Raw genomic sequence first — 69,849 nt, 5'->3', positions numbered from 1 at the left:
GCCAATAAAACAAACCGGGTTTCTGCATGTTGACTTTTCAACAACGCTGTAAAACTATTTTTATTAGGTGAGGAAATAGTGTCATTTTTGCACATGTGTAAATAAATGATAACAAACCGGGTTTTCGTAACAGATCAGGCAGAGATCTGTGTTGCTCACCTCCACCCTACCTAAGCGGCTCATGTCGAGCCCTGCTTCCTTGTTTCATCTCTGTGAGTAACTATCATCTTTGCACAAATCTTAATCATTAGAATTTTCAAAGATGATTCTAACCTTTCCATTGTTCAACTACACCCTTCATTTCATTCATTCATTCATTTCATTTATATATATGAAATTTCATTCATTCATTTATAAAACTGATTTTTTTTCAGCCTGTGAAAATGTATAATATATACAATGTGGCCCTTGTACTAAAAAATTTGGAGACCCCTACTCTAGCACATCAGAGAGAACGATTCTCGCCCAGCTCACTTCCCTGTTGTGCTGGTTTTCCGCTTGTGGTTAATTGTTGCTTACATAGGGGAAAGAGGAGTACTGAGAAAAAAGGCAATTCTTCCACCGGAAGTAGAGTCCATTCTACTGCCTCAGGACTCTGCTTCCTATATGTGTACAACAGGTTTCAACCATTTTGTTGCTGAAAAGATTCATCAGTGCTGGAATGGAGAAATGGAAACTTTTCTTGGGCATCCCCCAGACCTGTTCTACCCATTGCAATGCCCAAGGCATATTGGACGTATTTTTCATAGAGTGGTCAGGGCTGGCCTTCTCAGTGACACTGTCAAGGTGGCATCATTGCTCAAGGACAGCTTATGTACACCCACAAGAATGGTGCAGCCAGGAGGGTATTAGTCCACCTACCCTCCTCAATCTTACTTTGAGTACTTATGCCCTAATGGCCTTAGGCAAGCCTTCTCCTCTCAGCCTCACTGCACTCATCGCATGTTGGGGAGAATAATCTTGAAGACTCACACAGTGCTGCAATCTGTGCTGGTGGTCAGCCTGGCCGACCCCACTGTTCAGTCTACGTGACTGGCTTCCTCAGCTAAAGGGCCCGACTGTACTGGAGGTTGGATGGAATCCATAGGGGCAGGCACTCCGTGAATGTATCGTGGACCTTATGGCAGGCTCGATGACTACAACCTGTAACTCCAGCATGCAATGTGAGAAGATACACCAGTTGGGAAGCCTGGACCGTGGCATGTGTGTTCTGGGCAAACAGCTGGAGGACACTGATGCTCACTCAACCCTCCTCCCCTTCACGGCCTCTCTGCAAGTCTGTCTGTTTGCTTGGCTGAAAGACCTGCCCCCAGCACTCCCTTCTGTTTGTCCCACTTTGTCCAGCTTTAATTGTGGGCTTTATATCACTGAGCAGGCTTCAAAGATCTTCACTCCCAGATGCTCGATTGCATCCCGCTCCCCTGCAGCTAGTGCTAACAGGATGGCATTAAGGCCAGGATGAGAAGAGAGCAGCTGGGTTGCAGGGAAGGAGTGGCCTTGCTGGGGCGGTGCAGAGCCTGGAATGAATGTGGATCTACTGCTCGAGGAGAAGTTTTCTGCAACAACTTTTTAGGCGCTGGAATCAACACAGGTTGGCTTTTTCCATAGATGCAGACAGTGCTAGTACTGGTGCTGTGGGCCCTGCACTGGGTCCCCCACCAAGTATCACTACCCCTGGTACTAAGGATTCAGGGATCAGTATGGCCTAGTGAGCCCTTGGCCAGTCCCTGATCCAGCCGATCTCTGATATTCCCCCCCCCCTGCATACAGAACTGGTTTTGAAGATGGTTTGTTATATGCACAGATTAGCTCAGTTCCTAGCTAAGAATATAAGAAGAGCCTTGCTGAATCAGACCAAAGGGGGTCCATCTAGCCCAGCATCCTGCTTCCCACAGGGCTGACCAGCTGAAAACAGGAGATGACAGCAGACCGCTCCACCACCTTTGCTCCCCTGCAACTGGTATCATGACACAAGGTGCTGCTGAACCATTCTGGCAGGTGCTGTGGCACCTCCCTCACGAGGAAAGGCTCCAGAGTTTGAAACTCATCAGTCTAGAAAACAGGTGCCTGAGGGGGGACATGATTAAGGGCCCAATCCTATCCAATTTTCCAACGCTGGTGCAACTGTGCCACTGGGGCATGCACTGCATCTTGTGGTGGGGCAGCAGTCACAGAGGCCTCCTTGAGGTATGGGAACATTTGTTCCCTTTACCTTGGGGCCGCATTGCGGCTGCACCGGTGCTGGAAAATTGGATAGGATTGGGGCTTAAGATGTATAAAATTATGCAGGGGGATGGATAGAGTGAATAATGTTCTTTTCCCTCTCACACAACACCAGAACCAGGAGACATCCACTAGAATTGAGTGGCAGGAGAGTTAGAACAGTCAAAAGAAAACATTTTTTTACCAGCATGGAATTAGTCTGTGGAACTCCTTGCCACATGATTTTGTGATGGCACCTGGCCTAGATGCCTTTAAAAGTAGATTATTCCGATTGCTGGAGGAACAGTTCATCACAGGTTACAAGCCGCTATGGGTCTATCCAACCTCCTGGTTTTAGAAATAGGCTATCTAGGAATGCCAGATGCAAGGGAGTAGCAACAGGATACAGGTATTTTGTTGTCTTGTGTGCTCCTGGTGGGGCATCTGGTGGGCCACTGTGAGATACAGGAAGCTGGACTAGATGGACCTCTGGCCTGATCCAGCTTGTGGCCAGGGATAAACTTACTTGTTTGATTCCTCTGTTCAAGGAATCTAAGCCAGTAACTGTTACCAAATCTTGTGGTCTTGAATGCCATAGATTAATTATTCACCGTGTGAAGAGGCACCTCCTTTTATCTGTCCTAAATCTCCCACCAGTCAGTTCCACTTGATGAATGTGTGGTCGGTCTGTGGAACTCCTTGCCACAGGATATGGTGCTGGCGTCTAGCCTAGACACCTTTAAAAGGGGATTGGACAAGTTTCTGGAGGAAAAATCCATTACAAGCCATGATGTACAAGCCATGATGTGTATGCGCAACCTCCTGATTTTAGAAATGGGTTATGTCAGAATGCCAGATGCAAGGGAGGGCACCAGGATGAGGTCTCTTGTTATCTGGTGTGCTCCCTGGGGCATTTGGTGGGCTGCTGTGAGATACAGGAAGCTGGACTAGATGGGTCTATGGCCTGATCCAGTGGGGCTGTTCTTATGTTCTTATGAATCCTGGTTCCAGTGTTATGAGAAAGTGGGAAATGCCCTGCCTCTCTCTCTCCCTCTCTCCACTTTCTCAACCCTGCTTCCAGGTGTGTCCAAGAAGAAGAAATGAGATAATCATGTGCAAACAAAATTCACTTCATGCTGATCTTCAGGGAGGAGGTCAAACATTTTTATGGTGGAATTAAAAAAAAATATGGCTCTGGCTATCATGGCTAATATACATTGGTAGATCTATCTCTTGACCTTCTGTACCCACCCACTGAAATTAAACTGACAATAATGGAGCTGCATATTGTACTCTTGTTACTCACCCTTTCCTCTTTCTCATGCCCTAATTGTAAGCTCCTCAGGGCACACACACACACACACACAGCTCAGAAGGCACGAAATAGGCCCTTTGAAAATCCACTCAGTCTAGTCCCCAAAAGCTGTAACATACCCCTGCACTGTACACTCAACCAAATAGGAAACAAATGGCCCTGACTGTGTGTGTGTGCTCTGCTTGTCCTTCAGTGTCTAAGGTGGGAATGGGTTTCTCCTCCATCCTGTCTTCCCTCTCGCCCACTTTGCACCTGGCAAAATCATTTAGCTGCCTCCAAACAGAGTGCAAATGGCCTCTAGCCCCGAGCAGAACTCATCTCATCAGGAGCCATTACCAGCCTCTCAGCACAGGCGCAAACAGCCACACCAGCCACTGAGCAGGGGGCATACCCCCCCATCCCCAAAGCCATCACTTTAGGTCAGTCTTCTTCAGACTTCATTGATAGTTATGTTGGGTGTTTACATTTCTTGGCACAGGTTTTCTCCATGATGAAGTACCAGTGGAAAGAGGACCAGGGAACACTAGAAGCTCCCTTCTTCTGACCACTGCTCTACTCTGATTGGCAGCCACTCCCCAGGGTCTCAGACAAAGGTCTTCCTGTGTCCTACAAGGCATTGAACCTGGGAGATTTGACAGGGCAAACATTCCCCTCCTTAAAGCAGCAAGTAAAAATTCTGAACAAAAATAGAGATCTGCATGATCCCCTGTTATTGCCTGTAGGTAAATCTGTTGTGGGAGGCTTAGCTGCAGGAACTAGTGGAAAAGTTGGCACCTCAACAAGAAGATACACAGTGAAATTGGCATGGATCCCTGACCAAAAAATTTAGTTCTTTGGCAAGGCTGCTGAATTTTCTGTTCAAAACATCATGCCCTGTGATGACATCTTTCATGCCCTCTCATGACATTCGCTCATGCCCCCCTGTCCTGTTAAACCAGTTTAACAGAACATTATGTCCTGTTAAATTAGTTAAAATTTGTAGTTTAGGTGTGTTGAATCCCATTCATGTTTTACTGGGATGCAAGTCATTCTAAATTCAATTAGGGCCAAGTGAACACATTATATTTAAAGTGCCAAATGGCCTTGCATGTTTACTTTTTCGAAGTTATGTAGCAACAAGGGAGGGATGGGGTCCTACACGAAATGGGGGAAGGGGCCTTTAACCATTTACCACCCACACAATCCTGACTCTTCGCTCACAACAGGAGAGGAAACTGAGTGCTTTCCACATGCACTGCCTCCGATGCATCCTTGGCATCACCTGGCAGGACAAAGTTCCAAACAACACAGTCCTGGAACATGCTGGAATCCCTAGCATGTATGCACTGTTGAAACAGAGACGCCTGCGTTGGCTTGGTCATGTCGTGAGAATGGATGATGGCCGGATCCCAAAGGATCTCCTCTATGGAGAACTCGTGCAAGGAAAGCGCCCTACAGGTAGACCACAGCTGCGATACAAGGACATCTGCAAGAGGGATCTGAAGGCCTTAGGAGTGGACCTCAACAAGTGGGAAACCCTGGCCTCTGAGCGGCCCGCTTGGAGGCAGGCTGTGCAGCATGGCCTTTCCCAGTTTGAAGAGACACTTAGCCAACAGTCTGAGGCTAAGAGGAAAGAAGGAAGGCCCGTAGCCAGGGAGACAGACCAGGGACAGACTGCACTTGCTCCCAGTGTGGAAGGGATTGTCACTCCCGAATTGGCCTTTTCAGCCACACTAGACGCTGTTCCAGAACCACCATTCAGAGCGCGATACCATAGTCTTTCAAGACTGAAGGTTGCCAACACCAATCCTGATCCCCTTCCCCCCACCCTGCAACTAGAATTTGGTCCCATATGCCAGTGTCTGCACTGCTGGTGTCTGGAGGTAAGGTCTGTATTCAAAGGAACATTCAGATCATCATCCCAGGGCAATGCCTGAATCAATGTTAGGTAACTGAAGTAGATAAAGCAAATCAATGCAAGCCCAGAAGATGTGGATTCACTCTGTTGCTTTATGTTGCATATCTGGAAATCTGAGACCCTGAAATCACCTCCTCCTCATGCATTATATGGAGTTTCCAGCAAATCAAACCTAAATCATTAGCAGGTCTTTGTCTTTCACACCAGGGACATAGGCTCAAATTAGTACTCAATAGGGTTGCCAACTTCTCAGTTGCCCCTTGGAGCCTGATGTGGAGGTATTAGCAGCTGATAAGCAGGTGACATCCCTGTTAACTGGGCAAAGAGACACATTGACAATGAATGGTTCTCTTATACATAATGGAGGAAGCCTAATTACTGGAAACTCTTTTGGGACAATCTTATCTTTTCATGCCTTTTGCTATGTAAACCACTTTGAGAACTTTTTTTTTGTTATATACATATTAAGAATAATAGCAGTAATAGCAGCAATAATGATGCTTATCAGTGGTGTAGCTAGAGGGGGTGCAAAGCACTAAGTTTTGCAGGGAGCTGAACCACAGCATGGAAGTTCTGGCACAGCTTCACAGGGTCAGTTTCTATGCAAGGAGTGAGTATTAGGACCCTGGTTTTTCTGGAATATTGATTTAGAAATGTACCTGTCATGCAGCAGGGGAGCAGATAGGCATGCAAGCTGACTGTGATAGTCCTCTGTAGGTATCAGAGGAGCAAGATCATACCTTTGTGGCTCTGAATTTCTCAGATCCAGCTGTCACCAGTGGCGTAACTAGACGGGGCGCAAAGCACTAAGATTTTCAGGGAGCCTTACCACAGAGTGCAAGTGGTTCCTCCCCCTTCCCTTTGGAGCCATATTGGGCCCCCAGAGCAAAACGGAGGTGTACACCCAGAAGGCCTTCCTGGAATGCTCTCAGAAGGCGTATGCCTCCATGTTGCTCTGGAATGGCTCTGAATGAGAAGGAGTGGGGCCACTTCCATGCTGTGGTGAGGCTCCCTGCAAAACTTCATGCTTTGCACCTCCTCTAGCTATGCCACTGATGTTTATCTCAGAGCAGTGAAAAGCTTCACCTGCAGTTTTTTGCCCATCAAGTTGCTACAAAAGGCACCAGGGTAGGCTTGATTTTTCTTCCCTGGTGAGCTGGCAATCCTAATATCTGCATGTGCTCCCCAACAATGTTCCCAACCATGTAAAATGCCAGCCCATCCAGCCATTTCAAGAGAGCTGTCTGCAATGGAGCTGTCTTCCACTTGAACCTGGAAGGAAGAAGCTCAGTTCACATATATGAAGAGCAGTTCCTGGGATGCCCAGAGAAAACTCTAGGCCAGCTCTGTGCATCGTAGCAATAGCTGCAGAACACTCCGCAGTTGTTGCAAATGTCGGTCTGATCTAGGCTCTTTCTCAGTCCTCTCAGGTTCGTGATGTAGTTCATCTCATCATGATCAGATGGGAGAAACCATCTTGGCTGGTTTGCAAGTCCCAAGAATCCCAAACTGCAATCTAAGAAATGATATCCAGAAGCTAGTTCTTCTACAAACTAGCTTCTGGATATCATTTCTGTGCACAGTTCCTTTGCCCATTCCACAGGTGTACACGTTTGATCCCTGTTGCGTTTTGCAATTTGGGGCAGAAATGGTTTAAGTGGGACTGAACTCAAGAGAACTTGTCCCAGGCAAATATACATAAAGCTGGGGGTAAAATTGTTTTCAATTGTCATTTCATGATCATGAGTGGAAGGGCTTTCTCAATCCAGTTCTCAGATTTCAAGACTTCTCAAAATAGACATGAGCTTGCCCTAACAACTGGATATCAAGTGAAATTCCTAACCTCCAACCACAGTTCATTTAAATAACAGCACAGTCAAAACAATAGACTGACATCCTTCACATGGTTTCAGAAGCTGCTGGTTGCTGCCATCTAGTGGTGATTTGAACATTTCCTCTCTAAAGCAGTGGTTCTCGCACATTTAGCACTGGGACCCACTTTTTAGAATGAGAATCTGTCAGGACCCACCGGAAGTGATGTCATGGCCGGAAGTGACATCATCAAACAGGAAATTTTTAGCAATCCTAGACTGCAATCCTATCCACACTTACCCAGGAGTAAAAAGTCCCATTTACTATCATTGTTAAAAGAATATACACAGTAGCTTGTTAAAAGTACGGGTCTGTACATTTCCCCAAATGCAATCACATAGCATGGTAGCAACAAGTCTAATATATTAAAAATAAAATATTTAAATGAATGGGGACCCACCTGAAATTAGTTCACAACCCACCCGGTGGGTCCCAACCCACAGTTTGAGAAACACTGCTCTAACGCATGAATGGGATACATACAGTAGCAGTGAAGAAAAAGAGTTCAGGATTGCCTCCACTAACACTAGCCCCCTCACCACACCTGATCCACTCACATTTGAGTAGGGGTGTGCAGTGGATGGGGAGGCAGGTGAGGCAGAGCCTCCCCACCGTGTGAGGCACTCAAGCACTGTCAACTCACGCACTCTGAGTGCGGCGGCAGTGCCTTTTGAAGGACTTCAGTGGTGAGGCTCTGCCTCACCTGCCTTCCCACCCACAGGACGTCCCTGCATATGAGGCCATGTCTGCAGTGCACAGAGGCCTGCATACAAATACTCCAACACACATGGGCACTGAATATGACATCCTTACACTGCAAGAATGTTGGGTATGAAGTGAATATGCACATTGTGCACGTTAAGGATGTTGCATACATGCACAGGTCCCTGCACAAATGAGACCTAGAACATGTGGAGGTCAGGCATGGTGAAAAATAGAAGAGCCATACTTCTCTCCCGCCATTGCTCTCCTGCAAATGGTTTCATAGGCATGGTGACACTGAACCTGGACGTAGCACATTGCCATCAAGACTAGTAGCCATTTATAGACCTTTAAATTGCTGGAGAGGTGCAGCCTCCCTCTCCTCTTTGGCAGGAATAAAACCAGTGACTTTAGGACCTGGGAAAAAAAGAAGAGAGCTGTCCCGAAGCCACCATAAAAACAAAATCAAAGCCCTCTGGACCAGGTCAGAGGCCATCTAGGCCAGCATCCTGCTTCCCACAGTGGTCCACCAGCTGCCTCCCAGAAGCCCACAAGCAGGGGACAAAGGTAAACTTATCTTCCACTACTGTTCCCATAGAACCAATGTTCAGAGGTATGCTGAACCCGGAGATGGGGCACAGACTTTGCAGCCATTGATAGACTGGTCCTTCGGAAATTTGTCCAGTCCTCTTAAGCTATCAAAGGTAGTGGCCATCACCACAATTCCATAGACTAATTATGATCTTGTGAAAAATTGTCCTCATTTGTCCACCCTAAATCTCCCTCCAGTTAGTTTCTTTGGGTACCTCCTGGTTTTTTTCTTTGTGGAGAAAGGCTTCTTTCCTCCCACTTTCTCCACACCATGCATAGTTTTTAAAGTCTCAGTCATTAAGTTTCCACCTTACTACGTACTACTACTTCCCCCTTACCTTCTCCAACTCTACAATATACTTCTTGATGTGTGATGTGGGGGGCATCATTTTTAACTTTATCCCGTGCTCCAAGGCGGTTAGCTATGTCACTCATAAGACGTATTGTCCCTATATAAAGCTAAGGTGCAGCCACATGTGAAATACCTGGTCCAGTTATCTTCTATCTCCCCCATCCCAGCCCCCCTTCTGCTCACCCCCCACTTAAGTTGTTCATTTACCCAGCCTGGAAAGATCCTTGTTGAGCTCTTCTCAGCCTGCTTTGGCTACTAAAGCTTTACTTGAATAATCTTGGGTGCCCTTCAGGGAGAAAGGTAGGATATAAATTGAGTAAATTTTTAAAGAGTTACTGTTTAATCAAATTAAAGGTTGCAGCCCTATGAACTGAGGCGACTAATCCTTATCCAGGATTGCTTCCAATGGCACATGCATTGAAGGACTTCAACCAAACTCAGAGCCAAGCATGACTGGAGAGACGGAGAACTGAAGGTTGTTGCAAAGAGATGTGTCTGTCCGATGAGTGGACCCTCAACTGCTTTCTGCCTCCAGCAAACAGCTTTGCCAGGTTTTTGTGTTCAGAAAATCTGTTTGCCCAAAGACCACAAGGGGGCAAAATCAGCCTACGTGTACCTGATGCAGCAAGCCAAATAGTGCCTCCCTTACCCACTGATGTGGAGCTCCTGCTCCAGTGCCAGATTAACGGAGTAGCAAAAGTTGCATGGGGCCCCCACACAAAATGCTTGCAAACGGTCTCAAGATCTGGCAAAACTGTTGTTTACATATTGAGGGGGCTGAATGCTACCAGGTACATAATCACTACAGATTTTATTAACCAGATACGAATAAATAATTTTGTTCAATTTAACTTTCGTGCTGGCAGAGTGCGCACTCTGCCACCACTGGCTGTTTCAAACTGGCTGGAAAGCACATTGCGACAATGGAGTTCAAGGCATAAGAACATAAGAACATCAGAACATAAGAACAGCCCCACTGGATCAGGCCATAGGCCCATCTAGTCCAGCTTCCTGGATCTCACAGCGGCCCACCAAATGCCCCAGGGAGCACACCAGATAACAAGAGACCTCATCCTGGTGCCCTCCCTTGCATCTGGCATTCTGACATAATCCATTTCTAAAATCAGGAGGTTGCGCATACACACCATGGCTTGTAACCCGTAATGGATTTTTCCTCCAGAAACTTGTCCAATCCCCTTTTAAAGGCATCCAGGCCAGATGCCGTCACCACATCCTGTGGCAAAGAGTTCCACAGACCAACCACACGCTGAGTAAAGGCACCGGTGGGAAGCCCAGCACCAGTCTGCCGGTGCCCACAGAACACCAGCAACGGGGCAGAGCAAGTCAGCTCCGTGTGGGCTGATGGAGAGGCAGGACTAGGTTTGAACAGGAGCAGGAAGGAGGTGCAACAGGGCAGGGGGAGAGTGGTGACAGTGGCAGTGTGGGCAGTTCAGGCCCAGGAGGGGACAGGAATGGCAGCAGTAGCTTATTTTTAAAAATTTAGGACCCCCTTATAACATAAGCTACCAAATCAGCTCTAGCTGAATCTGGCCCAGCTCCTCCCATTCTCCAATGTTTCAGCTCAGCATTCTCCTCCTTTCCACATTTTCTCTTCCTCTTTGTCCCCTCCTCCTTTTCCAATCTAGAGAGTGGACAGAGGAAGAGAACATAAGAACATAAGAAGAGCCCCGCTGGATCAAGCCAAAGGCCCATCTAGTCCAGCTTCCTGTATCTCACAGTGGCCCACCAGGTGCCTCAGGGAACACACAAGACAACAAGAGACCTGCATCCCGGTGGCCTCCCTTGCATCCAGCATCCTGAAGTAGCCTTCTTCTAAGATCAGGAGGTTGCACATACACATCATGGCTTGTAACCCGAGATGGACTTTTCCTCCAGAAACTTGTCCAATCCCCTTTTAAAGGCATCCAGGCCAGATGCCATCACCACATCCTGTGACAAGGAGTTCCACAGACTAACTACACTCTGAGTAAATAAATATTTTCTTTTGTCTGTCCTAACTCACCCAAAGCTCAATTTTAGTGGATGTCCCTGGTTCTAGTGTTGTGTGAGAGGGAAAAGAACATCTCTCTATCCACTCTATCCTTCCCGTGCATAATTTTGTATGTCTCAATCATGTCTCCCCTCAGGTGCCTTTTTTTCTGGACTGAAGAGCCCCAAACATTGTAGTCTTTCATCATTAGGGAGGTGCCCCAGCCCAGTAATAATTTTGGTTCCTCTCTTCTGCACCTTTTCCATTTCCACTATACCTTTTTGAGATGTGGCGACCAGAACTGGACGCAATACTCCAGATGTGGTCTTACCATCGATTTGTCACAGTGAAGGCAAGCAGGAAGGCAGAAGTGGGCACCCTGCCAATCTCCTGCCTGAGGTGACCCTTCAGTTGGCCTCATGGATGGGCCAGCCCTGGTTGTACCTTTTAAATATGCCATCTTCAAACTTTCTGCCTTCCACACGGACCCTTTGGCAGAGGAACTGGGGGCATTACAAAGGATTCTGGGCCATGCTTTAGCAAGTTCACACCTCCATCCCCCTTCCCTCTGCTGAGTCAGAACCGAAATCATAATCCCCTTAGCGCAGGGATCCATATTCTCAGTTCATGGATGGGGCTATATATAATAACCATGCACGTGACAGTATTCCAGCCCACCCTGTGTAGTGAACAGGGGTTAGAGTTTTGGATCAAGAGCAGAGACGATCACAGGAAGCTGCCTCTCAGGAATCAGACCATTCCTCCATCCAGCTCGGCATTGTCAACACTGATTGGCAGGGGCTCTCCGAAGTTTAAGACATGAATTTTTTTCTGCCCTATTTGACGATATTCCCCTGGGGGCTGGGGATAAGGATAGGCCCTCAGTTTGGCTGTACTTGTTGTAAGAGGTGACTAAACAGCCACCGGGTAGATGGGACCCGTTAGCCTGGGAAGGCAGCTTATCTGAGAGAAGGAAAACTCTGATCCCAAACCTCCACTGCCTTGTGGCTACATCCAGTTATGGAAAAGGCTTCAGGAGTCAACCTAGAGGCAAAATCCAGAGCCGGAGTCCCTGAGGCAGTTCATGGCTGAATACAGTCATGTTCTGGCAACTCCTGCGATGCCACTGGAACCAACCATATTGGCTTCTGCCTTTCCATTGGACCATTCCAGAGACGTGGAGAGGGGGGATCTGCTGCATGGGAAACAGTCTATCCTCCATATCTACTTTACCCAGGCTTTGTGCACTGGAGAGGACACCCTGTTCCGGAACCATTTTTCAGAGCGCGATACCATAGTCTTCCGAGATTGAAGGATGCCAACACATTTGACGATATCAAGGGCCAAACCTGAGATCTTCTCACACAAAGCTGGGGCTGTTCCATGGACTTATGTTTCAATCCTTATCTCCAGTTCATTCAAGGTTAAGACGCCACTCAGCCATGGAGCTCCCTGTTTGATCTTGAACCTCTTGCTTCACAGGGTTCTTGGGAGAATCAGGTTGATAAGTGGTGAGTGGGGAAAACCTGTGGATGCCACCCTGGACTCCTGGTGTGATGGGCTCTGCATGGAATGTTCCAATGAGCAGAGTTGCAGCTGAGTCCCACTGAAAGCAAGTCAGGTGTGCCTCTCTTCTCCCAGGGGTTTTAACTCATCTGCTTCTCTTGAACAGGTCCAGGACCTGCTGCCTGTTGGCACAGTGCCTTCCTTGGCACCTGCGAGATGTGCAGCCTGTCACGTCCCCAAAAGGGCAGGGGCTGACTGCAGGCTGTGCCTGCTGAAGAAGCAATGAGGTGGTTGACCCCTGTTATCGGTGCTCGCCCACTCGTGCTCCAGGACAGGTTGCAGCCGCTGCTGGGATTCCCCTCCACTCCTCTCCCACAGACCCTCGACGTGGGGTTTTGGGGTGACTGCGTCTTCTTCGTCACTCAAGGTGGGTGATTTGCAAGACCTGGAGCAAGGCAGAGCAAGGCAGGCAGAATAAGGAGCATACAGAGAGAGAGAGAGAGAGAGAGAGAGAGAGAGAGAGAGCTTTGTTTGCTTGGCTGGTCAAACAGACAGTTTCAGAAAGGGGCAGACCTCTGCCGGGAAACTGTAGCTCTGTTTCTGACTGTGGAATGCAAGCAGTAGCATAGCGGAGGGGGGGCGGCAACGCACCATGTAACTGGCCCCTCCCACTCGCCACTGGAGCTATTCTGCCTCAGAGGCTTCCGGCATTTGCACGCAAACATGATGCCCATTTCCCAGTTGACGGTGTGTGCCTTTCCCCCTGCAACCTTTTCCTCTCTTTGACCTGCCACCCTGCCTGGCCACATGAGCATTTCCTAACTGTACTCTTCCCCATTATGAATGATCCACAGCATGTGCGCTCTCGTCCCTTAGCAATGCTTTGGTCCAGCTGGATGCAGCCCAGGGCCTTCCCCCCAAGGGGTCAGTTTAAAATCTGCTCTGCACCTTTTTAGCATCAGCAGACTGGTTCCATTTTGGTTCAAGGCAGAGCCAATCCCCAAAACATCCCCCAGCGCTTAACAAATGTGAACCCTTCCTTTGGCCACACACTGACCGCCCTCGCTTTCCAGCAGGTAGCACTTTTGGATACCTTCAAGGGACACTGGACTCTCTCTCCACCGAAGGCTTTGAAACCGGAGCCCCAGGCCAAAGAGGGACTCTGTAGGCCAGCCTCAGGACCACTGGACTCCCCCGTCTCTCTAACCCCAGGGGGCAGGTGCAGCAGGCTGTGAGTTGTGTGGGGTGACAGCCTTGTGCCTGCCAGGCGACCCAGCCAGCTTTGTCAGCGCTTGCCTCATCCATCCACCGGGAGCCAAGGAGGAAACGTCTGGAGGTGGGAAGTCTTCCTGAAGGCTCAGGCTTCGGGCCCAGAGGTCAGCAGCAGCACAACAGGAAGCCACATGACACACTGCTTTGGAGAGCCGGGAACTGCGCAGGGAGCCTTGCCTGGAACCAGGAGCTTCCTGGGCCTTCATTCCGCTCAGCTCTCCTGGTGCCTCAGCAGTCCAGCAGCCTTCAATGGAAGCCAGGCAGGAGCTGGAGCACAGCTGCTGTCCTCTGGCAGGAAGATGCAGTGACCAGACAGCCAGCTTGGCATGGAGCTGAACTGTGAGTGAGTGCTGAGTGGGCAGAGGTGCCGCCCCCCTCGAGCTCCAGGTGGTCCCTCTGGCAGGACATGGGCAGGACTCCTGGGCTCTCCAGCGAGAGGTCAGCTTGCAGGGCACACCCCGTCACCTGGAAGTGGTTCCCCTCAAAGTGTGAGGGGCGGTGGTGGTGGTGGAGGGAACGGCATTCGGCACATGGGCGGGAGCAGGCTGGGGCTGATCTCCGAGGCTGGGAGCTGCACGGTGCAGTGTCACCCCCAGCCTGGCCACGAGAGGGCCAAGCATGAACCAGGAGCAGGCAAACTGGAACTGTGACCCTTATGGATCCCTGCCACGGTCCTTGGCCGTGGGAACAGCATGTGGGAAACAGTTTCAGGAGCAAGGGGGCACAGGAGTCCCTGACTATTTGCTATGTGAAACTACAGTCCCCAAGGCCTCCACGTGGTAGGAAGTTGTTGGCACCCTTCAGTCTCGAAAGACTCTGGTATCGCGCTCTGAAAGGTGGTTCTGGAACATCGTCTAGTGTGGCTGAAAAGGCCAATCCGGGAGTGACAATCCCTTCCACACCGGGAGCAAGTGCAGTCTGTCCCTGGTCTGTCTCCCTGGCTATGGGCCTTCCTTCTTTGCCTCTTAGCCTCAGACTGTTGGCCAAGTGTCTCTTCAAACTGGGAGAGGCCATGCTTGAAAGTGGTTTGAAATCATTCTCAGTTTCTAGCATATCTGTGCCCACACACACACACACACACACACGGAACATTTGCAATGTTCATTTGATTAAACATTTAGGTTGCCTGATTTAAACTTTTGATGCAACTCTAATTCAATTATCTGAACAGCCAGAGCTGGCCCAACCCCTATGGAGACATGCCAAATGCACCGCCCCCCCATTTTATTTGGTGATGTGCCTGCCTCTGCCTGGGAAAGGGAAAGGGAAAGGGTTGTGTCTCAGGATATCAGGCAATTCCAGGTACTGGACATGCCATGTGGCTGCCTGGCAGAGAGGAAGGCAGGGCTAGCAAGAGGACTGTGAACCTGCCTTGGTGGGTGCTGAGTCCTAGGAGGCCTGTTGCTTTGTCTTCTCCCCCTGCAGGGCTGCTGCTTCTCACTGCACTCCTGCTTCACATACAGCTGACCAGGATGAATCCCATGGGTTTGATATGTGACAGGCGGCTGATCCAGAAATACATCGCTGACGCCATGGACATGGAGGAAGCCGTGGTAAGGGAAGTCCTCTTGTCGTCCTCCCAGAGGGATGGGGAGTCTGAGATGCCTGCTGCCTCTGCTATTCGAGTAGACTGGGGTTTGTCTCCAGGGCTTCCATCCCACCCTCATGGGTGTCCTGTCTGAGTACCTGTAACAGACAGAGGCCTCTCATGATACCCTCCAACATTTTACAGCAGGGAAGAGAGACATATGAAGCTGCTGCCCAACCATTGGGCCCTTGAGTTCCCTCTTGAGTGGGGTTTGATGGCCATGAATCTTTGTTACCTCCGACTGGGGAGGCTGTGAGCAGGTTCAAAACCAGAGCCTGAAGTCAGCAAACGGCTGGATGTGGGCAAACAAGCTGAAATTTAATCTGGGTGAGGCAGACGTTCTCATGGTCAGAAGACCCCGATTGGCAGCATAGCTTCAGCCTGCTCGAGGGGGCGGGTTGCACTCCTCCTGGTGGATCAAATGTAAAGTCTGAGGGTGCTTTTGGACCTGGGTAGTGGCTGATGTCCAGGGTGCTTTTGTCCATTCCTGCTGCTGTGCCAGCTGCACCCATTCAGTCCATACCCATTCATGAGTGGCCACGCTGACCCGTGCTCAGAAGGTCATCTTCTGAGCGGACAACTGCAATGCGTTCTACGTGGGGCTGCCATTGGAGACTGTGGACATTTCTGCTAGTACAAAATGAAGCCATACAGGTCTGGAGCAAGGTGTTATAATCATGTCATGCGACCACTTGGATGGCTGCATTGACAGCCAATTTGTTTTTAGACGCAATTCAAAATACTGCTTCTTACCTTTAACACACTAACGCCGCAATCCTAAGCAACTTTCCAGCACTGACATCAGGGCAATGCAACTCCAAGGTAAGGGAACAAATATTCCCTTACCTTGAGGAGGCTTCCATGACTGTCCCCCAACTGCAGGATGCAGGGCATGCCCCACTGAGACAGCTATGCCAGTGCTGGAAACTTGGTTAGGATTGTACCCTAAATGGCTTAGGACCAGGAGGCCAGAGGGGCTGCTTTTTCACCAGACCTTCCCTGATTTTGTTTTGATTGGTTTAGTTGTGCTGAGCTGCCTTATTCCTTGCTGTGTCTGTGTTGCTGCTTCTTCTTGTACGATTTGTGGTCGCTACTGATATTTTATTGTAATTATTTTTAATTTATGTATATTTGTGAGCCACCCAAAGTAGGAGAAAGGCAGGGGAAATCTTTCAAAATTAAAAAAAGCATACCTATGACTGCAATCTAGCATTTTAAATCATCTGTATCTGAGGATGGTTCAAAGAACTCCACACACAAGTCTGGCTGACAAAGCTGTAGCCCTTCTAGACTGATCTGTATTTCAGGAGAACTGGAAATGGAACATGATGTCATTTGGATACACAACAAATTCCATGGAAGTGAGTGATGTTTGCACCTCGTGTATCATCATGAGATGGTACAGCTGGAGATCAAGCACTGGAGGTTGCATTTACCTGGAGGATGGTTTCTGAGTCAACCAATTAGCTAGACCTAGCCCCTTCTCTCAGTGTTTTCTGTCTTCTCTCTGCAGAACCAGTGTGAAGAGCTGCCTGTGCTCCAGCAGCCTGTGCATTTGCCCCTGGTGGGTTTCAGCCTTGGAGAATGGATGATAAAGACCGTAAGGACAAGCCCTGCATGCAAGGGTGGCAAAAGGGTTGGCCGGGCCAGGCTTTTTCTTAAAGCCCACTTTGCCAAGCCGAACTCTGAACTCCCAGTATTGATGGTGGGGGTAGCACCCAACATGTCATGCAGGGGGTGGGTAATGCAAAGGGAGGTTCAGGGCAGGTCTTTGCCCCCATGACCCCAAACAATCTGGCACCAGCACTGCCTCTGTGGATTGAGGGTTGGGCCAGGACATGTTGTTGGGGGGTTCTCTGTCTGTCTGTCGCAATCTATCCCTAGGAAGTTTATAAAACTGTAAATGGTGTGGGGTGAGAGAAGAGCCAAGAAATAAACTCAGGGGTCATCCAACAAAGTTGATGAGCAGGAGGTTCACAACCGACAAGCTCCATGTTTGGAAACTGCAGACCAGGTGCTGAAGATAAGCAAAGACATCTCACTGGCCCTGTTCCAGTGATAGGTAAAAATTAATAGGCAGGGAAAACTCTGGCAATTCTAAAGAGGGCAGCCTCTGAAGAACATGGGAACACAAGAGGTAGGGAAGTGGCAGACTCAAAAACTTGGGTGGGTGGAGGTCCTGGGGCTTGGCTTATCCCTTGGGACCACCTCTAAAAGCCACTGAGGTCAGGAGAACTTCACTGGACACAAGAAGCTGCCTACTCCTGCACCTGACCTGGATCCGGTTTGCTCAGGGTCTCTCCAGAGACTCTGAAGAGGGCTTCCCCAGCCCAGTTTAGGGATTCCTGGGACTGGGACTTTGTGCATGAAAAGCAGTTCTCCTTCTGCTATATCCCCACCTCCTGTTTCCTTTTTAACGGACTGCGAGGGTCATGGGGCTCCTGTCTTTCTTTCAGAACCAGGCTAAAGGGCAGGAAGTCCTCCACGACCTGGCTAAGCTGGTGGATGGCACAGTAGCTGCGCAACAAGAGCTGCAGACAGGATGCGCCTTTGTGCTGCTTCAGCAGCTTTACGAGAAAGCCAGCTCCTTCCTCCTGCAGCTACGAAACTTAGGGTGGCAGGTGAGAGGCACAGGGACTGCCAGCAGCTTCTTGGGCCACAATCGACCTTAACCATTTCTTCCACTTCTTCAGTCCCATGGCAGGGAAGGACAAGCAAGCCTCTTTCAGAACTTTGCCGCAGGGATGTGCGGTCCTTTGAGACCAGAGTCCTTCGAAAAGCGCTGTTGCTGGGTGAGGCATGGATGGAGACATAGTGCATGGGTTATAGTGCTTGCATGTCTCACGTGGTGGTGGCACTTTTTGAAGGACTCCAGTGGGGAGGCTCTGCCTCCCCGCCTACTGCACATCCTTGCTCTGCCATGGGTGGTCGCTAGAGAAAATAGGAAGATGCTTGTTCCCAACACTTAGCTACATGCTTAGAAAGACTTCACTTCTGCATGGCAGGCTGCTGCTGAAAGCAAAGGGAGCAGTTTTAATTTGAAAACAACACTAATTGAGATTAATGGCTACAGTGAAAAACAGGGAGCTCGTGGGGAGCTTTCCTCTAGTACAGGACCAGATAGAGAAATGGGCTCCGCCCAGCACAAAGGCTTAATGAGGGACAGGGCTCACACACTGTATGTTCAGTATTGGGGCAGGGTCTTGGAACATGGGAAACAGTAACACAGACATGTACCTCTACACACACACTCAGAAGCACACTTTCCACCCGTCCCTGTGCAGCCAGGGCTGTACCTCCTGACGGCTCAGTGCAAAGAAACACACTGAGCACCAAGCTCAGTAGCAAACAGTTTGCATGAAAAGGGCTCGGGTTTGATCCCTGGCACCGAGCTCTGTTAGATGTCACATCCGTAGCATGTGATGGGAGTGCTTACTCTTGCTTGAGTTCTTGAAGAGCAAATGGCTGGTCAGGGCAGACAATACTGGGCTAGCTACAGACATGGTTTCACTCAGTGTTAGGCAGCCGTGCATTGCAGTGGGCCATTATTTAACTGGTGATTGCATCCTGTATGTTCAGGCCCAAAGGACCCACAAGGCAAACAGTCTATGACAAAACCAGAAATTTGAAAAAATATTGAAAACTCAGCAAAACAGTCTTACAGGAAAAGCAATATCCAGCAGTATCCAGCCTCAGGCAGCACTGGCAAACTGGCACTCAAAATTTCTCTTAACCAGCCAGATGTTCACCACTTGACAAAAGTGAACAGGAACTAGATCAGGGAGGCTTCCTTTGGGTGGGCGTTCCATTGTCAGAGACACACCTGAAAAGGGTCTGTCTCTTGTGCCCACCTGCCTCATTTCTTGAAGGTAGAGCAGGACCTAAAATGTTGGCAAGCCTATACAAACCTTCAGAGTTCAGCACCTCAAATCATTTGGGGGGTTTCAAAGCTTAGGCCCAAGACTGTGTATTGGCTCACTGATAGTAAATAACAACATTATATGTTAGCGACATGAAGTCACCATGCTCCGCTGTCAGTGGCAGCAATCAAGACATCTCTGTCTTGCTTGCAGTTTCCTCCTGTAGTCTGAGTCTGCTGGTGGGGCAGAGGCTGAATCCTACTTGACACCTCTTGGGTCCAAGATTTGAGAGCTGCTGAGGTCCTGAGCCCTGACAAGCACATCTGTGCATATTTGTTTTCTCACTTTAGGAACAGGACTCTGGTGGGCTGCCTGAGAGAACCTCCCAGTTAATTCCAGAGACAAACCTTAGGATGATCTTCCAGACCTACAAGCAGCTTGTGCAAGGAAAGTTGCGCTTCCTTTTCCATGACTTGGGGAAAGACTCCTGTGGTGGAGAGAGCAGGGCTGCCAACCCTGTCCTTTAGCACCCTTCCAAATGAGCTACCTCAAGAAAGCAGTGAAAGACTCTGCTGGGAGCTGGTCCAAGTCGAACGAGACGGCAGGCCCTCTGGTGGCCACAAGTGGAAGAACAGAGTACAAGGCCAAACCCCCAGGAGAAAAGGGCCAACTACATGAGCGCACAAATGTTTTCTTCCAACCAGAAGTGCCTCTTTATTTTTTAGAAGCAGCCATGTGTGGGAAAGGTGATTCTGGCCAGATTGAGCTGCATGTGGGGGAAGGTTCATTCTTTTCCTGCACACTATTTTTATCCTGAAAAATTACACCTCTGAAACAGCTATTTGTTCTTGAAGTGAAATAGTTGCTTCAGGGATAAATCCCTGTGATGTGATTTTCAGGATAAACGCAATACACAAGGAATGCAAATTCACCTTCCCCATCTGTCCTGGATCTGGTCAAGGTCGTGCTCTCCCCTTCCCAGCCCAGACGCTCTTGGGAGGAGAGAAGGGTTCCTCCATGCTAGATGGCTCCAACTTGGCTGCCCATCTGTGAGGCACACAGGTGGCGGCAGTGGCAGAATTCCTTTAAAATATATGCAGCTTCTGAGCTTCCCTCTTGGTTTTGAGACAGAACAAGTACAGCGGCTCCAGTTGCTAAGGAACCCTGAAAACATGCAGAATGTTTCTGCTAAGGTTCAGTTAGATAGGGACTGCCAGTTACGGAGCAATAACTCCTTGCTTAGCATAGGTCACTTGCTATCACATGATCACTAGTTATGACAGCTGTTTGCTACCTCCATGTTCACAGGCGGTCTGCCTCAAAACATGACCTGGAGCAGGGAAGCAGGGGCAAAACAAGGGCCTGCCTTCAACTCCTGCTTCCCAGAGGCATCTGATGCTGGACTAGACAGGTGTTTGGCCTGATCCAGCAAGGCTTTTCTTATCCTTGACTGACTATTATGGTCCTGCTGCCCAGGAGTGTTAAGGTCTTCTTCCCCATCTGTGATGAAACCTTGAGGAAGTGAATCCGAATCCTGTGCCAGGCAACCCCCAACTTTGTGAAGAAGATGCAAATCTAATCTATTTTTGTTAATAAAACAGACTGGATAACTTAAAATCAGCCTGCAGACTTTGGTTTTCTGACTGCTGAGCCTTGAGGTCTCTCTCTTCCCGAGCCACTCACTTCCTCGCAAACACACTTATGAACCTTTCCCTAGGAAAGATTTGGTTGAAGCCCAACCAAATATGAAAAAAAAACTAAGTTTAATTACTATAACACAACTAAGATGAAATCCAGAGCCCACTGCATCCAGCTGAGGCACTTTTCTGAAGCGGGCAGTTAGCTTAGCATAACAAAAAGTCAGTGTTCCCAGCCTGCCTGAATTGACAGGGCTGATTTTCAAGAAACTGGACCTGTAGAACGAGAGGGAAACATCACAGCCTGGATGTGTAGATAGAGTCCCTCCAGCATTGGTAAGAGAAGTTCTCATTCACCTCGGCCCTCTGCCTCCCTCTCATCAGGAGACACTCTGGATGTTTTCAAAGCACTGTCCTTCTGGAATTTGGAAGTCAGATGCCCCGGATTCTTCTAACAGACAGAGAACTCATGGAGAGAGACGAGGTAGGAGACCAAGGACAGTGGTATTGTGAATAAGCCACTGTTGAGCTCTCCTCCACTGATACAGGGGGAGTAAAGGCATTCTGTCCACAAGTCAAGGTGCCACTACAGCCTCCAACCATCTGGCTCTCGGGTCACTTAGAAGGCCAGTTTCTTCATCAGAAGATAAACCCTGGAATCCACTTCAAAGCCATGCAAGTTATTGGCATCCCCCTGGAGTCTCATCAGCAGGCCGCCGTAGGACACATAAGCAGAGCTGAAGGAAAGAAGAGAGGGCAGAGGTGAGAAGTAGGAGTGGAGCTGCAAGAACTGGGGGGGGGGGAACTAAGGGCCAAAGCAAGCCTCACTTTTGATACTGCTTTCCACACAAAGTCCAACTATTGTATACTTAGCTGCAGCTCTCTGAGGTCTCAGGCAGGGATATCTGCCTGCCCCACTAACCAAGTTGTGGTTGGAGACGTCAGAAACTGAACTTGGGATCTTGTGCATACAAAGCACAGGCCCTGCCACACAGCTCTGGCCGTTTTCCCATGACTTAAGCAGCTTCAGCAGTATTTTGGGTAGATAATGTATGCACAGGAAACTGTTTCGCAAGAAGGATTCCCCTACCCAACTTTCTAAAGTGTAGGAAAAATGGCTTGCAGACAAATAGCCCAATACAAACAGGGGCTGCAGCTCAGTGGTAAGAGCACATGGCTTGCAAGCAAAAGGTCCCAGGCATTACAAGGTGTCCCTTGTGCTCCTATCTTGACCCTGCAATTTCTCGCATTACAAAACAAGGCTGAGAAAGATCCCGGCCTAAAATTTCCCTGGAGAGCTGCTGCTGGTCACTGTAGACAGTACTGATCTAGACAGACCAATGGTGCAACTCAGTATTAGGGAATTTTCTGTGTTAATGTACATGTTCAGGTGGAAGCAGCAAGGGGTGGGATGGGGAAAGACCACACGATCTTTTGCATTAGACTTATAGGCTGCTCTTGCATTAGTTGAAGGTCTCCACACCAAGTGCAACATCAGAGGCTTGATAAACCTCCTGTTTTGGCTGTCTGTCTAAGATTGCAAGAACACAGGACCCTCAAGCAGGTCATAATCCATAGCTGGTGGGCTGCATTTGGCTCAAGGGTCACTGTGGAGGCAACAGGGCAGACAACTGGGAGTCACATGGTAGCTGCAAAAAAGTTCACATGGCCTCTACCATACGGAGAGGCATTCGGTGGTAGCTGCCAAGCACTTGGCTGAGCCCAGCATTACCACTCCACTATTTCTCCAGATTTGTGAATGGCTGTAGAGGGCGGTCACAAAGCTGAACAGAACCAAATGGCCAAAATCTGAAAAATGAAGGCAGCCCATGTGGTACTTGGTCTGCTGCTTTCAACCACCTGCATGCCAACCAGAAAATTATCTCTAGATTTTAAATGACTCTTTAGTTCAGGGGTGTCCAAACTTTTTGGCAGGAGGGCCACATCATCTCTCTGACACTGTGTTGGGGGCCGGGAAAAAAAAGAGTTAATTTACATTTGAAATCTGAGTAAATTTACATAAATGAATGAAGGTCTTGCAATAGCTCATGGCCTATAAAAGGTCTTGCACAAAGCAAGGTCGGCCTTTCCTTTGCTGCCACTGTTGCATCACAGACGTCAACCCATAAGCAGTGGAGGGAGCCCACGTTCCACAGCTCACACAAGAGGTTGAACAGTTGGCTGTCATGCTGAGAGCAGTTGCCTCAGGCCAGCGCAGGCTCCAGCAAGTCTCCAGAGGGTCAGAGCTCACTGGAGACTGGGGGCTCACAGCGGGCTGGACTGGGAGTCCTCGAGGGCTGCAAGTGGCCCCAGGGTCGAGGTTTGGGCACCCCTGCTTTAGTTAAATAGCCTCTCCAAGAGCAAACTCCATGGCCAGAAGGCTTATGGAGTGTAGTGTATACACAAGTACGAACATACACTGGCTCATTTCAAATATCACACTGATCTGCAAACATAAGGAAGCCCAAAAAGAGTAGGAGACTTACAGGCGTGTCGCTGCCTCTGTAGATGTCTCATCACCCTCAATCCTGTACACCTTTCCATACATCACATATTCAAACTGGTCAGCTCTGTGAGCAAGGAAAACAGTGCAAAGAAAGGGATATACATGATTTCTTTTTAAAGTTTCTAGATAGATAACATATTTTAAACATCACTATATCATAGACAACTACTCCAGAAACACTATTCTTTGTTTCCAGAAAAAAGCCCCTCCTTAATCATATGATACAACTGATATAAACACGCCAATGAAGATGCAGATTTGCCAAATCTGCTTAGCAAAGCACAACACAACATTTAAATATCAGAAGAGCAAAACATGGGACTGACAGACTCCCAGATCTTTCAGTCCTTCTTGTGAACTGGATTGATAAACTTTGAGGGCTCTCCTTAGCTGTCTTGCATCTCTGCCAAGACAACATAACACAGCTGCTTTTTAAGTTCCTTCTTTATAGGCCAGAAGAGCTTAGAAAACTAGAGGGATTACCTGAAACGCACCTCTTGGTGAATTCTCAGGTTAGGCACTTCATACAGGAGGAGCAGATTATTATGGATTAAGAATTGCAGATATTGAAGCAGCTGTGCTTACACTTCAAATATGACTGGATCTTGGACCTACTATTACTCAGCTGTATACTACAAGCAGCAACTAGTCCTTGACTCTTGCAAGAAACCTGAAAGGAAGAGCATTTAATCACAGCACTGGTCTCCACTATCTTTTGCTGGCTTTGAAAATTCAGACCCCCAACCTGAGTGTGGAAGGGCTCAGACAACCCAATTTGTGACTCAACACCAGATGGGCTTACTCCCCTTGCAACAATGACTTTCCATTACCTGGACGGCCTGTCATCAGTAGGGTTATATTCTCCATCATCCAAGGTCCCATCTTCATACAATGTGCTGGCAATTACTAGGCGAAATTTGTCACCTGAAATCCATGAGAAGACAAACAGTTTAAAACAACTCTCAGGTAAGACTGGCCAGCATGGCTATTGAAGGCCCAAGCCTTGCATAGATAGAAGGCCCAAGGTCATATATAAAATTTAAAAGAAGGCATATAAAAATGCAACACTTTGGAGAGAACTGCTCTGGTCTTATGGGGAAGATGAAGGGAATGCTTGAAGCAGAGCCAAAAGGCATTCAGAGGAACATAACACGCAATGCTGAATTCAACTGTCGAACATGACGGGTTACATAGGAACAGAAGAAGAGCCCTGCTGGATCAGTCCAAAGGCCCATCTAGTCCAGCTTCCTGTGCGCTACATCTAGTGCACAGGAAGGTATATTAGGAGGTTTATAGTGCAGCAGTAGCAAGAGCAAGAACACATCGCACCAAGCACTGGCACCATTCTCTGGGCACAGCATTGCGCCCAGACGACGGCTCAATCGTGCAGCTGAAGAAATGCATTTACCAGGAAATGTTCCACAGGCACCTGTAGAGCTTAGCAAACAACCCCCCCCCCTTTTCCACACCACTTACCAAGATCAACAGGATAGATCTGCACATTCACATCCAGAATAAGATCCATCTTGAAGGACTCGCTCTCACAATGTAGCCGGGATACTGAGGGAAACAAATCTGGTGTCAGTTATGGACATGGAAGGCAGGAGAACTTATGGATGAAATACAGAAGCCATATGCAACAAGATCATCTTGAGAGCCTATTCAAAAAATAGTGAATTGGGGACAGGGCTGTAATGCACTTGGTCCATTAATACTGTAAGTGTCTGTAGTATCCACACTGTGCTATGCTAAATGGTGGCAACTGTGAGATAGTTGGGGGTAAGGATAGCTGACAGGGGTTTTAAAATGGCAGCACAGGACAAGTGTTTTGAAAAATCTGTTGAAAATGGAAACTCAAAAATATGGGATTTCCATAGCCATCTCCATTTCCATTGTGTGCCATCTAGCACACAATACACCAACCATAACTGCAGTCCAGAAGAAAAAAAATTCAAAATATATATCGCAATACCAGGTGATAGCAGAGTAGGAGAAAAAGAACTGGTAAAAATAACAAAATACAAACATTTCCATACAGAAATTGAAAGGTTGTGTCAGAAGAAGACCAGCATAATTGCAGTGGTGATCGGCACCCTTGGTGCAATTCCAAGACATCTTTGAGAACAGCATCGGGGCCACTGAAATTATCACCCACCAACTGCAAAAAGCAGCTTTACTGGGAACAGCTTACATCTTGTGATAGAATTTATAACTGCAAAGCAGGATAAAAGTCAGGTATCCTGGGTCCTTGGGAAGGACTCGATGTCGAACTAGTCGTAACACCTGTCATGTGGTGGATGGGGGGGGGAAAGTGAGGAAGAGCCTCCCCAATGGAGCCCTTTGAAAAGCATCGCCACTGTGTGAGGCGCAGGGTGGGGAGGCAGGTGAGGCAGGGCCTCCCCCCCCCCCGGAGTCCTTTGAAAAGCACCATTGCCATGTGAGGTGTGCAAGCACACACAACCCACGTGCAACCCAGTGGCACTTCAGTGGAGCCACAGCGGGACTCCAGGAGGGCCTCCCCACCCTGCTCCTCCCATGGCACTGGTGCTCACTGAAGGACCCCTTGGGGAGGCTCTGCCTCCCCTGCCTCCCCACCCTGCTCCTCCCATGGTTCTGGTGCTCAGTGAAGGACCCACAGAGGAGGCTCTGCCTCACCTGCCTCCCCACCCCCCCTGCTCCGCCCAAAGCCTCTGGCAGCCTCAAGGCCTGGCCCCCCTGCCCAAGGGGAGAGCCCCCTCCTCACCCCTGTCGAACTTCTTGCCCTCGGGGTCGATGTCCTTCACGTCGAAGATGTCCTCGAAGAGGATGCCGGCCATGGCGGGGCCAGGAGGAGGCGAGAGTCCCGCAGGAGCAGGCAGCGCGCCCTGCCTCGGTCAGGCGTGCCAGGACAGGCCAGCACGCGGCCTTCCTCCCACTTCCGGCGCAGGCGCCTGCCGATGACGCGAGCTGACTGACGCTGAGTCGGCCATGTTGGTGCCGGGCTGCAGGACGGGCGGGAGGCAAACTCCCTGTGCTGCGCATGCGTGGGTTCCTCCTAGCAGCCCCAGGGAACGGAGCTGCTTCCCAACCACACCCATTTTAGGGCACAAGCCTAACCAGGTCTACTCAGAAGTAAATTCTATTGTGTTCAATGGGGCTTACTCCCAGGAAACAGCCCAGTCCAATGCATGCCTACTCAGAAGTAGGACCTATTACAGTCAATGGGGCTTACTCCCAGGAAAGTGAGGTTAGGATTGCAGCCTGACAGCCCAATCCTACGCATGTCTACTCAGAAGTAAGTCCCAATAGAATCAATAGGGCTTACTCCCAGGAAAGTGTGAATAGAATTGGGCTGCTAAATTCCTAGTAAAATAATGAAATCAGGCAGATGAGATGTAAAATTGTATTTTTTTTGCATTCATTGTATTTTTCTAAAATATAATAAATGCAAAAAAAATGCAGAAAGCATTTTATATATATATAAATAATAAATGCAAATATGCAAAATGAGTTTTTATATATGCAAATATACACATGCAAAAATGTATTTCAAATGCAAAATGCATACAAAAATAACATTTTTGCATATAAAAAACATTTTATGTGTATTTGCATATATAAAAACGCATTTTGCATTTTTTTGCATTATTATCGCATATTTATGATCCATGTTCTTGAGATGCATTTTCAGAAAATTCAATTTATTTAATAACTAGCACATTTTAATTAATAAATGCTGTTTCTGCCCAACATTGCATATAGGCAACAGGGATCAAATGTGTACACTTGTGGGCTGGGCAAAAATGGATTAAAACAAAATATAACTCTTTGTTTGGGGAGAGTCTCCACAGTTTGTTGTGACTCAGGTCCCAATCCTATCCAACTTTCCAGCACTGGTGCAACTGCAATGCAGCCCAGAGGTAAGGGAACAAATGCTCCCATACCTTGAGGAGGCCTCAAAGACTGCCTTCCCACCACAGGATGTAGTGGATGGCTGCACCAGTGCTGGAAAATTGGATAGGATTGCGCCCTCACAGATTTAGGGTGCAATCCTAACCCCTTAAATCAGTACTTTCCAGCACTGGCATAGCGGTGCCAATGGGACATGTGCTGCATCCTGCAGTTGGGTGTCACTCACGGAGGCCTCCTCAAAGTAAGGGAATGTTTGTTCCCTTCCCTCAGAGCTGCATTGCCCTTGTGTCAGTGCTGGAAAGCACTGACATAAGGGGTTAGGATTGCACCCTTAGGGTCCAATCCTATCCAACTTTCCAGTGCTGATGCAGCCGTGCCAACAGGGCACTGTGGTAGCGGGACAGTCACAAAGGCCACCACAAGGTAAGGGTTAGGGATAGGATTGGGCCCTAAGCCTGAGCACATGGAAAAGAAATAATGGCATTTTTTTCTCCTCCCCCCTACCTTCCTTTGTTGTTTCTCCTTGACAATTTTAGATTGTAAGCTCCTTGGGGCAGGGACCTATGATTTTGTTATTTGAAAAGTGCCATGTGCCTGGATGGCAGTCATTAAAAGGGAGACTCCTCATTCTTGCTTGCATTCAGTGGCGTAGCTAGAGAGGGTGCAAAGCACTAAGGGTACAATCCTAACCCCTTATATCAGTACTTTCCAGCACTGGCATGGGTGCTGATGCCAATGGGTGCCAATGGGACATGTGCTGCATCCTGCAGTTGGGTGTCACTCACAGAGGCCTCCTCAGAGTAAGGGAATGTTTATTCCCTTACTTCAGAGCTGCATTGCCCTTATGTCAGTGCTTTCCAGCACTGCCACAAGGGGTTAGGATTGCACCTTAAGTTTTGCAGGGAGCCTCAGTGCAGCATGCAAGGGGCCCCTCCCCTTCAGAGCCATTCCAGGTGGTGGAGCAAAATTGAGGCATATGCCTCTGCCTGGTCATGGTTTCCTTCCAAGAAGGGAAGCCTCACCATTGGAAGGAGAGCCAGTGGCTCTGCGCTGCCCCCCCCCCCCACTTCACAGGGATCTCAACATTTATCTGTTTACTTTAGAACAACTGATAAGGCACCCTTCAGCATAAGTTCCAAGGACAAGTGTACATTTAAAAAGAATAAAACCACACCATGGAAACTAAACAACACAACACAACAGGCACATTTCCATCCACTAAAAACAGCCAAACAAGAAAACAGCTGTTTAAACTAGCTGCTGGACTTGCTCAAGTACCTAAGCAAAGAAAGACATTTTTGCTTGATGGTGAAAGGACAGAGAAGCTTGCCAGAGAAGCTCTGGGGAGGCCATTCCACAAAGTGCCACTGCCAAGAAAGCCCTTGCTCTGTTCACAACCTGCCTTATCATAGGTGACTTATCTAGAGCCACCCAGTGACATCATCATCCCTTGGCTCATCTTGGGTATGGCAGGAAAGATCACTGCTTCTAAACGGCTGCCAATCAGTGTAGCAATATTAAACTAATACTGATTGGAGACAGGGGAAGGCTAATTTGTATGTTCAAGCCTCCTGTACAGAGCCAAGAGTGTAAGAACATAGGAGAGAAAGAACAGGTGCCAAGCACCTGGTAGGGGTAGGCAAGAATGGTGGGCATTGATCTGCTATAGTGGGTCACAAGTTGTGCAATCCTGTCCTAAAGGCATTTGACTTTCCCACACACTCTGACAACATTTGCATTCATTACACTGCACATTGTGCTGACCTTCCATTTTAATATGCATTTGGTTGCTTATTTTTTAAAGTTGAAAAAATGCTGTAAGGAGTCTTGGAATGTGTTGACATATGAGGCAGGAATGGCTCTTATCATCATTTCATCTAGACAATAAGCAGGGTCACTTCTTTGTTTTTCCAAAAAGGACTCCTGTGCCATCACTCAGTCTGCATGTCATCAACAGCAGTGTTACCTGTTGCATTTTTCCATCTCAATGCTGCAGCTCAAAGCACAAGAGAAAGGCCAGCAAAAAAAAATAAAAATTGTTTTCAAATGCACTTCTTTTCTTAATGATGCTATTAACTAGTGTGACCAACTTTTTCTTGGTTGGCCTCTTGTACCAGCTGCTGAGGTAGGCATAATTCAGCAGAGGAGCACCATTTTCCCATCTGCATGCCCAGAGAAGCTTAAATCACTGGAATTTCCCAGAGGGACACACAGCGGGTGGGGAGGCAGGGAGTCCTTCAAAAAGCGCTGCTGCCATGTGAGGTGCCCAAGCATCCACATGCTTGGTGCTTGGGCGCCTCACATGGCAGTGGAGTTTTCAAAGGACTCAGCTGGGGAGGCTTTGCCCCACCATGGTTTGTGGGTGCTTGGGCGTCTCACATGGTGGTGGCACATTTCAAAGGACTCTAGTGGGGAGCCTCTGCCTCACCTATGTGGGTTATGGGGTGCTTGGGACCTTACACAGTGGCAGTGCTTTTCAAAGGACTCCAGGGGGGAGGCTGTGCCTCACCTGTTTGGGTTGTGGGTGCTGGACACCTCACATGGCACTTTTCAAAGGACACCTGTGGGGAGGCTCTGCCTCCCCTGTGTGGGTTATGGGTGCTTGGGGTGGCAGTGCTTTTCAAAGGACTCTGGTGGGGAGGCTCTTCCTCACCTGTGTGGGTTATGTGTGCTTGGGCACCATACACAGTGGCAGTGCTATTCAAAGGACTCCAGCGGGGAGGCTGTGCTTCACCTGCGTGGATTGTGGGTGCTTGGGTGCCTGACACAGCACTTTTCAAAGGACACCTGTGGGGAGGCTCTGCCTCCCCTGCATGGGTTGGGGGTGCCTTTTGAAGGGCTCCGCTGGCGAGGCTCTGCCCCAGCTGCCTGCCCACCCACTGCACATACCCGTTTCCCCCCTTCCTTTTGGGATGGCAAAGTTTGGCTTGCAAGCCGGGAAGGCCACAGTTTCCAGCCCAGCCAGCCAGCCTCGCCTCCCATAACGCCCTCTGGGTGGCGGGCGCGGCCTCCGGAGAGCGCTGCCCAGGTGCGGCCCGGCTCCCTGTGCTGGGAATGGACCACTCCGGGGCAGCCGAGGATGCTCAGAGGAGGCGCGCCCTGATTGGCCGCCCGCCTCCCTGCCCAGCTGGGCCGGGCCGGGCCGGGCAGGAGGCGCGCCGGCTGCCCCGCGTCTCTGCGCCTGGCGGGCTGCTTGCCGGGGAAGGAGCCGCAGCGCGCTCCGGGCTGGCTGCGCATCGCAGGGCAGGGGGCGTTGGGCAGCGATGCCGCCTGCGGCTGGCCGTTGAAGCCCGAGAGCCTCGGTCCGCCCGCGCTGCCCCCCGACTCCTCCCCACCCCCGAGCCGCGTCTGCCGCTTGGCAGGAGAGCCACGCCGGGCGCATGGAGCACCAGCGGAGGAAGAAGCTGACCGGCTTCAGCATCGGCCTCCTCTTCCTCGCCGGGGGGGTGGAGTACGGTAGGTGGGGCCAGAGGCCGCGCTGCGAGCCGGGGGGGGGGCGCGCCTGCGGCCCCAGGGCTCAGCTCTGCCCAGCCGAAGCCGTGGATCGTGGAGTCCAGCAGTTTTAAACCGGTGCGCCCTGGCACACTGCTGTGCCCCGAAAGGTCTGCAGGAATTGGGGGAAGGGGCGTTTATTATTAGGGCCACTGATGGATGCGGGCCCCAAACCAGCAGTACTCAAGGCGGCTTAACAAGATTAAAAAACACCTAATAAGACATTCCAAATGATAAAATTTGGATCGTAATTAAAATCCTTTCATAAAAAAGCATCATCCCCCCTCCCCCGTGTTAGCATAAAAAGGCTCACATAACACCAGAACCAGGGGACGTCCACTAAAATTGAGTGTTGGGAGGGTTAGGACAGGCAAAAGAAAATATTTCTTGACTCAGCGTGTGGTTGGTCTGTGGAACTCTTTGCCACAGGATGTGGTGACGACGACTGGCCTGGACGCCTTTAAAAGGGGATTGGACAAGTTTCTGGAGGAAAAATCCATTACGGGTTACAAGCCATGATGTGTATGCGCAACCTCCTGATTTTAGAAATGGGCTATGTCAGAAGGCCAGATGCAAGGGAGGGCACCAGGATGAGGTCTGTTGTTATCTGGTGTGCTGCTTGGGGCATTTGGTGGGCTGCTGTGAGATACAGGAAGCTGTACTAGATGGGCCTGTGGCCTGATCCAGTGGGGCTGTTCTTATGGCTTCCCTGAATAAAAAGGTCTTAGGACCCTGATGAAAGAACTCTGAAGAGGGAGCTGTTCTCAGTTCCAGGGGAGGGAATTCCACAGATGGGGCGCCACCACCAAGAAGGCCCTAATTCTTGCCTCCATTCCCCTCACCTCTGCTGATGGCGGCACAGTTAGACAGGCTGCCTCTGAGGACCCTGGGGGGCGGGGAATAGGTTGGGTTGTATAGAAGGAGGCGGTCCCTGAAATACTCTGGACCTGATTAGGGCTTAATAAGTATAGGGCTTAAAAAGTCAAAACTAGCGCTTTGAATTGAGCCCAGAAACAAACTGGCAGCCAATGTAATCACTGAAGCAGTGGCCTGACTGAGTCGAACTGACAAGTATGTTGTGCCTTGTCAGTTATCACAAAGCTGATGGTATGCCTTGACAATTTTAGCACCTTGGTGGTGTGCTCTGAGATGAAAAAGGTTAAAAATTGCTGATTTAGTCATATTATTTTTTAAAGATTACCTTATCCAAAGCCAGAACAGGCTTTTGATGTCAGTTTGGGTGCTATCTGGCCACGGGTTCTGAATGGGCTCCCTTGTTGGCCAAGGTGCTCGTCCAGGAGAGTGATGCATGGGGTTCTAGCTTGTTGACCCCCCACCCAGGGTGACCAGATGTCATAACAGTAAAAGAGGACAAGGCACCCCAAAATGTAGGACATCCAAGAAAAATGTAAGACATGATGAAATGAAAGTTAAAAAACTTGTTTTTGGATTTCATGTGGTTAACTTAAAACACTATATTACTTATTATTAAATTTAAAACTATATTACATAGTATTTATGAAATGTAATTTATTAATTACAAGAAGGCTTTGCGCTGCCTGCTCATGAGGAAAAGGAGGACATTTAAGTTCTTTTTCAGCCCACGAGGCTAAAACAGAGAACATGTCCTGGAAAAAGAGGATGTCTGGTCACCCTGTCCCTACCCCTTACTCTCAGATTTGTTGTAGATCTGGGGAGGAAATTTGATGAAGTCTCCAAGTTGGAGATATTCTTTTCCTATAGTACTTTGCGTGCTCCGTGATTGAGACTTGGCTTAAAAAGGGGAAAGGGGGGGGAGGGTTCTAGGTTGTCCCCACTTCTGCCATCTCCCCTTTGGACTTAGTTCTAGCCAGCAGCCAGGTTTGTAGAGCTGTGGAAAGCTAAGGAAATGCCAAGGTGAGGATCTGTAAGATGCAATTCCTGTCCCCTAATCTTTCCCTCCCCTGCCTTATGAGCATTACTCTTTTGCCACTTCCAAGGGAGAAGGGGGTATGGAACCTGCATCCTACATTAATATACCTGCCATCTTCGTCTCCCATCCCCTTACCTGTGCAGTTAAATTGTTGCGGCACTAGAATACGATTATGAGTTGTTCCACAGTCTCCTAGGTTTCTGGAAGGAATGTTTGATTTGGATATGATGCTTTGGCTGTGATGCTTAGGTTACCTGAGCTGGCTTTGACTAAGGGCAGGTAACCATTCTTCTGCTGGAGGATACCTACTTGAGATGAAGGGATGGGTTCTTTTTCAGTGTCAGTGTGTAGGATTGTGCTGCAAGGTTACAATCAGAAGTCTTGACACTGATGAGGCTAAAGAGTAAACATCACTGGGGCTGGGGTGGTTTAGTGACTAGTGCAGGGGTGTCCAAAGTTTTTGGCACGAGGGCCACATCGTCTCTCTGACACTGTGTTGGGGGCAGGGGGAAAATTAATGTACATTTAAAATTTGAATAAATTTACATAAGTTTACATAAATGAATATATTAAAGATGAACTTGTGTGAATGAATGAAGGTCTTGCAAAAGCTCAAGGCCTATAAAAGGCCTTGCACAAAGCAAGGCTGGCCTTTCCTTTTCTGCCACTGCTGCATCACAGATGTGAAACAGCAAACAGTGGAGGGAGCCCTCATCCCACAGCTCACATGAGAGGTCAAATAGTCACCCTCACGCTGAGAGCAGTTGCATCAGGCTAGTGTGGGCTCCAACAAATCTCTGGAGGGCCAAAGGCTCATTGGAGACTAGGGGCTTCCTGAGAGCCACATTGAGAGGCCTCAAGGGCCGCTAGTGGCCCCAGGGCCAGGGTTTGGGCACCCCTGGACTAGTGGAACAATTCAAAAGTAGGCAATCCCTCTCGTTGCTAAAGAATCCTTGGTGGCCTTGAGCAAGTCACTGTCTTTCAGCCTAATCCACCTTGTAGGATTGTTGTGATGCAGAAATGTGACTAACAGCACAATCCTATGCATGTCTACACAGAAGCAAGTTCCACTGAATTAAATGGGGCTTACTTCCATGAAAGGACTGTAGCCTTAGAGATCCTTCGAGGAGAACAAGATTACAAGGCTTAAACTGTAAACCTATTTCACAGAATTCCTACAGAAAGAAAATGCCAAAGAGATATATCATAATCTGGGCTACAACCATACTGGAAAGTTGGAAGGATTCAGTACTAGGCATGTAATTCAGCCTGCTGAGAATATCTCATGTTTTGTTTTTTTTAATTGCAGATTTCTAGCCCTTGTTGGCTACAAAGATAGATGTGAGATTGTGTGAGCAATACTTGCTCAGGTCTCAGACACCAGAGTGGAGAGTGAGTAGTGATTGAGGGAGGGAGAATGAGATTTCTTAGCATCTCCATGAAATAAGCAGATTTATGCAAATGGAACAAGTTGTGGAAATCTACTTTTATCTGCTTGCAAAGCATTCGCAGCCCTGTCTGCAACTGTCCGGAGCCCTTGGGATAAGGCAAGAGAGGAAGCTGAACACAGTGGCCTCCCGTATTTTTTTGAAGTCCCAGGTCTCTCTCTTCATATCCCCTCTCTGAAAAGCGGGTGGGTGGGTGGCTGGTGGCATTCCTCACTTACAGGAACGTGAATAACTTCAGTAACTCAGGAAGTCTGGTGAGAGGGCCGTAGCGGAGGCCTAGTGTGGGCTCTGCCAGTCAGGCAAATGCTGCCGCAGCACCCACTCCTGGCACCTAGTTATTTTCCTAGCTTTGTTGGGCATCACTAGATCTACAGCTTGTGGGTTGATATGGAAATGTCACAGATTGAACCAGAGCCCAGTGCATGATCAAGCCAATGCTTTGTAGTGGATTTGTCTTTAGGAGAGGCACGCAAAGACTGCAGCAGGCAAGGTTCAGGATCAAAATGATTTATTTACAGCAACAAGATATTCCAGTTAGTACGTTGGGGATGTGTCCTGATTCATCCTTACACATGCATGCTCAATTAGATGGCCAGCCTAACTGGTAGCAGGTCCCGGAGACACTAGAGTTCTGGTGGTTGACATGCTGCCTCTGATCTTGCCCTATCAGACTGTCACAATGACGTCTGTCTCTTAGCTATAGCCGGTGGCGTAGCTAGAGGGGGTGAAAAGCACTAAGCTTTGCAGGGAACCTCACTGCAAGGAAACCCTCTTCCTCCCCTTTGGAGCTGTTCCAGGCGGTGGGAGCAAAATGAAGGCATTTGCCTCCTTGCATTCACCTCCATTTTGCCCCCACTGCCTGGAATGGGCTGTGAGGGGGAGGAGCCTCTTGCATGCTGCGGTGAGGCTCCCTGCAAAACTTAGTGCTTTGCACCCCCTCTAGCTACACCACTGGCTATATATGCCTTCGGACATGAGTGCATTGCAACCTGACTTCTGTATTTGGATAATCTAGCTTTTACTGTTCTTGGTCCATATTTGCACCCATGCAGAGATAATTTGGTCCAGCTCTCCTATTCCTAACTTTGCTGGAGTGTGACACTGTGGATGTCAGCGGCACCCTGTTTATCAGATGAGGGCTTTGCTTGAATGAGGCTCCCAGTTGCACCTTTTTTACCAGACTAAGCCTGCTTGAAGTTCAGTCCATAGCTGCAACAATAACAAACATGCACAATAGTTTCAGTGGATGTATTATGAACCTGAGTGACAGAAAAGACAAATTTGCAGGCATATCTTTGAGCAGCAAAATGCTGTGGTTGTGGGTTCCTGTTGTCCACTGTAGTTATTGTGTGAATCTCCCATGATGTTCCTTAGGCATTGAGTTGGGCTATATACAGTAAAACTCAGAAGGATTTTCTTTGCTAATAACCACAGGGGCAGGCCAAGGCAAGCCTAGTAGGACAAGCTTGTGCAGTGTGTTGCAATCTCTTTGCAAAGGGTTAATATACTGCAGAGTCCAAATTCTGTGTTTAGCTGATGTAAGAAGCTCCATTAGACAGAGAATAAAGTCGGGCAGCTTAAATCTGACCCTCTGATATGGCATATGCAGGAGAACTTTTTGTTTCTTGTGAAAGACATGAGAGCTAAGAACTGGCACTGAGGCTCAACAACCCACAGACAGGCTGATTCAAGAGGCTTTGCTAGCCTGTGTTTAGTAGATCCCCTGCTAAGATGCACCTTGCTGAGTGGAGCAACTGCCTGTCTTTGCGGTGTTGGTGGTGAACACATTCTAAGCACTCTTGGCCCAGGATATTTGAAACTGCCCATGACCTCTATTCAGCAGCTGAAGCTCTACTCTCATTTGGCACTTTCAGCTATGGCAGATGGGACCACAAAACTGTGTGCCCAGGTGGGAATGTTCTTTCTCAAGAGGCCTGCCTCTGCTCTTTGCTGTTTGATTTCTGGTGAGCAGTAAAGTCATGGGATTTTTTTTTTTTTTAAGAAAAGGCGTGGAATAGTGGAATTGCTGTCCTATTCCGTTCCATATTCAATTTTTAAGTTCTGTTCTATGACTGGCTTAAAATTTAAGCTTAAAATGTTAAGTAGTAAGTTAATCATCTGATGTTAGCTGACTCAGTGGGAAGGAAGGGTATAAATGTTAGGGGGGACATGATTGAGACATACAAAATTATGCAGGGGATGGACAGAGTGGATAGAGAGATGCTCTTTACACTCTCACATAACACCAGAACCGGGGGACATCCACTAAAATTGAGTGTTGGGCGAGTTAGGACAGACAAAAGAAAATATTTCTTTACTCAGCGTGTCGTTGGTCTGTGGAACTCCTTGCCACAGGATGTGGTAACGGCATCTGGCCTGGATGCCTTTAAAAGGAGTTTGGACAAGTTTCTGGAGGAAAAATCCATTATGGGTTACAAGCCATGATGTGTATGTGCAACCTCCTGATTTTAGAAATGGGCTATGTCAGAATGCCAGATGCAAGGGAGGGTACCAGGATGAGGTCTCTTGTTGTCTTGTGTGCTCCCTGGGGCATTTGATGTTCCGCTGTGAGATACAGAAAGCTGGACTAGATGTGCCTATGGCCTGATCCGGTGGGGCTGTTCTTATGTTCTTATGTTTATGTAACCATATTCTAGGATACAGGTGGGCAGAAAATGGGTCAGGATCTGCTGGATGATCTCTGGGTGATTGGCAGTAGATTGAAAAAGATTTCTGACTCCCAATAGAGTCATGCAAGATTAGAGTTGGAAGGTATCTTTGAGGTCATTTAGTCCGACCCCAACTCAGTGCAGGCAGGCACATCACCCACGATGGGTGGCCATTCAGCCTCTGCTTGTAGCCCTCCAATAAGGGAGTGTCCACAGTGATATGAGATGTCCTGTTCTAGTGCAGGACAGCTCTTACCCTAAATTCTTCCTCAGGTCTAGTCTAAGTCTACTTCCCTGAGGATTCAACCTAGTGATTGTGGTCCTGGCTTCAGGAACTACTGAACATATGTGCCCACCTTCTTCTTTGTGACAGCCCTTGAGATACTTGAAGATGGCTAGCATCTATCTCTCTCTCTCTCTCTCCCCCCCCCCCCGGTCTTCCTCACTGGACGTGGTTTACAGCTCTTCACCATTGTTGTTGCCCATCTTTGAACCTGCTTCAATTCCTCAAAGTCCTTAAATTGTGATGCCCAATATGGGATGCAGTATTACAAGTGCTGCAGGGAGTGGAATTATTGCTTCATGTGATCTGAACTTGGTGGTTCTGCTAACTTAGCCCAGCAAAACTTAGTGCTTCTGACCCCCTCTAACTATGCCACTGCATGGGTGTTTGGAGGAGGATCATATCGGAGACATGGGAGCCCAGTGACTAGTGACCCTGAAGTGACTTATATCTGCTGGGTCATTGTGTGTGTGTATTTTGTTTTGTGTATCATGTCAGAGGAGTTGTAAAATCTGTTCAAACTTTTGTAATTAGATCTCAGTTACACAGAGAGGAGGAGGTCAGCTAGAGGTTCCCCTCTTAAGCCCCTTGACCTTTTCTTATCTGTTGTCCAACAGCCCAATCCTATGCATGTCTACTGTGGATAGGATTGGGCTGTAAGCAAGGTAACCTAAGGGTAAAGTTCAGGATGACATGACTTTTGAGAGTAGAAACCAATCCAGTGGTTCTGACTCCTTTAGCACTGACAGTGGCGTAGCTAGAGGGGATGCAAAGCACTCAGTTTTGCAGGAAGCCTCACCGCAGCGTGCAAGTGGACGACTCCTCTTTGCACCCACTACCTGGAATGGCTCCAAACGGAAGGGGCCGCTTGCATGGCTGTTCAGGTGCCTGTAAAAATTAGTGCTTTGCACCCCCTCTAGCTATGCCACGGCTCCAAGCCTAGCATATTCTGATGGGTACCAACAGCTAAATAAATTAAAACATTTGCTAGGTTAGGCCTGAGGCTTATTGGTATTTTCAGATTTCAGTACTGAAAGCCTACCAGAACATTTGATGGGCCATTGAAATAATGTGTAATCAACTACCCTACTACCACCCTCAAAGTGTGCTGTAACCTTTCCTGAGCTCCTGGGGCAGAGGGAGCTGTAAATCCAGTAGAATGAGTCAGACCAGTCATGGGCTGCAGGGAAAAGTGTAGACTTCCTGGGATTACTTCCTCTCAAACTAAGCTGGGAATTCCCCCCACCTCCAGCTTGCAGGAGCTTTGTTTTAATTGGGTAACCCCTGCTAATTGGGTAAGAGGCACTTTTTCAAGTGGGTGCTCCTTTTTTTTAGCAGGGGGAGAGTAACTGGCCCACCTCACCTCACAACTGGCCCACAGACACCCCAGTGTCTGTTCTAGTGGCTGTCTGCTGGGATTCCTTGGCATCTTTTTAGATTGTGAGTCCTTTTGGGACAGGGAGCCATTTAGTTGTTTGATTTTTCTCTGTAAACCGCTTTGTGAACTTTTAGTTGAAAACCGGTTTATAAATACTGTTAATAATAATAATAATTTTATTGAGGGCCTGGCAATGTTGCTAAAAATGCCAGCTTCCTTTTTGCTGAAAATCTCTGGTTAGCAAAGATGGGAGGGCAAGTGTGGCAGCTTCTGATGCAAGAGCTCAGTGGATAAAGCCAACCACTGTTTGCACCTCCTCTAGCTACGCAACTGATCACAAGCACTGACAGAAATGAATGGAAAACTTCTCAAAAGTCAGTTGTCCAAGATAGTGGTTGAAGTGTTTCCTCTTCCTGGCCCCCACCCCTGTGGGCTTGAGAGTCAGATCTCAGTAAGGCAGCATCACTCCTTGATAAGCAGGCACTACAATTGCAGCTGGGCCACAACATTCAGAGGCCTGGCCAAATGCATGGGGTGCCACTAGGAGGCTTGGAATGCATTTCTAGCCCATCTTGTTGAAAAGGTAGTTGTTCCACTATGCTGTGATGTGGGATATGGCAAGACGGCACCAGCAATGTGTGTAGTGTTTTTACAAAGTGCAGGAGGATGGATTTTTGTAATTCATTGTAGGAGAGAGTGCAGAGGAGAGGAAGCAAAATAAAGGTAAGGGTTGGGGGGAAGCATAAGCATCTATTTCAGGTGCATATTACAGTTCAGGATAACTAATACTGCCTGTTAATTACAGGATACAGGGGTTGTAGCAGAAGTTTCAAGTGTCTTTGGAGGAGGGATTTGAAAGAGGACAGGTGGCATTGCAAGGTATTCGGGGAGGCACTTTCAGGCATAAGGAGAAGCAAAGGCTGAGCTGTTGACACACCCTCCTCTCTTGAAGGTCCCACCTTTGACCCACAGTTTCCCATGGGATTTCCTGTTCAAGCAAACCAAAAGTCAAACTGGGATACCAGCATCTTTTGCAGCTACGACAGTGTCCGTTCTCAACTTGCAATTGTTTTTGTGTCAGTTTCCTTGTGTCCAGGTTTTTCTTTTCTCAGTGTTGGGCAACGTCCCTGTTCTCTGCTACTACAGAAGTCTGCAGCAGCTACAAGAGTTTTGTCTTTTGTGCTTGGAATAGCAATTTTGTTGGGAGAGAAATTCGGCCAGGCTGGTTTTGTTTTCTGAAAGTGCAGCAAACGATTCCTCTTGGGATGCTCCTTTTTGCCTCCTTACTCTCTAGCCATCTTCTGACCGGGTCAAGTCAAAGCTCTGACCATGCTGCTGCTTTGTTCCGCTTCTTCTCTGATGCGGCAGTTTTCTCTTGCCCAATTTTTTGGGGATTTTTTTTTGGTTCCTTCTGGTGGGGAACAATAAAACAGTGTCCTATAGCCTCAAATGATACAGGCCATTGTGCCACCTCCCCTTGCCAGGCTTTCCTCACCAGGAATCCCTGTGCAGTTCACATGAGCTTTCAAGTGACATGTGGGGTCTACAAGGATGTAGGGCTCTGTCCTGCCTTCTCTCCGAAACAAATGCAGACATGCTGTTCCTTGGATGGAAGCTGCCAAGGGCCCAAAGTGGCCTCATTTGACACCTCTCCTCTCTTCCCTTTCTTGCCCTTCCAGCGGTGATCCTGCCCACCATCTGGGCCTACCTGCAGACCTTACATGCCGAGCCGTACTTCCTGGGACTGGGCATCTCCGCATTCAGCTTTGCTGGGCTGATCATGGGGCCGCTCTTCGGATATTTGTCTGACCGCACCGGGCAAACCAAGGCCATCGTCCTCTTCGCCAACTTGTTTCAGATAGCAGGTAAGCTGGCTGTGATGGCAGTGTGGGGCCGAACTGTGTGTGTGGCTGTGACGCGTGCTGTGCTTTCAGTGTAGGCCCATCCCAAGTGCAGAAGGGGTGCAAGTTACCACTCCAAAGAGCATGCTCCCTCTGTCACGAGGTGGTGAGTTTTGGGAGATTCCTCAAAATTAACACACTTGGGAATGAGTTCACCTGTCTCTATGACAGCTATGGATTTCTGTGCCTTTAAGGAGGAATAAAATCACAGGCTGGTCTTATGGGAGATCACACAGGTGTATCTAATTTAATGTTATGTAACCTGGTGTGCATGCTAGCTTGGGAAGTGGCCAAGAATAAATCAGCAAAATCACCTCATTGGCTGTTGGAATTATAAATAAGAATGTGTGGTTTTTGGGGTGGGCCTACAGTACTGTGTAGACCAGGGGTGTCCAAAGTTTTTGGCAGGAGGGCCACATCATGTCTCTGACACTGTGTCAGGGGCTGGGGAAAAAAGAATTAATTTACATTCCAAATTTGAATAAATTTACATAAGTTTACATAAATGAATTTATTAAATATGAACTTATATGAATGAATGAAGTTGTTGCAATAGCTCAAGGCCTATAAAAGGCCTTGCGCAAAGCAAGGTTGGCCTTTCCTTTGCTGCCGCTACTGCATTACAGATGTGAAAAGGCAAGCAGTGGAGAGAGCCCTCATTCCCCAGCTCAAACAGTCACCATCACGCTGAGAGCAGCTGCATTGGGCCAGTGCAGGCTCCAACAAATCTCTGGAGGGCCAGAGGCTCATTGGAGACTGGGGGCTCCCTGAGGGCCACACTGAGAGGCCTCGAGGGCCGCAAGTGGCCCCAGGGCCAGGGTTTGGGCACCCCTGGTGTAGACCAAGCTACCTGCAGGACTGAAGACTCACTCTGGGCACTTTAGTAATTAAGGATTAAGCTAGGATTTTCTATGTTGTAACTGCTGTAGATGCAACAAATTTCAAAGAAACATTAATACATGCATGTTTCCCCATCCTGCTTCCTTGTCGAGGAAGATTGGGAGGGTAACCTTATTATGATAATAAAGTTTTTCTTTTGAAGATAAAGAGCCTATGTATTGTATATTGGCTAAAGGGGTGTGTTACCTCCAGTGAACCGGGTATTACTTCTATATGGATTTACCCAGTGAAATTGCCTTCCCTTCTGGTTATTAGGGTGGAAAGGAACGTGCTTCTGGCTCAGAGGGCTGAGAGAGACTTGGTTTGGTTTTAGTGACACAGTTTGTGTCTTGCCAAGGTTAAGTCTGAGCTTCCTCAGATTCACTGAGTTAAATGATAGAAAGTGGCTCCAATTGTGACACCTTCCACCAGCTGCTTTTCTTCCCAAAATTGTTTTCTTTCTAACTGGTTTTGCTTCTGGTACTCAAACCTGGCTAGGGGAGAGAGGGGAAAAACAAAATAAACCATGGTTAGGTCTAACTTCTGGGGAGGGGAAGCAAAGGGAAGAGGGCATCCCTTGTGCCCTTCAGCTTAGCCCACTTCTCCCTGTACAAATACGATTGAACAGGCTGTGTTTAAAGGCAAGAGGGTCTAGTACTATCATGTGAAATTTGGCCTCTTTCAGGGTCAAACTAGATACAATTTGAGGAACATTGTTTGGCTCTGTTTTTGTTTGCTAAATAGAGTGGGGAGGTTAACTTTTTGCCCCCCCCCCGTGGTCCCAATCCAGATCCCCTGCCCTGTGGCTGCTATTTGCTCTGGAAAGAAACTGCCATTGATTCTTTCATTCTGAGCTGCAACCTAAAATTCATAGTATGCTTTGGGAGAAAGTGTGAACGGAATATAAGGGGGTGGTCCCTTCCCTTAATCTACAAAACAACTTTTGGGCCCAATCCTAACCAACTTTCTAGCACTGATGCAGTTGCAATGCAGCCCCGAGGTAAGGGAACAAACCTTAAGGAGGCCTCCATGTTTGTTCATTTGTGTTTATATTTTGCAATGAAAAGTGATTACCTTAGTTATGCCTTTATAATTATTTGCATTCACTTCAGAATGAAAAACAAGCCCCAGTTGGGTCCATTTCTTTCACCTGCTCTGAAATTGACACACCTCTGTACTAGCTGTCTCGTCAGCATTATCTTCTCTGTGGTCGAGACTTTTCCCAAGTCACCGGCTTCATCTCTATCTTGTCTTTCAGGGAACTTTATGTACTTTGTCGGTGGTTCAAAATGGATGCTCCTTGGCAGCCGGATGGTAGCGGGTAAGCTGGAGAAATGAGTTTTTTAAGTCTAGGGGAAGTGGGGTCAGGGCTTTGGTGTCTACCCCTTCTTCCCTTGGTACCATTCTCTCTGGGTGTGTCTCCTCGGCAGGTGTGGGAACTGGAGCAGGTGCTTCGATCTTTGGCTACCTCACCCGCTCCACCACTTCGCAGGAGCGTGCCACTGTGTTTGCAGCTGTCATGGCCTGCCGGCAGGTTGGGTTGCTCATTGGTAAGTCCATTTCTGCTGCTGTCCCTTGATGGGACCCTAAAAACCTGCAGTGTTAGGACTTTGTAGTCTGGCTTTTGTTGTTAGACTTTCTCAGGATGCTTATGGGGAAAGGCCAGAAGAAAGATCAGTCTTGCTAAGTCCATGTGGGTGCTGTACAAAGCAATGACTTTGGGGGGGGGGGGAGCAACCCTGATTGGCTGGTTGGTAGTGGGCACAGTCTCCTCTCCATAACCAATGAGGTTTCTTGGATAGCTTCCTCTTTGTTATTGCAAAGAGTCCTGGCCTCTGTGCAAACCTTTGCAGGGCTCCCCAGGTCAGCAACAGTGCCAGTGAACAATCGCCCTCTGCCTCTGCAAAATTGGAAGTGGAGCGCAATCGCTTCACTTTCACTGCTGCTGACCTGGGGAGCTTCGCAGAGGCTCATGCAGGGCTCCCTGCACCCCCAGGACGCTGCTGCAGGGACTGGTGAGTGCACCCAGTCCCTGCAGCCCTGTTAGATGTGAAAGTGGAACGATCGCACTCCGCTTCTAGTTTAGGAGAGGCGGGGCCCAGTCACCCCCCTTTCACTTTGGAAGCCCCAGGGAGCCCTGCAGACAGTCACACAGGGCTTCCCACACCCCCAGGAGGCTGCAGGAGGCTGTGGTAAGTGCAGCCAAGCCCCTGCAGCCCCCTGAGTGGCGCGATCCTGGGGATCGCACCGCTGCCTCGTCCTTGCCTCCTGGCTGCCCCCACCCCTTAAGGGCAAAGAGGCCAGGGCCCTCAGGCTGGGGCGTCGCGATGCCCCAGTCTGAAAACCTCTGCCTTTGGGGGTCTTCCCCTGCTATATGTGGAGGGTGTTGCCCCAGTGTTCATGTCTGACTGCAATGCAAGCCTCTGATGTATCCTGTTTGTTTCCAGGGCCGGCTTGTAATCTGTTCTTGCGCCTCTGTGACTTCCGAATGGGCCCTTTTGTGGTGAACAAGTTCACGTCGCCAGGGGTGAGTAACCACAGTTGGTCAGCCTGTGGGATCCAAACTTAGATGTCTCAACACATGAACAGACTGGTTTCTCCCCATGACTTCACTAGGCTGGATCTACAGGGGTGCTAGAATGTAGATATGAACTGCACTGCTTTGGACTGAGGATGGGACAGAACTATCCTTGAGCATTCCCCCAGATAAAGAGCACCCTACAAATTGAAAACAGGCACAGCAGGCAATGTGCAGGGCTAGAACCTCTCTGCGAGGTTTCTGTTTGCAGAGAGTTAGGTTGGGGTATAGTCAAATGTGGAAGCTTCCTCCTATGGTCTGAAGTGGCGCAGTCCATTCTGCCACCTCATTCTGCTGCACGTTTAGACCCAACCTGAATTACTTGATCAGGGAGGTCAGCAGATTTGGATTCAGAGGCTGGGCAAATGAAATATATAGACAGCTGGCAGCCCATTATTTTAAAAAATCTGACCTTGATTATAGCAAGAGACTGTCATGATCATGGATGTCTCATATTTCAAACCAAAGTTTAGAATTGGTCTAACAAGCAACAGGACTTAAGTTTGGGTTTGTTTTCTCTCTCCAAGAATCTGCAATGATTTGATCCAGATTATCAGGCTGGATTGTTATGAACTCTGGTTTGGAAGCATGAACTTTTTTTTTTCCTGCTTTGATGGAGTTATTTTCATGGAACCCTATGATAGTTCTAGGCAACTGCTGCAGGTTGAAGCCTCTTTTCTAGAGTGCTTCAACCAGGTTGGTCTGGAAAAAGAACCCCTCCAGCTTCCAGAGAAGTGGCATGTCAGGTCTTTTATTGGAAAATTGATATAGTTCAGTCTTGCTATTCTGTGCACAAAACCTTTTGTATTAGGATGAAGCTGCTTAACTTCAGCATGGCATGATTGAAAAATTCTGTGCTAGTTAGAACTTGCTTCCCATTGATGGGCCGAAGTTTTATTTTTTCTTCCAGCTTCCTGGATTGGCAATTAATGTAACTTGCCCCCCAGTTGGGGACTGTCTGCCTTTAGAAGCAAATGATGCCAGTTTATCTTCTCAGCTCTAGGGTGGTATTTACCCAATTGGTACAACGATAGTATTGAATCTTGTCCTTTTCCTGCACAGGCCCGAGGAATAGTATAGTACATGATGGCTCTCAAAGTACTGCTTCCTACAATCATTTCTTGGACTCCAGAATACTAATCCAGTGAGTGTGGGCTAATACAATTATGCTCACAGTTTGTTCTATTCCCCTTTGTTCTTTGCTTGGGTCTGCCTGCAGCTCTTCATGTGCCTAGTGTGGCTCTTGCTCCAGATTGTTGTCGTAATGATGTACCATGACCTTCAACCGTCCCCACCGTCTCGTCCCTCTCGAGTGGGGTCAGTAGCATCCCATAACGCGCAGGAAGAAGAAGAGCCTCTGATGCAGCATGAGGCTGACCAAGAGGAGGTGGTGGACAGTGGCAGCTACGGAAGCACCTTGGCAGAGCACCAGACTCCCCTGGGGGATGAATGCCGGTATGTGCCCAATGGACACCTGGCCGATGAGGAAGTGACCCAAGAGAGAGAGGCGAATCCATTTCACAATTTCAGCTCCATGAGAGGTGAGGCAGGACTGTGAGGTGTGGCTCTCAAATGCTTGCCTTGCAGATGGGGCTCAACAGAGAAGGCAAATAGAGGAAGGGGCAGAGTTGAAATGATGCTCCATTAATGTAGCTTTGGTTCCATTGTGGGTGGGGTGAATACTGCTTGACATCTGGTCCTTAAGAGGAATATCACAGAGCGGACGGGTCTTGTCTTGTTGTTGCAGAGTACCTGAGGGAAGAGGTGGTAGTTCTGCTCACAGCTCAGTTTATCACCCTTTTCAACCAGACGGCACTAGAGGTAAGTACGGAGAGGGAGGGGTTTTCCTGGTCTCCTGCAAGAATCCTTTGGTGATTTTTGAATTTTTGTTTTGTTTTTACTGCATTTATAAACAATTGTTGTGAGCCAGCTTTGGCCGGCATATAATGAGAGGTATGCAGTGGCGTAGCTAGAGGGGGTGCAAAGCACTAAGTTTTGCAGGGAGCCTCGCCGTGCAAGCAGCCCCTCCACTTCGGAGCCATTCCGGGCCGCTAGAGCAAATCAGAGGTATAAGCTTGGCTCTGAAGGGGAGGAGGAAGGGCCCCTTGCATGGCGCGGTGAGGCGCCTTAATAACTTTGTGCCTTGCACGCTTTCTAGCTATGCTGCTGGAGGTCTGAATGCGTTAACCTGTTGTCACAAAAAATGTGCTGTGTCCGGGCAACATTTTTCCTTCGTTGGGTGCTGCTCTACCTAACTGAGAAAGAAGTGCAGTATTGTAGGGATGTTTTACCTATATACCACATCCTGGGACCCTTGGCATCACTGCTGTGAGGGCATGATTGCAGATCTTTTATCGAGATGGGTGTCAGCTGAAGTACTTGACATCTGGAGATTTAGAGCCCAGTCCTGTGCGTGTCTACTCAGAAGTAAGTCCCATTATAGTCAATGGAGCTTACTCCCAGGAAAGTGTGGACAGGATTGCAGCCGTAATCCCCACTCCCACCAGCCCCTGTTAGAATCACAATATCCAGTGCCACACTAAGCCAAATGGTGTGTAGACTTCAGGAAAGGGGTTCTCCATCTTGTGTTGTAACCAGAAATTGTGTTGCAAACAGCCACTTACAGAATATGTTCTGTCCCAGCCTGCCCCAGTTAGCCCCTGAAGGAAAGGCAAGACTTGATATCAAGAGGGCTGTCTGTGATCTCTTCAGGTGTGGTACAAACCCAACCTGTCAATCTGAAAAATGCTCCCACACTTGCCCACCTGGAATGCTGATTCAGCTGTCAACTTCGCCCTTCCCGCGAGCTTTAGTTAGGTGCTGCTCTTAAAGGGTCATGTAATGCTGTTCCTTTTTAAAGGAAAAGATGGACAAATGAATGGGTAACTTTCAAAATGCAATGCAGTTCTGTGGATTGGGTGTCAGTGACATTACAGTAACTGGCCAGTCAGCTCTATCCGCAGTTGGCTTCTGCAACAAGCTCAACAAAAACGTTTTGAGAGCTCAAGTCTATGCAACAAGATATTTTTTTTAAATAAGTGATGTAACGGTTTTTGGAAACTATGCACACACCAACTTTATTACAATGCCTATTCCTTATATAGAGAGAGATTAGCTGAGGGGCAACTCAGTAGCAGCTAGCCAGCATTTTGCCCTTCACGCAATTAGCATGCTTTAAAGCTGCCTTACAGTAGTAAAGCTAGTTGATAAAACACTTCTGTGGCTAGCTGTAGAGTTAAGAATATGAGAGCCATGCAGGGATATGCAGTGGGTGGGAAGGCAGGTGAGGCAGAGCCTCCCCACATAAGAAGAGCCCCACTGGATCAGGCCAAAGGCCCATCTAGCCAGCTTCCTGTATCTCACAGTGGCCCACCAAATGCCCCAGGGAGTACACAAGACAACAGACACAACCTGCGTCCCGGTGCCCTCACCTGTATCCGGCAATTCAGAGGCATCCTGCCTCTAAAACCAAGCGCTTACACATACCTATGGGAGTCCTTTGAAAAGAGCCACCACTTTGAGGTGTGCGAGGGCTTGAGGTGTGAGTGCTTGCATACCTTGCATGGCAGTGGCACTTTTCGAAGGGCTCCAGTGGGGAGGCTCTGCCTTACCTGCCTCCCCACTACTGCGCATACCTGGAGCCATGAGGAATCTGTGCCCTCTCAGCACCTTTCTACATTGTGGATGTTGCTGGATGTGTTTGAAGGACAGCTAAGTTCTGGCCTGTTGCACACAGTCCCAATAACTGCCCTTGAAGCTGTGATTCTGTGGTAGGAATATTTTGCTTTGTCTCAGAACTGGCTGCACAGTCATATGAGAGATGCAACCCTTTCTCTCAGTTGGCCATAGCCCCAGATACGAAACTATCCACACTGCAAAGGCTCTTTGCAGTGACACTTTGGTGTCACTCTCTGACAACAGGGCTTCGGATTTTTTTTTTTTTGTTAGAGGTGTAGAGGGACTCTGCTCCAGGGCAAAAGGGCTCATCTAGGATGTTTTTTCCAAAAGTGCTCAGTATCACAGAGCAGAGTAATGCTAACAAGGTATTTCATTTCTAAAGGAGTTTCCTAAGGCTTAAAAAAATATTCTTGAACACTGTGCGGTCCCCCCTAAGAACAGCCGTGCTGAATTGGGCCACAGGCCCATCTAGTCCGGCTTCCTGTATCTCACAGTGGCCCGCCAAATGTCCCAGGGAGCACCCAAGACAGCAAGAGACCCCTCATCAGGACCTGCCCTGAGCATATGCCTGCCCCGGCTTTTTTTTTTTAAAAGGAACAGCTGGGAGTATTGCTATCTGCCTTGCAGCTTTCCTCCCCTTCACACATATTTCATGTGAACTAGATATTCTGTTTATGTTGTAATGAAGTTGGGGTGGAGGAAGAGAATTGGGAGCCTCTAATTTTTCAGGGGATTCCCCTTGTTGCCAACATGAACCTGCCTTATAAAGTTCGAAGATCTGCCCAGCCCTGCCTGGGGATGCCATGGATTTAACTTGGGATTTCTGGCATGCAAAGCATGTGCTCTGCCACTAAGCTAGGCTCCTCTCCTCTTGCTTAGTGTTGGGTTATAAAACTCTGGCCTGTGGGCCGGATCTGGTGTGCCTGCTTAAAGATAACGAGTGCCTTACTGTTCCAAGCCACAGCTTCCTATCTTTGCACCCGATCTTTGAAGAACCTTATGCTGGACAGCCACTTCCACCAGGAAATCAGGGTGCCGAGCCTTTGGGGGGGGGGCGACAGGCATGGAAGCGGCTGCCCAGTGCAAGTTTCAGCAAAGATCCTGTGTGGTGGTGTAGCTAGAGGGGGGGCAGAGCAGCCAGTCTGACAGGGAGGCATAGCGTGGTGGAGCCATTCCCGGTGGGGGGGGGAGCAAAACTGAGCCATACGGATTTTGTCTTTAACCCTTCGTGTGCTTGGCGTGGGGTTGTGGGATGCTTTCACAAAGGTCTAAAATGGCCTGAAGAAGCCCTGTCTCTCTTCTCCGCCTCCCTGTCTCCTGATCATCCTGGTGCCTCCTTTTTCCTTTTTAGACAATGGTGACCCCAATTACCCAGCGGTACTTGAACTTTGGCGAACTGGAGAACAGCATCATGTATTTCCTGTGTGGTGTGGAGGTGAGCGTGGCACCCCATTGCATTGACAACCCTCAGGCCTTTAATGGAGGGTGTGTTGGGGTGGTTCCATCTCTGAACCTTCCTCTTCCGCCCCTTTGGAATTTGTTCAGAGCTGAAGGTGCCCTCTGCAGTTTTGCTTCCTGTGGTGTGCTTGTGTAGGAGGTACTTGCCCTGCTGGTCAGAACAGGTGTTTTGAAATGCCTGTATGGCCAGAAGTGCAAGTGGGGCATGTCCATGTGCCACAAGCAGCAGTTCTTCGAAGCTCCCTTCTGTACAACTCTAGTGTTTTTAGAAGGTTAGTCAGAAGTAACTGAGAAGAAGGATCACACCAGCATCCTATTTTCCACAGTAGTCCACAGGATACCTCTGGGAAGCTTACAAGTAGGAAGGAAAGGAATACCACTCTTAGTCCCCTGCAAGTGGTATTCTGAGGCAGACTTCCTCTGAACTGGAGGGTCCAGGTAGCCGTCATGACTAGTGGCCATTGAGAGACCATCATCCATGACTTTGTATAAATCCTTTTCAAAACCACCAGTGCTAGTGACCTTTGCCACAACTGTGGCAGTGAAGCCCTTCAGCCAGCGATTTATAACCGGTGTGCCACAGCACATTGGTGTTCCGCGAAAGGTCAGCGGGTGTGTTGTGGGAGTTTGGAGCACAAAGGTTGAAAATTGCTGAGGTTCTGTGGCTTTATTTCTAGGGCAATGGTCTGTAGTAATGAATTGACTGCCCCAGGAAGAGGGACAATATGTTTCTACAGGCAGTTGCCCTAGAAACAGATCCGTAGAACCCAGAAGAATTTCTTGGAAGTGACATCACAAGAGCAGAAGACCACAGAGAAAACCATAGAAGTCAGTGTGCCATAAGAAGAAAAACTTTGGAAACTGCCACTATAGTTTGAAAACTTCCTTGGAAGTGAAAGCCCCACTGAGTTTTAATGTAGAGGTATATAGGATTGCATTGCTTCTTCAGCCTCTCTTGGGGCCTTACCTCTTCCCAATGCCAGTTTCTGTGCATTCACAATAATGGAATGGAACATCGGAGGTAATCCTTTCCCCTCCTCCAGGTAATCTGTGGCTTCTTCCTGGTGCGCTGCCTCAGCACTCGCTTGATGGATCGTGTCATCTTGGTCCTTGGCCTGGTCATCTGCAATGTGGCCTGTGCATGGTGCTTGCTCTTCCTGGCACAACCTCGAGGTAATATCCCTGAATTGCTGTCAAAGGACAGTCAAGAGCGAGCAGGCAGTTTCTTCTTCAGATACCGACCCCATGCTTATGCCAGTTCATGAAGCGCACAAGCTGTGGCAAGACTCAGACTTGTCCACTCCTCTTACATAACATAAGAACAGCCCCACTGGATCAGGCCATAGGCCCATCTAGTCCAGCTTCCTGTAGCTCACAGCGACCCACCAAATGCCCCAGGGAGCACACCAGATAACAAGAGACCTGCAAGGCCTCCTGGGAATTGTAGTTTAAGAACATAAGAACAGCCCTGCTGGATCAGGCCATAGGCCCATCTAGTCCAGCTTCCTATATCTCACAGCGGCCCACCAAATGCCCCAGGGAGCACACCAGATAACAAGAGACCTGCAAGGCCTCCTGGGAATGGTAGTTTAAGAACATAAGAACAGCCCCACTGGATCAGGCCATAGGCCCATCTAGTCCAGCTTCCTGCATCTCACAGCGGCCCACCAAATGCCCCAGGGAGCACACCAGATAACAAGAGACCTCATCCTGGTGCCCTCCCTTGCATCTGGCCTTCTGACATAGCTTCTTCCTCCCTCTGTGCACAAGGGAAGGAGATTAAAGCATCCAACTGTGGTTTGGAACAAGCTGCAATGTTTTGTTTTGGTCTTTTGCCCGACTGTAGGAAACAATGGCTTGCTCAAACCATGGTTTCATATTTTGTTTTAAAGTTTTAACTGACTAGTCTTGCTAAGCCAGATCCCATTCTGCAAATAGGAAATTCTGCAGTTGGAATAAATGGTGAAAACTTAGAGAGACCCTGCTGGAACAGGTCAAGGGCCAGCAAGCTTTTTGTCTTGGTTTTTCCTAACATATGGCATTTGACAGGAGCCTGGAAGTTCCATTTAGTTTTATCTTAGACTATCCCAAATACGTACCTGGGATTTGTACAGCCCTTTAGAACTGTTGTATGGATTTCAAGTCAATGTAGGTTAGCGTTCTTTCATCCCGCAGATTGGTTAGTGGGGTGGGAAGGGATTGAAGCTGAGACAAGGTGGCTGACCTAAAGCCACTCTGAAGCAGCTGCCTATTCCTATTGTTCCACCACCCACCAGAACACCAGTGTGGCTGGAATGGAGGGGTGGGGAGGGTAGTCCTCCCTGGATTTCTCTGAGGGAGATGTGCCCAGAAACTTGGAAACCAGTGATGATACTGTTGCTGTGGTGTTCCCAGCACTGGCTGACTCCAGTCCTGCTGCCAGAGTCTTATAGGACTGGCTTTGGTCCTGGCCTGTATGTGAAGGGTGTGAGACCCTACATGGCTGGTCAAAGGAAGATGCCCAAGAGGAAGAGACTGAGAGAGGTGGACCTCCAAGGCAGGAGGGCATAGCCTGCTAGGTCATGAATGTGGAAGAAAAGAATTTGTGCCAGCAGTCCCTTTCTTTCTGAGGGTGTGGGACCGTGAAAAGCATCAGCCAGCTCACTGGGTTAATGACAGAGGTGAAGTATTCAAACCAGCAGCTTAGGAACGTACAGAACTTCCTTTTGCTGACTTGGAACGTCTATATACCTGGCTCAGTGCTGTTACAGGGACTGGGTGCTCTGCTGGATTTAAGACAAGAGTCTTTTCCTGCTCTAGCCGAAGATGCCAGGAAGGACCTCCTGCAGGCAAAGCAGATTTCAAAAATATCCCTCAGTAAGGGGTGACCTGCAGTTGTATAGTGAGAGGGGGTACAAAGCACTAGGTTTTGCAGGCACTTGAACGCACCATGCAAGTGCCCTTCCCCTCCCTTTGGAGACATTCTGGGCAGTGGGAGCAAAGCAAAGGCAGGAAGGCGGACACCTCCATTTTGCTCCCCCTTCCCGAAATGGCTCCAAAGGGAGGGGATGCCTGCACACTGCAGAGAGGCTTCCCCCCTAACTATGCCACTGGTGACCAGCAAAGTGTGAATTTCAGATGGTACCAACATCTGTTCGATCTGTTCACGATTCAGCCCCTGTTCAGGGAGAGAGCTACTCACTCTCTTGCAGACCCACAAATGTGCAACTTTCTATACCTATATATGTTTCCCCGTGGAGTCTCTTCACAATCACAGAAAAGTGACAGAGACGTGAGAGTGGAAACTGGCTGCATTGAAAATCATGGCTTTGATGACATTAAGAAAGTGACACTTGCGGAAGTCTTCCCATACATGCATGTTATCCCTTGATTTGACATTCAGCAATCAATAAGTGGTTGTGTGAATCTATCCTGAGGAAGACCTCCTCTGAACTCGTTCCTCCCTAATCCGGTTTGTTTGTCATGTGCAGGTAGCCTGACTGTCGTCTTCGCAGAGCTGGTGGTGGGCATGTTTCTCCAAGTTCTGGGTCTGCCCTTTGTGGCGGTCTCCCAGGTGTCCCTCTTTTCAAAGGTCACGGCTGAGAGAACACAAGGTAAAGCTGCCTCTCCTACATATCGTGGTGCTTGAGAGAGAATCCAGGAAGCCTGCCCTCAGTTTACCTCTCTGTTCACCCACTGACAGTGTGAATGGCTCCATAAAGGGATCGTGAAGAGGCAAGCGGGGGCTGTGTTGCTGCTGATGGCCTTCTCCATGACTTGGATTTTGCTTTCTATGGTCTCTGAGGTCATCTTCGAATAGGGTTTTTTCCTAGCATTGGGCAGTGATTTTGACTGCCCTCCTGCTTATCCTCAACTCAGCTGGTCCTTGCCCAACTCTACTTCTGCTTACTCTTACAGGGGCTTGCACATAGGTAGGGCTTCTTGCACATCAGCAACCCGATAGTAAAAGATTTTGTAGTCCCAACTATTCCTTATCAAGCCAAGCAAGTTCTCTTTTCACACTGCTTGGAGCACCTTCAGTCATCACTGCTCAGTTGGCCTTTCTCTTCAAAAGCTCCCAGTTTCCCATGCCTTTCCCCAGTTTGACCTCTTGAAAGCAAATATGGTATAGGCAAATTTTCGTTCATTTCATACATGTATAATTGTATCTAAAATGGCCAGTAGCAAATGGTTTGATTGAAGCACTAATAAAACAGGACAGCAATTGATTAAAGCAATAATAGGTAAATGTATGGTGCAATAACAATGGTGTAATAATGGGTAAACAGCTTGTCAATCAGTTGAGGCAATAGTAAATTATGCAACAATGGATTATAATTATGAAACCAGACTGTGATGAAGGATCTCTCTCTCTCTCTCTCTCTCTCTCTCTCTCTCTCTCTCTCTCTCTCTCTCAGGACCTGAGACAGTTTCTGACAAACTTGTTGACATTGCACTGATGTTGTCTTGTCTTGGTTCAAGCACATAAATGTATGTCCATCTTGGGTTCCTGCTTGCTTCCTAGGCTGGACCTGGCTGATAAATGCAGTTGAGATAGTTCAATGAACTTTATCAGTTTAGGCTGAAGGTGGGTTATAGCAGTCTTGAATGCGCCCCCATATAAACTCCCTGCAAAACAAATACTAGCCCATTGGGGAGAAGTTCCACTCTTGCTTTCTCTGCTATGCTAGTTTTCTACATTGCAGGAACATGTTTCAGCAAAGAGGAAGCATCAAGGCAAAACACTGGGAGGAAGTGAAGTGCAAGCAGGTGCCCAGATAAAATCTTAATTGAGGAGACAGTTGTAACTTTGGGAACACCTTTTGGTTTTTCATAAGAAATTACAGTTGTCTCACCCCACAGAGATTTTATCAGCACACGTTGGCAACTTAAACAGGTGCCCAGTAAAGACGTATTGAGTCTCACTTTCTCTGTGCTTATTGCATAAGAAAGCATCTATTAATGGCCATCCCCATCAGTAGCCTAAATTGACAGCCTTTTACAGCAGTTTTCAACCAGGGTGCTGGGGTACGTTGGTGTGCCGTGAAAGGCCCCCTGGAGTGCTGCAGGAGCTTGGAACACACTGGTTGAAAATTGCTAGAAAACTCTTCCGGGTTCTGAGGCTCTGTTTCTAGGGCAAATGTCTGCAGTAACTAATTGTCTGATCCTTTTCTGGTAGAGTGGAAGAAGGGGGACAGACAATTCAGTACTACAAACGGTTGCCCTAGAAACAGCCACAGAACCTGTAAGTCTTCCAGAAGCGGGAACTGAGAGCACAAGAGGAGATTACCATAGAGATCAGCGTACCATCAGAAGAAAAATGTTACATCACTGTTCTGTCTTGGGGCTCTATCCCCTCATTTTGTAGCATCTGTAGAGCCAGCCAGGCACACTCATGCTCTGAGTCAGAGTGACCAGAGGTACTCTTTTTTCCAGGACACGCCCTCTTTTTTTTTTTTTAGCCTCATGTCCTGGAAAAAAAAAATGTCCTCCTTTTACCTGTGAGCAGGCCCCTGTAGGCAGCACTTAGCCTTCTTGTAATAAATAAATTATATGTAATATAGTCTCAAAGGCAAAGAAGGAAGGCCCATAGCCAGGGAGACAGACCAGGGACAGACTGCACTTGCTCCTGGTGTGGAAGGGATTGTCACTCCCGAATTGGCCTTTTCAGCCACACTAGACGCTGTTCCAGAACCACCATTCAGAGTGCGATACCAGAGTCTTTCGAGACTGAAGGTTGCCAACATACAGTCTCAAATTTAATAAACAATAGTGTTTAACCACATTAAATCAATACACTAGTGTTTTTAGCTTTTATTTTGTCATGTCCTACATTTTTCTTGGATGTCCTACATTTTGGGGTGCCTTGTCCTCTTTTGCGTTTGACATGTAGTCACCCTGCTCTGAGTAAATTTGCATCTATTTTCTAGTCTAGCTTCTTAAATGTGGCTATTCAAAGAGTTTTTCTCCCTCTCTTGGTTGCTCTCCATCTCTTCTCACAAAGGCAGACCTTTACCTGGGCTTTGTGTTGGAAAAAGAATATTTTTATTCCCAGCAATTGGCTGGGATTGGCTAGATTTTTCAGGCTGCAATTTTTATATACACTTTCCTGGACTTATGTCTCATTGAACTCAGTGGAGCTTACTTCTGAACTTGAAGGACTGTGCTGTTACTTTGTTTAGATTACCATTTCTGGGCAGTTGTGGATGGGGAGCAGCTATCTTCCTTCCATTGTAATGTTGTGTCTGCATAGTTCCAGTGGTGATTTGTAATGCGAGCCACTGGGGGGGGGGGGTTGTCCTTAGGGCTGTAGCAGCAGCATAGAATTGCCCTCTAGGAAGGACTCCTTAACACTGGATGCTATAGTCATGGAGAGCCTCCCTATTGGTAAATTTGTGACCCAGTAGCGCATCCAACAGTATCGGGAAGGCTGTTGATGATGGTGAAAGGCCCAGATTGTGTTTGTTAGTCTCATAGTTATCCTGAACTGTTTTTATCTTCAGGGATCTTGCAACCTGCTCACTCTCTCCATGTGGCGGTCACTGCAGAGGAATGGTGTCTTATTTCCACCAGGGTGTCTGTTTCTTAGGCCAGTGTCCTCTTTCTGATCAGGTTGCACTTCCCCTGGGTTCAGTTACAGCCAGGTTTCACCCTCCTGAACACCTGTTTGCACAGCTTGGTTTTTGGATGGTGTTGGATTACTCTGGTGCCTGATTTTTTTTTTAAAATATCATTTTAGTCTCTTTCTTGATGTCTGCCATTTCTGAGCAGCAAAGTGTTGTTGCAAGATCCTTCCAGACAAGATGACTCTTGTTTGCCTAGTTGTTGATTGACAGGTGAGGAAGCAAAATGAAATCACCGTTCTAGCTTTAGGGTTGGTTGACATGCACAGCTGCCCTTGCTGCATAAGGGTGAGGGAGCTGCAAGGGCTTATCCCAAGGTTTGTGGGAGCATTCAAGCATGTTGCCTTCCTGCACATGAAGTGGTGTGATCCAGGAAAAACTGTACTGTTTGATCCTGCTGATCTGTATGAATTGGTCCTCTGTCTCTTCTCAACAAAGACAAGAGAGATGTCCTCCTTTGCTTGCTCTTTCTCTTGCTGTCCTTCAAAAAACAAAACTCTGCATTGTGCGGTTATCTGGGTCAGTGCCACTGTTGTCATGGTTTTTCTGAATGACCAGGGATGATTAGGAGTTGGTTGATGTCACCGAAAGCTCTCTTTGCTGCTGTGGAAGAAACATGAATAGGTTTGGGAGATCAAGGACCATGTATTACTTCTAATTTCTCCTTCTTCTGCAGGGCTCAGCCAGGGTCTCCGCCGCTCTGTTGGGGGAGTGGCAACTATTCTTGGACCTCTGTGGGCTGGAGGCTTGACTGAGAACCTTTACATCATGCTTGGGGTCATGATGGGATTGCTGAGCCTATTGACGGTGAGTACTGGTAGGCCAAGTTTCTGTCACTCCCATAGTGAGTTTTTTAAGAACGTAAGAATAGCCCTGCTGGATCAGGCCACAGGCCATCTAGTCCAGCTTCCTGCATCTCACAGTGGGCCACCAAGCTCCTTGGGCAGCACACAAGACAACTAGAGACCTGCATCCCTTGCCCTCCCTTGCATTTTTGGTGTTGACTTAACTGGAATGCCTTTTCCAGACTTCCTGATGCCTATAGGCCTTCAAAAATTTGTTGTCATACATATCCAATCCAAAGCAATCCACAGCTTGTCGATTATAAAATCAAGTAAAAAATAGCAGAGCCACAAGAGGGATCCTTGTCAATAAAAGAAAATTAGGTATGCTGAGAAAGTGGACCAAAAACTGGCACACAGATGTTGTTTTAGGAGCACTCCAACAAAAGAGCTGTTAGCCAGAAGCCATCTTGAATCTATCGCCTCCTGTCTATATTGAACAAATAATCATGTCACATGAAGTTGAGAGATGCATGACAAATCAATCTCTGGGCTGAGAACTCCATCCCTAATTCCAGCGGCAGGAAGGCTGCTGTGCCGGGGCAACTCTCTACATTCCTAACCGAACCCATCATTCATACATCTTAGGTCAGCCTGAAGCAAGCCAGCCAAAAATGTCTGTGTTCACACTGGCCAAATGCATATTTCTGATTCAGATTTATTGCAGCCTTGCCAAACATGGTTGGTGTTGGCTCTCTGGGGGAAAGTGGGGACTGTTTGGATGGGTGTTTTGTTTTAAAGGTAGCACCTGCAGCTTCCTTTTGTCCAGAGGAAGAAACTGGATGCTGTTGTTTCTGTTGGCATCCTTCAGTCTCGGAAGACTATGGTATCGCGCGCTGAATGATGGTTCTGGAACAGAGTGTCCTCTCCAGTGCATGAAGCCTGGGTAATGTAGATATGGAGGATAGACTGTTACCTATGCAGCAAATCCTCCCTGTCCACGTCGCTGAAATGGTCCAGTGGAAAGGCAGAAGCCAATATGGTTGGTTCCAGCAGTGTTGCAGGAGTTGCCAGAACGTGACTGTATACAGCCGCGAACTGTCTCAGGGACTCTGGCTCTGGATTTTGCCTCAAGGTTGTCTCCGGAAGCCTTTTCCATAACTGGATGTAGCCACAAGGCAGTGGAGGTTTGGGATCAGAGTTTTTCTTCTCTCAGAAGAGCTGCCTTCCCAGGATGCTAAATGAGGAATAAAGTAATGAATTTGGAAGTTATTGCTGAAACATTCCTTGATCAATTTAAGGTCTAAGTGCCTATCGGAACAGGATTGTAAAGAAGTGTCAGCAGAAGCACTATTCTGTCTTTGGACTTGCACTTCAAGGTGATGAGCAGTGAGCTTCTAATCTGTTATCTCCCCTGAGAAGGGAGATCAAAGGCAGGAGGGAGATGGGTGTGGTGCTGGAAAGAAAGGAGGATCTGGTCAACTACAGGCCTGTCAGCTTGCTGTCAATACAGGTGTGTCCTCTTTATCTGCAGGTTTCGGTACCTGTGGATTTGACTTGGTGTGGATGCTGGACGGCCTAACCTGACCTCCTGGATGCAGCTGGGAAGTTTTCTGAGGCCAGGAGCCTCTCTGGGCCTTGGAAAAATTCCCAGAGGTGTCGGAAAGGCACTTCCAGTTTTTGCAAAAACAGTTGTAGTCTGGAGGTCCTCTGATGGCCTCCATCTGAGGATTCAATTATCCATGGGTTCTGGTAGCCTTAGTGGACCTGAAACAGGTCCCTGTGGATAATGTGGGCCAACCTGTACCAGGAAAGATCCTGGAACAGATTATTAAGTAGAATGTTTGTGAGCTCTTAGAAAATAATGGGGTGTTTTCTAGAGGCCAGTATTGGTTTGTCAAGAACAAGTCATGCCAAACTACTCATCGTCTTTTTTTGACAGTGACTAGTATGGTAGATCAAGGGAATGCCATGAATATAGTATATGTAGAGGTCAACTAAGCATTTGATAAAATCTCCCATGGTATCTTTTTAGATAAAATGGTAAAATGAGGGATAGATTCTGCTATTCTTAGGTGGGCTAAAAGTTAGTTTGTAGTATTTTTATCCCACCTTTCTCCCACACCAAAGGGGACTCAAGGCAGCTAACATAAAATCAATACATAAAAACAATACAATATTAAAAGCAATTAAAAGAGTCCAGGACCACGACAATTAAAAATCAAGGGTCTTGAGGCCCTGCCAAAAAGTCTTAGAGAGAGAGAGGGAGCTTAGTTCTAGGGGAAGGGAATTCCGTAAATGGGGCACCACCACCGAGAAGGCCCTATTCCTAGCTGCCATCCCCCCCTCACCTCTACTGGCGTGGGCACAGTCAGAAGGGCCCTCTCCGATGACCCGAGAGGATGAGTAGGATTATAGGGGCAAAGGCGATCCCTCAAATACTCTATACCGAAAAGTTGGTTAATGGCCATTCCAATAAGGGATTCCACATCAGCCTGAAGGGTGGTATCGAATGGAGTGCTACAGTGCTCTGACTTGGGCCTTGTGCTATTAAACCATTTTTGTCTAGCCCGCAGGTGTATACATTGGTCCCTGTTGCTTATATGTAACATTGGGCAGAAATGACTTAACGTTTTTATAAAAGATTTAGATGAAGTGGGTGGAAGGAATGCATTTCAAATTTGCAAATGACACGAAGGGGAGAGAGGAACAACTCAGACCCTTGAACAGATCAGGATTCAAAATGGTCTGGACAGTCTTGATCAGGGGTGTCCAAAGTTTTTGGCAGGAGGGCCACACTGTATCTCTGACACTGTGTCAGGGGCTGGGGGGGGGGAAGAATTAATTTACATTTAAAATTTGAATAAATTTACGTAAGTTTACATAAATATATTAAAGATGAACTTATATGAATGAATGAAGGTCTTGCAATAGTTCAAGGCCTATAAAAAGCCTTGCACAAAGCAAGCCTGGCCTTTCCTTTGCTGCTGCTACTGCATCACAAATGTGAAATAGCAAGCAGTGGAGGGAGTCCTCATCCCATAGCTCATGCAAGAGGTCAAACAGTCGCCCTCATGCTGAGAGCAGTTGCGTCGGGCCAATGTGGGCTCCAACAAATCTCTGGAGGGCCAGAGGCTCATTGGAGACTAGGAACTCCCTGAGGGCCGTATTGAGAAGCCTCGAGGGCCACAAGTGGCCCCAGGGCCGGGGTTTGGGCACCCGTGGTCTTGATTATTGGGCCATGCTAACAAGACGAAGTTCAGTGGAGAGACATGTAAAGTCTTGTGCCTCACCACAAAGAATTGGAGGCATAAGTACAGAATGGGAGAGCCCGGCTTGGCAGCAGCGTATACAGAAAGGATCTTAGTGAACCACAAGCGGAACATGTTGTAGCTGCAAAAAATGCAAATGCTGGGCTGCGTAGCATCCAAATCATGAGGAGTAATAGTTCTACTCTGTTCCGCACTCATCGGACCTCATTTGGAATGTTACATCCATTTCTGGGCACCACATTTTCAGAGTCATGGACAAGCTGGAGCAGGTTCAGAGAAGGGCAACAAAGATGGCAAGGGGTCTGGAAACCAAGTCCTGTGAGGGATGCTTAAAAGAGCTTGGTATGTTTAGCCTGGAGAAGAGAAGACTAAGGGGAAGTGGTGTAGCTAGAGGGGGTGCAAAGCACTAAGTTTTGCATGGAGCCTCACCCCAGCGTGCAAGGAGCCCCTCCCCCTCAGAGCCATTCCAGATGGAGCCATTCACCTCTGTTTTGCTTCCCTGTTTGGAATGGCTCCAAGGGGGCCGCTTGCATGCTGCAGTGAGGCTCCATGCAAAACTTAGTGCTTTGCACCCCCTCTAGCTATGCCACTGCTGCGGGGAGACATGGTATCTGAAGAGTTGTCATACCGAAGAACGGAAGGACTTGTTCTCTGGCTCCTGAGGGCAGGTCTAGAACCAATGGGTTGAAACCCCTGGAATTAGACTTGGGCTAGGCATGAGGAAATTAAGAGCAATTTGGTACTAGAATGGTTGGCAACCTTCAGTCTCAAAAGACTATAGTATAAGCCTCTAGCACCTGGTATTCCTTGGTGGTCTCCCATCCAAGTACTAACCAGGCCTAACCCTGCTTAGCTTCCAAGATCAGACAAGATCAGGCATATGCAGGGTCAATTTGCTATTGGTACTAGAATAGTCTGGTACTAGAATAGTCTGTGTGCTACAGCAGTGGTCTGTCTGTCTCTCTCTCATTGTTCAAGCAGAGGCTGCTAGCCTGCCAAGGGTGCCTGAGCAGTTGCCTGCACTAAGCAGGGGAGTTGGAGTAGATGACCTCCAAGGTCCCTTCCAATACTAACATTCTAGGAGAACATTTTTATTAACAGTATTTATTATTAACAGTATTTATATACCGCTTTTCGACACAAAATTCACAAAACGGTTTGCAGAGAAAAATCAATTAATGAATGGCTCCCTGTCCCAAAAGGGCTCACAATCTAAAAAGATGCAAAAGAGTACCAGCTGACAGCCACTAGAAAAGACACTGCTGGGGTGAGGAGGGCCAGTTACTCTCCCCCTGCTCAATAAAAGAGGAGGAACTTGAAAAAGTGCCTCTTACCCTGTTAGCAGGGATGATTTTCAGTTTTTTTTATTGTTGTCTTTCTGTCCTTGGGATTCCCAAATGGTTGCACGTCCAAGCACTGAACAAGCTCTGATGTCAACAAGGTGGTTGTACCAGATCAGTTCTGCTCCTGGGAATTTCAAATCAGACTCTGGTTTAATTACTTTAATCTAATTCTGCCCAGCCCACAGGTGTATGCGTTTGATCCCGGTTGCATATATGCAATGTTGGGCAGAAGTGGCTTAAGAGGAGGTACTTATTTGTTTGGTACCTTGACTAGGAGCTGGCAATAAAGAGGCTATGCTAAGGGCTTCATGGAAAGGATGAGTTTTGTGTAGGGATATGGAGAAAGAGGAAGGTGTTCTGGGAGGAAGTTCTAGGTGAGGGCTGGGGGCTCTGTTTTGGCATTGACAATGAATTCTGGAGCCAACCTCAAATCTGCTCTCTCCATTTCCCTCTTTGTTGGTCTACTCCTTGTCCTGACCCCCTCCTCTTCTCCTGCAGGTCATGGTGGGGCTCTCATACGCTTACCTGATAGAGCCGCCAAGGGAGTACCTGTCTCCAGGAACGTCTCATGATGAACACAGCTCGCGATAGCCCTTTTGGTTGGAGGTGCATTCAGAGGAACGGAAAAGCTTGTGCTCTCCAGGTGAGACGGCTGCTGCCCCCTGGCTGAGAGATGAGAGCAAGTCACTTTTAATCCCTGCTAGCCAAATGGGGCTTGAAGAATCCAGCAGTGGCATTTTCCCTTGTGGAGGTTGAGTGTTGACAGTGAACTGTGATGGTCTCTTTTTGGTCCCAGACGTGTCAATACAGCAGTTTTATCTGTGAATCATCATGTACAAATGTCTTATTCTGGATGCTTTGCAGGACAGTTGAGAAAATGAACACCTAAGAGAGGGCAGAAAGGGGTGTGTGTGTGTGTGTGAGAGAGAGAGAGAGAGAGAGAGAGAGGATCTCTCTCTCTCTCGCTCTCTCTCTCTTTTTTACAACATGAAACAAATGGTCACATAGTTTCAGCCAATAAATTATTTTTTTAAAAAATCACTTGACATTGAGGGGAGCTGCCTCTTCAGTTTCTAAATCTCAACTGTATTGGTTCATAAGAACATAAGAACAGCCCCACTGGATCAGGCCATAGGCCCATCTAGTCCAGCTTCCTGTATCTCACAGCGGCCCACCAAATGCCCCAGGGAGCACACCAGATAACCTCATCCTGGTGCCCTCCCCTACATCTGGCATTCTGACTTAACCCATTCCTAAAATCAGGAGGTTGCGCATACACATCATGGCTTGTACCCCATAATGGATTTTTCCTCCAGAAACTCGTCCAATCCCCTTTTAAAGGCGTCTAGGCTAGACGCCAGCACCACATCCTGTGGCAAGGAGTTCCACAGACCGACCACGCGCTGAGTAAAGAAATATTTTCTTTTGTCTGTCCTAACCCGCCCAACACTCAATTTTAGTGGATGTCCCCTGGTTCTGGTATTATGTGAGAGTGTAAAGAGCATCTCCCTATCCACTCTGTCCATCCCCTGCATAATTTTGTATGTCTCAATCATGTCCCCCCTCAAGCGTCTCTTTTCTAGGCTGAAGAGGCCCAAACGCCGTAGCCTTTCCTCATAAGGAAGGTGCCCCAGCCCCGTAATCATCTTAGTCGCTCTCTTTTGCACCTTTTCCATTTCCACTATGTCTTTTTTGAGATGCGGCAACCAGAACTGGACACAATACTCCAGGTGTGGCCTTACCATCGATTTGTACAACGGCATTATAATACTAACCGTTTTGTTCTCAATACCCTTCCTAATGATCCCAAGCATAGAATTGGCCTTCTTCACTGCCGCCGCACATTGGGTCGACACTTTCATCGACCTGTCCACCACCACCCCAAGATCTCTCTCCTGATTTGTCACAGACAGCTCAGAACCCATCAGCCTATATCTAAAGTTTTGATTTTTTGCCCCAATGTGCATGACTTTACACTTACTGACATTGAAGCGCATCTGCCATTTTGCTGCCCATTCTGCCAGTCTGGAGAGATCCTTCTGGAGCTCCTCACAATCACTTCTGGTCTTTACCACTCGGAAAAGTTTGGTGTCGTCTGCAAACTTAGCCACTTCACTGCTCAACCCTGTCTCCAGGTCATTTATGAAGAGGTTGAAAAGCACCGGTCCCAGGACAGATCCTTGGGGCACACCGCTTTTCACCTCTTTCCATTGTGAAAATTGCCCATTGACACCCACTCTCTGCTTCCTGGCCTCCAACCAGTTCTCAATCCATGACAGGACCTGTCCTCTAATTCCCTGACTGTGGAGTTTTTTCAGTAGCCTTTGGTGAGGGACCGTGTCAAACGCCTTCTGAAAGTCCAGATATATAATGTCCACGGGTTTTCCCGCATCCACATGCCTGTTGACCTTTTCAAAGAATTCTATAAGGTTTGTGAGGCAAGACTTACCCTTACAGAAGCCATGCTGACTCTCCCTCAGCAAGGCCTGTTCGTCTATGTGTTTTGAGATCCTATCTTTGATGAGGCATTCCACCATCTTACCCGGTATGGATGTTAGGCTGACCGGCCTATAGTTTCCCTGGTCCCCCCTCTTTCCCTTTTTAAAAATAGGCGTGACATTTGCTATCCTCCAATCTACTGGCACCGTGGCCGTTTTGAGGGACAAGTTGCATACCTTAGTCAAGAGATCTGCAACTTCATTCTTCAATTCCTTAATAACCCTTGGGTGGATGCCATCAGGGCCCGGTGACTTATTGATCTTTAATTTATCAATGAGGTCTGAAACATCTTCTCTTTTAACCTCTATCTGACTTAACTCCTCGGTTAGGAGGGGCCGTTCGGGCAGCGGTATCTGCCCGAGGTCTTCTGCCGTGAAGTTCCATTCAGTGCTGTGGAGTTCCATTCAGAACTCTGTGCTTGGCTGTGAAGTTATGCATGCTGACAGCAGTATGTACTTCTTGCTTATTAAAGTATTCCTCCCCTGCCTTTATGTCTACATGGGACTTGGCTAAGCTCTGAGACTGGTGCAAAATGGCTGTCTGCTACAAAGGAGAAGGCTTCCTGCCTGCTGTAGGAACCCACAGTTGTTACAGAAAGCAGCCATGCGCTATTTTGACTGACTGAAAGAACTGCATATGCCGAGAAGAGTTTGCTTCCTTATGGGAGGACATCAAAGCTTCAAGTGGGGAGATCCCATGCCTGAATATCCCCCCAGTAAAAAACTCACACCCGTAGCATTTTGGGGAAGAGGTAGGGGTTCTAGAATGCTGTTCCAGTGACATGCTGCCTTTCCAAGGCTAAGGTTTCTTTAATTCTTCATGTGTACCCTGGAGTGAAATGGGCCAGGGCTGACCCATCCCTGAGATCAGCTAAGGTTGTTGCTTCAGGAGCAGATTGATGAGAGACTCTTATCTCTCCTCTAATAATGTAAATTGGAAAGGACCATCAATGCCCTAGTCAGCAGTCTTTTCTCTTCCACACTTCCCCTTTGTCTTTTTCCTCAAAAGGAAGGTGTTTGGAAAAGCTACAATGTTCAGGGCTCTGCGGTCTAGAAGGGAGGCATGATTGAGACATTAAAAATGCACAGCGTGTATAGAGGGAAGTTCTTTTGCCTCTTGCACAGCACCAGAACCATGGAACATCCACCAAAATTGTCTGGAGGGATAGTTAGAGCAGACAAAAGGAAGTACGGTGGGGCCCTGGCATTGTGGATGCCGGCATCTCTGGATTTGTCTCACTGTGGATGCTGTCGTCCCAGTTCAAATGTTCTTAAAAGCACATGAAAATGGGCTTTCCTGCCTTCATGTGGCAATACCATGCTGTTTTCAAGCTGCTTGGGCTAAAACTAGCTCTAAAGACCCACTCCCGAATCTCCCAGGGTCACTCCAGAATGTATTATTATAGAGCTGTACTGCATTCAGCCGCTAGCTAGGGCTGAATGTAATGGAATGAAATTATTCCATTACATTCCGTTTCATTCAACCCCATCTAGTGGTTGAATACCACTGTATTTCTTTAGCAGTGAATAATTAATCTGTCTAATTCCTTGCCAAAGGATATTGTGCTGGCACCTGTCCTAGATGCTTTTAAAAGAGGTTTGGACAGATTTACGGAGGAAAGTCCATTACAGGTTACAAGTAATGATGACAGTATGCGACCTCTGGGTTTTAGAGGTCACGGCCTCTGAGAGGAATTTTATCAGGGGGTACAAAGTTTCTTTTGGGCCCCTTCCCAAAGGGGGAAGGGGCAATGGGGGCAGGCATAACAGGGGGCAAAATAGGGCAGGGGGGATGCTGACAGACTGAATAATCTTTGAAGCCCAAGTCTACAAGGCTTCTTGATGCAGAGCCCAGGTCTGCCTGACCATGCGGCATTGGCCGCTAGATGCATAATATGGAAAACCAAACACGCTTCTAAGTCTCTCTAAAAGCTTTGAAATATAGAAGATCTATTGCAGAAAATTAGCTTCATTGTGTTTAGGCTCACACTAGAATGGACCGTGTACTGTGTGCACCAAAGCATATTTCTGCAGCAGCTGTAGTCCTGCAGCTGTGTCCCTGAGCTCCTATACACTCCTTCATGGTTATTGGCTCCACAAGCCAAAGAGCTGTGGTAGCAGGCCAGTTTCCTTCCAGATTTGACGCTGTGTTAGGGAGGGTCGTGGCTGCATTTCTGGGCGTATGCAGCTGCCACTGTGTCCCCAGCATCAAGGCAGGCAGTGAGTTTGGGTGAGATAGGAAAATGTAAGATCCCAGGAACTTTCTGGGCCCCCTCCTTTGACTCCTGGGCTCCCTTTCTGACCTTGGGACCGGGTACAAATTACCTCCTTTACCCCGGCCCTGTTACAGGTAGCCTACCCCTGAGTGCCAGGTGCAGGGTCTTGTGTGCTCTTAGAGGCATCTGGTGGGCCACTGTGAGATACAGGAAGCTGGGCCCTCGGCCTGATCCAGCAGGGCTCTTACGTAATCCAAGACATGGGAGGAGCAGGGATCAGCACATCACCAAGTAAAGGGAGCAGCATTTAGCATGTCCCCTCAGGCACCAGGGATCTAGGGACAGCTCTGATCTCACTTCTGAATGTATAGGTCAGTAGGTGTATGAGGCTGCCTGTGAACAGATAAAAACAATGTAAGCAGAGATCTATAGACTCTCAAATTCCTGTGCCAAGAAATGCTGAGTGCCGAAGTGCCACTGAAATGGAACTGTTTGTTTCAGAATTAGTTCATTTAGAATTGGACTGGAAGCTGCCTGTTAATCAAGTGCCCAGGCTGCGTGAGTCATCCTCGGAATCTGCCTAACCTTGGTCTAAAACATGTTGTGGAAAACTGCCTGAAACAGGCTTTCTCTTCCTAAATTGCACTCTATTTCTGACTGCCTCCTGGAGATGCAGTAAGTACTGGTACAAGAAGGACTGCAGCTGGTTGCCTGTCCTGCTGTTCAGATTGGAGACACCAGTTGGAGCACAGCTTTGAGTTTCAGTTCCATTCAACTCCCACCTCCGTAGGATTGCTGGGCTGGCAAGCTGGAAAGGTCTGCTGTCTGCTTCTGATAGCCTTGTGATTACTGACAGGTTGCAGCTGCAGCTTCCCCTCCTTGCTTCTTGGTTTGGAGAGTAATGAGAGTCCTGTTTGCTGGGGAGGTGGGTGAAGAACCAGAGGAAGAGTAAGGCTGGAGCAGCCCAGGCCACAACCATGTTCAGGGAGAGGGTTGTTCTTTGGCCTGTGTCTCCTACAGCAAGAGTGTCAAACTTGTTTCGTAAGGTGGACCAGATAGCATTCAGGATGCCTGCTGAGGTCCATTGTGATATCATTGTGCAGTTGATGGCCAGACATAAGCACTTTGTTCTCATTTAGGTGCAAATGCAGGGGAGGGCCTTGGGATGCAGGTTGTGTCTGTCGTCTTGTTTGCTCCCTGGGGCATTTGGTGGGCCACTGTGAGTTACAGGAAGCTGGACTAGATGGGCCTTTGGCCTGATCCAGCGGGGCTCTTATGTTCTTAAATGGTAGAAGAAAAAACACATAAATCTTGGTCATATTTTCAAGATATGGGAGAGCTCAATTATCATATGGGCTCCCTTTTCAGCAGCAAGACTTCAACACAGTTCAGTAGCTGAGAGCAGCTGATGGTGGTGATGGGAGAGACCAAGGGCCAGAAAAGGAGCTTCTGCAGGCCACATCTGGTCTGTTGGGCCTTGTGATTGATACCCCTGTCCTAAAGCCTTTCTCTGGATCACCAAATAGCTTACACTGTTAGTGCATCTCCTCAGGCTAGTGACAGAAAAAGGAGTACCTGGTACAAACCAGAGTATCTCCAGATGCCCCTTGGAACCAGATCTTATTCTGAGCCAAATTTCAGGAAAATTGGAAAAGCGGTTTGGCTTTTGTGAACAAAGAACATCATTGGGTTTTCAGAAAGTGCTGCACCTTGCTCATGTCCCTGTGGAACACGCCCTGGAACAGACCTGGGAGTCTGCTTCCAGGAACGCCTGCTGGAACGAAACTGTCCTGGCTGCGTACTGAACTGATAGAGCCTGGTGCACCTTTTGTGCCTCTTGACTGGGGATAGAGTACCAAGGGATTCAGCAAGTCGTCTTTCCATCTGGACTGGAGCGAGAATCTTGTGCACTTGACAAGCCACTGACCCAGCTCCTGCTTTTTTTGTTCTCCTGCAGGTGGTGGTCTGACTGGTGCTGTGGCTCTCCTTCCCCCCCACCCCACCCCAGCTGGATCCTGGTTCCATGGTGCTGCTCTCCTGGGGGATGTGAAGCAGGAGAGAGCTGGAATCCATCCAAAGAGCAACACCTGGCCCAGTGGCTTGCTGGAACCGTTTCACATTCCTTCACGGTCTGCCTTACCACCACCTTCCTGCTCCAGGCCTGAACTCAGCACTGCCGTCCTCATGGCATTCCCTGCAATTCACAGCAGTGCAATTCACTTTCCCACCCTCCACAGTGCCCTGCATTTTCTTGCCCCTATGGGGCCTAGCAACTGTGCACTCTGGAAAGGGAACTGGACTGGTACCTTTTCAAAGTTATCTGAACTGTGAAGGGCTCTGGTCTTTGGCTGGTGGCCTGCATCTGTGTTCCGAGGACTTTTAGCAGCTGTTGTTCCTGGCTTGTCCTCTCCCAATTGCAGTGGTTACTGCCACCTACTGAAAGCTGTTGTGGTTCCTTATGGCATCATTCCTGTGCACATACATGTGCAAGCACTGCGCAATTAAGATATATGACTGGGAGTGGCTGGGCAGGTGCATGGGACATGGGGGAGGTAGGTTAGAGGCACCATCGCTTAGTTAAGAGCTGGTGTGCTAGCAGGTTGGTCATGCTCAGTCTTTTTCTTAAGCTGATGTCTGTTCCCTTGAAGATAGAAATGGGGATAAGCAAGAATTTATGGTACACTGGACTGAGAGAACTTCCGCTATTTCACATGACAACAGCATCTAGCTGTTTCTGTGAAATTCACATGTGGGACCTACTGGAGATACCTGAGCAATGTGATTGGAGCCCCTGTCTCTTCTTAAGAGGTTCAGGGCTAGTAAACATGAGGCTATGCTTCTGACTTGCATGCCTAGTAGGAGTGTGGGTGGCTTCAGTGACTCCTTCATCGAAAGCTAATTATCCTAATAGCAATCTCATGTTCTGGCCACAAGTCTCTTGGGGCAGTGCTTAAGTTAATGATGAACAGTCTTCAGGGGCAGGAATCTAGCTAGGATTTCCAAGGGACAGCCTTACACAACCAGCTCTGTATGATTGTAGTCTCTAACCTATCTGTCTCATAAGAGTTTGAGAAGAGTAATGAGAAGATTCTGAGATCTGCAAACACAAAATCTGCTACACACCAGAACAAAAAACAGCTCATCACCACCATCCTGATCTGTTAATGCCAATCAGCAGAGGATAGTCCCAAACCTGCTCAGGACCTGAAATCCCCCCCCCCCCATGCAGTTTCAGTATTTCAGGAGGCCTTGGGCAAGTTCCCCTCTGTGAGCTCCCTTTACCTGAAAGAAGTGGCTTGTGTAGATGGAGACTTGCCTCTGGCCTTCCTGGGTGTTCTGTGCAATATGAGAAGTGTCGTGCAGGTGGCACTGGGGTAGCCCTTGGCCAGTCTTGGCTTGCCAGGAATTGCCTGGCATTTTGCCATCTTCTGGAATTGACCTTGATGCTTCCAAGCTGGCTGTGTCCTAGTGTCCTAGTGTACAGCCACTATTGTAAATTGCAAATTTAGATTGGGTGGCAGCCTGAACAAACACCTTTACAAGCCAAATTCAGAGCAGAGTGGGTTCCACCTGAACCCCAGTCCCAAGAAGCATCTCCACATGTGTCTTCCGGCTCCCCATGCGTTTCAGGCCATGTGTACCGACCCAGGGAGTATTGCCAGGCGCCAATGCAAAGGTCAGTTTTAGATGAGAGAGTGCAAAAAGTCACATCCTCCTCGGTGGGGCTCCACTCAGCCAGCATCAGGTTTGCAACTAGTGCAACATCAGCCACTATTGCAAATGGTGGGGTGGGTGTTGCTTGAAATTTAGGGTATAGAGAGGTGGCTGGCTGCACCAGGCTAGCTGATGCTTTGGCCCGCCTCAGAAACAAAGGCATGAGCTCAGACTAGCAAATGAATCTTCCAATCTCAGAAGCGCAAGGCTAGCCTGAGCTGTTGCAAAGCAACAGAAATGTTGGGGGGGGGGGCGGTGTTCTGGGGAAGACTTGGTGGGTGGGTAGGGCATTGCAGAACCCTTCTCATACCTGCCTCTCCCCCACTCCTTATAGTCACTTTTCTCCTAGAGCAGAAATGGAGACTGACTGGAGAGAGGGAGGTGTGGTCGGTGCCTGTGCGAAGTTGTGCTGTGTGGTTCACGAGTTGCAAACCTGATGCTGGCTGAGTGGAGCCCCACCAAGGAGGATGTGACTTTTTGCACTCTCTCATCTAAAACTGACCTTCGCATTGTCTCCTGGCAATACTCCCTGTGTCGGTACACATGGCCTGAAACGCATGGGGAG

The 69,849-nt window shown here is 48.2% G+C and overlaps 3 protein-coding genes across 5 annotated transcripts; 2 read left to right on the top strand and 1 right to left on the bottom strand.

Annotated features, from left to right (window-relative positions):
* The first annotated feature begins 13,931 nt into the window (after positions 1 to 13,931).
* THPO (thrombopoietin) lies at positions 13,932 to 20,750 on the top strand. 3 transcript variants are annotated; one of them, XM_066620267.1, is made up of 5 exons: positions 13,932 to 14,038; positions 15,125 to 15,252; positions 16,801 to 16,851; positions 17,744 to 17,908; positions 19,498 to 20,750. In XM_066620267.1, the coding sequence occupies exons 1-5, from the start codon at positions 14,026 to 14,028 to the stop codon at positions 19,672 to 19,674; spliced, it is 534 nt and encodes a 177-aa protein (XP_066476364.1). In that variant the 5' UTR covers positions 13,932 to 14,025; the 3' UTR covers positions 19,675 to 20,750. The 3 variants fall into 3 exon arrangements, with proteins under 3 accessions (XP_066476364.1, XP_066476363.1, XP_066476365.1); XM_066620266.1 differs by having other exon boundaries at positions 16,801 to 16,887; XM_066620268.1 differs by having other exon boundaries at positions 13,932 to 14,137; positions 16,801 to 16,887.
* Positions 20,751 to 20,891: 141 nt separating this feature from the next.
* POLR2H (RNA polymerase II, I and III subunit H) lies at positions 20,892 to 26,195 on the bottom strand. Its single transcript, XM_066620270.1, has 5 exons — positions 26,034 to 26,195; positions 24,767 to 24,850; positions 24,121 to 24,214; positions 23,271 to 23,354; positions 20,892 to 21,521 (listed from the first exon to the last, which is right to left on the bottom strand). Exons 1-5 carry the CDS (start codon positions 26,104 to 26,106, stop codon positions 21,404 to 21,406), a joined length of 453 nt encoding a protein of 150 aa, XP_066476367.1. The 5' UTR covers positions 26,107 to 26,195; the 3' UTR covers positions 20,892 to 21,403.
* Positions 26,196 to 30,561: 4,366 nt separating this feature from the next.
* Positions 30,562 to 61,447, top strand: LOC136645330 (major facilitator superfamily domain-containing protein 8-like). The gene is made up of 13 exons (XM_066621562.1): positions 30,562 to 30,637; positions 40,043 to 40,228; positions 42,402 to 42,464; positions 42,574 to 42,693; positions 43,591 to 43,670; positions 44,941 to 45,033; positions 45,064 to 45,262; positions 45,469 to 45,542; positions 48,751 to 48,834; positions 49,901 to 50,030; positions 52,328 to 52,450; positions 56,136 to 56,266; positions 61,355 to 61,447. The coding sequence occupies exons 1-13, from the start codon at positions 30,562 to 30,564 to the stop codon at positions 61,445 to 61,447; spliced, it is 1,452 nt and encodes a 483-aa protein (XP_066477659.1).
* Positions 61,448 to 69,849: the final 8,402 nt, after the last annotated feature.

This window comes from Tiliqua scincoides, chromosome 3, assembly GCF_035046505.1.
Source record: "Tiliqua scincoides isolate rTilSci1 chromosome 3, rTilSci1.hap2, whole genome shotgun sequence".
Classification (NCBI taxonomy): Eukaryota; Metazoa; Chordata; class Lepidosauria; order Squamata; family Scincidae; genus Tiliqua; species Tiliqua scincoides.
Note: the sequence above shows the minus strand (reverse complement) of the source record. Positions and strands in the feature narration are given on the sequence as shown.

Bases quoted from the DNA above. Each gene is read 5' to 3' on its own strand.
- THPO (XM_066620266.1), top strand. The intron at 16,888-17,743 runs GTAAGGACAAGC...TCTTTCTTTCAG, and splicing joins GAGAATGGATGATAAAGACC to AACCAGGCTAAAGGGCAGGA. The intron at 17,909-19,497 runs GTGAGAGGCACA...TTCTCACTTTAG, and splicing joins TACGAAACTTAGGGTGGCAG to GAACAGGACTCTGGTGGGCT.
- POLR2H (XM_066620270.1), bottom strand. From the start codon at position 26,106: ATGGCCGGCATCCTCTTCGAGGACATCTTCGACGTGAAGGACATCGAC. The intron at 23,355-24,120 runs GTAATGGAAAGT...CCTTGCTCACAG, and splicing joins ACTGATGACAGGCCGTCCAG to AGCTGACCAGTTTGAATATG. The intron at 21,522-23,270 runs GTAAGTCTCCTA...TCTTTCCTTCAG, and splicing joins ACAGAGGCAGCGACACGCCT to CTCTGCTTATGTGTCCTACG.
- LOC136645330 (XM_066621562.1), top strand. From the start codon at position 30,562: ATGGAGCACCAGCGGAGGAAGAAGCTGACCGGCTTCAGCATCGGCCTC. The intron at 40,229-42,401 runs GTAAGCTGGCTG...CTTGTCTTTCAG, and splicing joins CAACTTGTTTCAGATAGCAG to GGAACTTTATGTACTTTGTC. The intron at 52,451-56,135 runs GTAAAGCTGCCT...CTTCTTCTGCAG, and splicing joins CACGGCTGAGAGAACACAAG to GGCTCAGCCAGGGTCTCCGC.